This window comes from Pinus tabuliformis, chromosome 2_2 (assembly GCF_031772625.1).
Source record: "Pinus tabuliformis cultivar Carrire ecotype Pingquan chromosome 2_2, CPIR1, whole genome shotgun sequence".
NCBI lineage: Eukaryota > Viridiplantae > Streptophyta > Pinopsida > Pinales > Pinaceae > Pinus > Pinus tabuliformis.
Window position 1 is genome coordinate 125,368,115 of NC_142300.1, and position 72,089 is coordinate 125,440,203.

The window sequence follows — 72,089 nt, forward strand, 5'->3', positions numbered from 1 at the left end:
TAATTGCACCCTTCAGGTGAATCCATTGCTATGTGATGTTTTAATGAGTCTAGCAAAGGTGAATCTTGGTCTTGTCTAGATGGACAAGTTTGTCGCTATTTCATGTTTTAATGAGTTTAACAACAAAGATAACTCGGTCCTTTTCGTGTTTATAGAGTTTAAAAAGGGACAAAAAGAAATATCCATAAGTTATTTTTCTTAGATTGTCTCTCAAGCCCGAAAAAGCATAAAACAATAAGAGAGACAACCTATTGACCATGTTCGGTCAACGTATTCCTTTTTCATAGTTAATCTATCTCAGCCCGAAAAAGGGTTAAACTTATACTGAGTAGATGTCATTTCTAATCCATCAATGAGCTAAAAAGGATAATTGCTCAATAATATTTTCATAATTCAGGAGTCTGAAAAGAGCTTAAAGAGGACTCCATTTTGAGGAATGAGTGGTGTCTAGGATAGCAACTGGTTCTAGTGATGTTGGAACTTCTCAAAACATGTTGATTTACATGAAGAGGCTGGCTAATAAACTCATTGCGATTGTTCCTGAAAAAGGGTAAAACAACTGAGTGAAAGTGTATGATTGGCCAAAGGGATGGTGGCGATGGGATGAAAATAACCTAGTCTCATCTAATGAAAGAGGCTAATAAAATGGAAATCACGAGGGTTAAAATAGAGATGGGTTCATTTTTACACAAGCTTGAACCATGGGAAACTATGCTTGGATTCAGTTTCATGTTTACATAAGCTTGAAACAAAAAACTATGCTTGATTTCCATTTCATTTTTACATAAGCTTGAAACAAAGAACTATGCTTGAAATTAGTTTACATGTCCCCAACATGATGAAAGGGAGAGTCTCCTATAACGAGATAGAATTTATTGCGATGAAGAATGATGGTTATCCAACACCATTTTGGCTTCATCCAGATAGGGACAAAGGTGAATGGGGTGATTCCCTTCACATAACCTACAGGGAAACTTAACTTTACCACTAGGTTCTTGTTATAATGCCCCTAGTAGATAATGTATGACATCACTGAATTAATCATCAGTTGATGTAGGTATGGAATGACTTGCCACATAATTAACCCGTGGCAGGAATGATACCATTGGTACAAAAGGACCATTTATGCAAGATGCTTGACTGGAAGCCATATTTGGACTGAGAAATGAAAGCTGGTCAACAGTGAGAATTCTGCCTTCATGTGGGAAGCAAATCACTTGAAAGAGTTTTGAAACAATAGCTCCCATGTCATAAACATAGTCACACCCAAGAAGTAAATTGTAATCTAAAGGTCCCAGAACTACCATCACATTCAGAAAAATGATTTTTCCTCCCAAATTAATAGGCAACTAAGGAAGGATCCATAATGGTTGACTGGTTCCTATGTTAAAAGCAATAGATTCTAGGTAACTGGCATAAGTGGCGGTGATCTGAGCACTTGCCAAGAAGTTGAGGAAAGGATACTCACAAACGCACCTTCATCTATAATAGTGTCAGATACAATCATATTTCAAACTTGTACTATGATTTGGAAAGCAACATAAGAAGGAAGATGGAAACCTACTAGTCGATTCCAATTAAAGGAAGTGACTAGACTACTTGGAGGGGGTACTGTAAGAATGGGAGAATTAACCCATCGAGTTACAAGAGTGGCAGAATTTTCCTCCTATCTTGATGGAATAGGAGGACATCCCCCAAGCTCATTAGAATCTGAAGAAACAAAAAGAACTTTAGTTGTATCATATTCACTCTCTTTGGGAAAGGTATGATTAGCTGAAGGTGAAATTGGGTCAACTGTTTCCTTGACTTGTTGATTTGGGTCAGGGATAGACTCATAATATTCACTTTCAGAGAAAGTGGGTTTGACCGACGGTTGATTTTGGTTAGTCAATTCATCAGCTAGTGAAGGATTTAGGGAGACTTTACTGTAACCAGATAGAAGTCGTTGCGATGAAGCAGGATGATTACGCAACACTTTTTTGGCTTCATAGAGATAGGGACAAAGGTGAATGGTGTGATTCACTTCACATAACCTACAGGGAAACTTAACTTTACCCTACTTTCCATGAACTTTACTACCACTAATTGATGGTGTGTCACCAACATGATCTCAAGAAATTGATGAAATAAGATGATGTGAATGAGAAGACCATTCTTCTAAGATCTAAGGAATATCTGGAAAATTTTGAAGAAAATGGTATCCCACACAAAGTTTGCATGGATATTAAACTTTGTGAGGCTTGATAGACGATTTCTCATCAGATGTTTCATTCGAAGAAAGGGTTACTTGGTTGCCCCTCTGCTGAATTTTCTTCTTCTTCTTCTTCTTCTTCCCGTTCTTCTTCTTCTTAGCCACCTGGTTACTAGCACCAATACTTTCACCAGGCGAAGAGGAAGAAGGGGAGTAAGAAACAACCGAGGAAGAAGGCAAAGGGTCAACTTTAGGATCAACTAGATGTTGATTTTGTCTAGTTGGAGGAGTACGTGATTGCAGAGAAATCACAACATTTTGAACCAAGGAGGTTGAAAACAACCATACTGGCAAGCCAATGGTAAATCCCGAAAGGGACAATGTAGCCATATAAGGAACACCAATATTTATGAAAGGAGGAAAAGGACTAGGATTCCCATCAAAAGGAATTCCTTAATCAGTGGACTCCGAATTTGTCGCCATATGTTTCAACCTAAGATCAAATAAGGAGTGGGTGTGAAATATGTTATCCGCACTCAATTAATTTTACTTTAACCAAAGTAACATAACAAAACAAAAGAGGGATAATCTAGGAAAAAGGTTTACCAAGCAACTGTGAACTACAAAATACCTCTTGGAGAACCAAGAGGTATGGGCAAGCAATCTCCCCGAATGCTTTATTTGGTGTATCATAGTGTACAAGGCAACCGATTCGATTAGCTAAGGATGGATAGAAACCTAGTGTTGTCCTCCCATATATACCCAAAATTACGTGGAGGCCCAGTCTATATAAGCATTTTCTAATGCAAAACTGCACAGTGAGAGCATTCCCATATACTTTACGTACTGTAACACTACTCTATATACCAAAAGGTATGTGGATGAGCTACGATATGTGGATTGAGATGTATTATAGACAAGTTAGTGACAACTGATTTTTTTTATGATGCTGGAATAGTCTCTAGCCTAAACCTCTAAATGTTTTTCATTAGGTCGCAATGCTCCATTAGGTAAATTCAGATAAATTTTAAGTTGACCTTCTTTAGAATTTTCCTTTCAAGGTTAACCACGTGATGTATTTTTGCAATTCCTAAAATGCAACTAATATGATAATAATTATTTTCATTCAATTGAACAATGAAAACCTTATCTAGTAGGGATAAGGCAATCAGATCTTTGACAAAAAGAAAAGAACACAATCTAATGCAATTTGCCTATCTATTCCTTTCAAGAATTCACAAACTACAATATGAACGATGAAAGTTTTTCTTTTCGAATCCCTTAATTTTATGATGAACAAAAAGGAAATATGCACATACAATCAATCAATCTTTAATAATAAAGAATACTTTAACGACAGTTCTGTTTCGAAGGAAAAGAAGACTTTACGACACTTTCTTTCGAACGAAGATTAATCAACTATATTCTAACTTTGACTATAGATTGATAATGATAAAGAAAACATTAAAGAAACATTAATCAATCAAATCAAATTAGGGCTGGACAAGGAGATAGAAACTTGTTTTCTGAGACATGAAATTCATTGATCAATCAACAAGCAATCAAACAAAAGAACTTTGGTAAAAAAACTCAATCCAAAGGTGAAAATTTTCCCTAAGTTGGATCAGTGCATGTTAAATAGGGCCTAACTATTCTATAGAGAACTGTCTCTCACTCAAGGGTGCTCTTTAGAGCATTGTCCCTTGACCAAGCCTGCACTGATTCCTAAGAGGCCACTCAAGAGTCATCTAACCTCAATTTTTGACCATAATTCAATGCAAAAGAGCTGAAATATAGTCAATGAACACAAGTAGGGTCTACAAGAATGTCCTAGGAGGTGGATGAGCTACTGGGAAAGGTGATAGCTCCCCAGTAGAGTCGCCAATTTATTTTGGAGAATTTGGTATCTATGGATAAATACTAATTCCCTAGTAAGTAGCTATATCTAGAAAAACAGTTTAAAGTGTTTTAGTTTTTTCCTATAAGAAATAGATAAGATGAGAAGATGAGAAGACCTACTTGTAGTTCTGGTTTCCTCTCATCTCCTTTGTATCAATCCCGTCACTCCTTCCCGTACTTAATACGCTTGAGAAGTACCTTTAAACACAACAGAAAATAAATAATCGATCAAAGCAAATGATATATTCAATATAAGTGAAAGGAATCAGATACAATTCACACATATAAGCATTATGAACAATACAAACATATGGGAGAAAGGTTCAAACACTTTATTAAATAGAATAAGGAATTACAAGCATTGGTTTCTAATTCAAAGCCATTCCTCCAGCTTAGATCCCATCCACATCACATCAAATGCATGAAAAATTTGTAGCATTACAATACTTTCTTCAAATCCAAATCTCACAACAACATTATCTCCTTACAATTCAACATAATCTAGCCTCTGATCACTTAGATGTGTGGTCAATTTATAAGAATATGAAGGAGGTTTTGTCATAAATGGTGGCATTGAGTGGCCTTCCATACTTAGAATTAGTTCCATGGAGGAAGGGATGAGAGGATAGGATGCACCTGAACTAATTCCTCATCCATTTTAAAGCTCATAGGAGTTTATAAGTGAGGGAACCTTCTAGATGACTCCAAAAGATAAGAATATTCCGCAAACCCTATGTGAATTTCGCTCATTCTCGCCCAACACTGGTGAAAGGAAGCCTAAGTGCTCTGCAGAGCACCCTGGTAGTGGACTCAACTACTCTACAGTGCACCTTTACAAGGGCTTACCTGTGCTGGTCCCTTTAGAGGTTATTTCTGGATGTTTTCAAGTCATGAAACTATCTGGGAAGGAGGCATTCAAAGGGGTGACTTGTTTAGGGCATGAAGCAACTAAAATTAGGGTTTGATAAGCCCTAATACACTGATCCGGATGTTGGGATTTGATGTTCCCAAATGGATTTGTAACACCATGGACCCATGTTTCTCCCAGTTTTCCCAAAAAACGTTGTTTAGGGCCTCAAAACTGCTTCACAAGTTTAGGACCCGAAAAACTGACAAAAATAGTAATTTGTGATACAAATAAGGAAACTTAAAACTGAAAGAAACAATGGTGGGGATCCAAGTGGAATTAGCGGGTGGTCACCAATATCCACCTGGATCAAAGTGGTATTAAGCCAAAAGGGAAATCTCATAACCCATGCTATTTATTTTGTTAGTAAAAATTTAACTCCTGCACTACTGAATTACACCGTAATTGAGAAAGAATTCCTTGTTGTAATTTATGCTATTAATAACTTTAGACATTGGATCACTAGTTATGAAGTTTTTGTACATACTGATCATTCTACTATTCGATATCTCATGAACAAACCAATCACTAATGGCAAGATTACTAGATGGATTTTGTTGTTGTTGGAATTTGATGTCATGCTATTGGACATTCCCAGAAAAGAAAATTAGGTAGCTGATTTCCTATCTTTGTTCAACCATGTAGGCGAGGATGTTCATGTTAATGATAACTTTCTTGACAAAAATTTGTTTGGTATATCAATTAAAACACCTTGGTTTGCAGATATGGCCAACTACCTTACTACAGGAATGTTATCCCCCTACTTTTCATCTAATCAAAAGAAAAGAATTATTAGGAAAAGTGATAATTACTCTTGAGTAAAAGGAGACATCTTTTTCATCAGACATGATTTTATTATTCGCAGGTGTTCTAGGGAGGACGAGATGTATGATATCTTTAGAGCTTGTCACGATGAACCCTGTGGAGGAAATCTTGTAGATAAGTAGACATCTTATAAGATCCTCCGCTCCAGGTACTATTGGCTAAGTATTTTTAAAGATTCAAAGGAGTATGTGTGTAAATGTGATAGCTTCCAGAGAATAGGGCGACCTGTCCCATCATATGAAATGCCTTTGCATCCACAAGTTCTCATAGAACCATTCGAGAGGTGTGATATTGATTTTTTAGGTCCCAATAATTCTATGTCCAAAGTTAAGAAGTATATTTTGGTTTGTACTAATTATGATACAAAGTGGGTGGAAGCAAGAGCACTACCTAGAGCAATGGAGAAAGCGGTGGTAGAATTTATTTCTTTTGATGTTTTTGTGAGATTTGGGGCACCCAGTGAAATTTTTATTGATTAGGGTACTCAGTTTGTGTCAAATATTATGTAGGGAATTCTAAAAAAATATCGGATTACTCATCAAAAGTCCACCCATTACCATCCACAGGCCAATGGGCAGACGGAATCAACAACTAAGGTGCTGGAGACAATCCTGACTAAGACAATGCAATTACGTAAGAAGGATTCGGATGATCAACTTCCTGAGGCATTATGTGCCTATCGGACATGGAGGAATACCACTGGCTTCTCTCCATATGAATTAGTGTATGGAAAACAAGTGTTACTTCCAATTTAATTTTAGATCAAAACTTTTAAGATGGCAGCAGATTTGAGTATAGACCTTGATGAGGCACAACAACAGAGAATCCTCTAACTCAATGAGCTAGATGATATTAGGCATGATTCTTTTCAGCATACTGAGCTGATCCAAGAAAAATGGGCTAAATGACATGAAAAATACATTAAGAAAAAGTAGTTCAAAGAGGAAGATTGGGCATTGTTGTTTGATTCGAAATTTAAGGATTTTAAAGGGAAATTCAACACACATAAGCTGGGTCCCTATGAAGTTGAGAAAGATTTTGATAATGGATCTTTTCAGGTCAAAACAATTGATAATGGGAATTTCACTTTATAGGTGAATGGGAATAGACTCGATTTATATCAAAAACCCTAATCTAAGGAGGAATTTGTGGAAGACATTGTGAAGAAGAAAGAGCTAGAAATGGTGGGAGAAAGAATCATTCCCTCCACTACCTCTTCCTAATTTCCTGTTGATTCAATGAGCTCACTCTGTTCCTCCTCATGCTCAGTAAAGTATGAGATGTATGTATATTGGGTACAAGTTTATTCCTTTTTCTGGGCCCAATCGAATATTTATGGAAAATGAGCCCCTTTGAGTCTTGTTTCTTAGTATTTCAGACTCTCTAAAATTGAAACATGGCGAGCATGGACTGCCTTAGGCTTGTTAAAATCACAGTTCAGTAGATCCTTTGGGATCCTCTCAATAAATTTTGTTTTTCAGTTAATTTTTGGATTTCTCATGTTGGACTGATGTGGGATTTCTTTAGGCCCTCCTTCCAACAATCTTGTCCCATCGACATCAGAAAATTATCTAGGTACAAGATCAGAGTCTTGTGATGCCTTGAATCTTGTATGCCTTAATGATAGGCTATTTCTCCAGTAGTAATGGGGATGCATTGTGGCTCCTTGACTGATGGATCCTATAGGGGGTTTAACATTAACTCATAAATTCACACCTGATAGGATGCATCAGATGTACCTTGGTCCTCACTCTCATTAATGGTGATGGGCCTCGCATTGGTTAACATCTGACATTAATGGATGGTAATCCAATGATATCATTACACATTCAACATCAGCACCTCCATTCATGTGCAATGAACTGTACAAAAAAGGGGAAGAAATGGTTTCCTGCAGAAGTTTAGTAGTTGCGGTTCCATTTCCTGCAGCAACACCACTGATTTCTTGAAGAACAAAGTACAGACAGAACATTATTCCAAAATAATATGAAAAAGTACTAGTCATTTTCATTATTAATAGAGATCATGAACTATACAATTGTGCATATGATGTGATTTCAAGGTGGGTTATTATTTCAAGACGAATATCAGTCATCATCTAAGTACTGGACCGTTGAAAGGTAAGGTTGGTAAGGTATGATTAGCAATAGGATTCTTAAGGTAAACGGTAATGATACTTTAATTCTTAAATTTTTCATGAATGTAAGTCATGGTAACCCTTGCGGAAGAAGGCATCTATGATCCGTTATGTCATATATCGAGTTCCATTCCTGACCATCATTGCTCTGACACGTCCTTCACATATATTTTCAAGATATATCCTATAGGATGAATCATGATGATAATCATGATCACATCCTATGTTTTTCGAAAGTTGCCACATTTCCTTAATATTTCCAAATTTAAACTATCATTGTCGAGTTTTGTTTTTCACTAAGTCTTAGAGGAATTTATGTGAGCTGAATCAAATCTAATCTCTTAAGTCCCTAGTTATGTCAAACATGCATTCTGCTGTCAGATTTGAACCTCAGGGTCTCACGCTGTTGGATGTCGACCCCCAAAGTAAAGCGAGACTAGAGAAGGCAGGGTGGCTGCCTCTATTTCTGAAATTTAGTGGGAATAATTTAGAGGTAAAAAAGTTATTTTCTCTAAATCTAGATGTTGATAAAGTGTGGATGGGGAATGCTCAATTTAGGTTGATAGAGGAGATAGTATCTCAAACTTGTGGCATCCCAAAGGAAGGGGATCATTGGTTCAAGTATCAACGGTTTAACAAAGAAATTTATGCACCTGCTATAGTGGCTACAACACCCTCCAAAATTTTTCCCTAGCCTATTTTGGAGCCTCCATACCAACCTTCACAACAGCTTCTCTTGCTTCGTCAAGTCCTCAAGCTTCAGTGTCTTTCTTGCTCAAAGGCGGCCTATCAATCACGGTTTGATATTTTCCCTTCACAGGCTTCTCATCCGGACGTGGTCTGTTGCAAGCTGTGTAGCTTCCCAGTAAAATTTTCGCATTTCTAGAAGTTAACTAGCCTTCCCTCCAAGAATTGTGCAATTCCATCTGACATCCTGTGGGGCTCCAGGATTGTGTAATTTCGTCTTACAGCTTGTTGGGTTCCAGGATTGCACAATCCTACCGACCAGCCCTCCTAGTAGTATTTGCCCAATTTTTCCCATCAACAGGCATTTCAGCCTAGGATTTGCACAAATTTGGGAAGTGGTTCTCTGCTGGGTCCAAAAATTGCACAATCCCCTTGGGAATTCATCCTAGCTTACAATCAGGAATGCACATTTTTCTCCAGCAATCAAGGAGTCACTTGCATGTGTAGCTGAGTTGACTGGTTCCCTCTGAGACTAAGAAAAATAGATTTGCATGCATAGGATGCTTCTCCCAAGGCAACATGCAAAGGCATCCCTTGTTTTAGGGATCTATGTTTAGCAATTGGAGGTTACATGAAAGGAACAATTAAGAAACCTCCCTCCAAATGTCGCTTCCCCTAGATTTGTGGCATGCACATCACAACCATGATGTTATCAAATCTCATCAACCGAACACTACATAGCTCATTCCTCACATCAACCTTACAGCTCTGGCATTCCACATCACATCTAGCAGTAGTCAGCACATTCAGCTCAGATGTTTTGGGGTAAGCTTGCTTCCCATGACTTGTACTATTTTCTTGATTTCTTTGAATGTTTGCTATCATTTACATATATTCTAGCTTGTCCTAGCCTTGTTTCAATTTTCATTACTATCTCTCTGCTTTCACAAGCATGAAATTGTTTTGCACGAATGTTCGCCCAATCAGCGAATGACCTCACCCACATGCATGTTGATCTGTGTGCTCAATATTTCATTTATGTTTTTCATGCAATGTTAATCACTCCTGCTATCACTTAGTGTCACCATGCATTCAGTGACTTACTTTCTTTCAGTTGCCCTTTGGCGAGTCGGGCCAACCTTGGCTTGGGCTCTCCCTTCACCAAGGCTGCATTACGTAATCTCTGAAAGGAAGGCTCATCTTCCTCTCTAGATTTGTGCATTATAGCCCAACACTAGCCTCCTAGATTGAATTTCACATTTTTGGAGGTCAATGGCTGCTTGGCCCAAAATTTTATGCAAATCTTCCTCTGGGCCAGCAATCCTTCCCAGCTGGGATTTCTCATTGCACAATCCCAGCAGCCAACTTCTCGACTGGACTATGCATTGTGCAATTCCAACAATCAGTAAGTCTCCCAGCAGCTCAGATTGTGCCTTGTGCAGTCTTGGCAGTTGGTCTCCCAACCTCCCAATCGAAATTATGCAACCTTCATGATCATTCACCCAAGTATGTTGTAAGTCAAGTCTCATGTTCATTTTGGTTTTCGACTAACAAATCACTTGCTATGAATCTTTCCATGTCTCCACGTATCATAGGTATTCATCTATCTCTCAGTAGTACATGTACAATGGTTTCCAAGAGAGCAAAGATGAAGACACCATTCATAGCATGCTTGGGGATGTAGTCAATCAAGTGTTCATGGGCTTACCTACTCATAATGACATCAAGTTGTTCATGGACAAGGACATCAAGCAGCAACATCACAAAAAGTAGCATCATGAACAACAGCTGAAGGCAGCATACCGAACACAGTGAATGCAACAAATGAAGTGAATGCAGTGAGTGGAAGAGGAAGGTTGTTAACAACATAGAGGTGGAGCAAAGTTGCAAGATCAAGCAGATCCACTGATAATGAAAGCAACTTTGGAGACTCAGACTATGAAATGATGGCTCGACATGAAGATCGTGCGAAGGCATAAGATGGAACAAAGAAGGGGTTGCATGTGTTGAAGCAACAACTCAAGAAGAACATGAAGCTTCACAGATAGTCCAATGAGTTGTAGTAGGAACATGAATAGCAATGGGCACAACATGCACTCATGGATGAAACTGCACTAGTACAAGTTAAAGATCCATCCCAATAGCTGACACAGGCAAACATGGTGAGCAATGTTGTTGATCTCATGCAACAGATCCAACAACATGCATGTTGTTGAGCACCTGCATGCAATCCAACCCATTCAACACACTCATCAAGGGAAAGACAAGAAGCAGCTCCAATTGGGTTTGAACATGCACTTTGGCAAGTTGGTGCACATGACCACAAATACACACTTGAATATCAACATGGACACTATTCATCAGTGTGTTGCCAATTCAGTTGTACCCAAGAAGACCATGCACATGTGATAAAACAAGTTGCATGAAGGGGCTGAACCAATGCACTGATTACAATGGAGGAAAGAGCTCGCTTCATCAAGGCGTCACCATGAGGTGCATGTGCACCAGCACGGATGACTAAGCTTGGCATCAGCTCACTTGCTTTACCATCACAAGCATGTCAAAGAGTTGGTCTCACCACAACGGACTGAGTGTCAGTGATGTCTTGCAAGGCTTGCTCAAGCCATGTTGTCTCACATGAGTACATGTGCATTGCAATGTTGAGTCATTTCAAAGTGTAAGTCGAGTGTCAATAGTTGGATGTAATAGTCATAGAGAAGGTGAAGAGTCATGAGGGTAGTCGACCTATCACAAAGGGGAATGTTAAGGGTCACCCCACCCTTTGCTATATATAGTCCCTCATAACGCATTGTATGGGTTTTTGGTCAACCAAGTTTCTACTAAGACTATCTTGAAGAAGGCTTGGACAATATGTAATGCACCTTGGCTTCTCCACTACATAGAGTTATTACATCTCTTTGGAGGAGTATCAAGATGTGGTTGTAACGTTCTATCGATAGGGCTAGCAGGTTTACATGGTGTAATGTATGATTGTGACTTACACATCTTTATATAATAAAAGCCAACACATTTTCATGCATATGTTGTTATTGTAGTTGGACTGCTCCGGTTTCCTTAATGATTAATGTAGTTTAACTTACGTACTTGTGTATGAACTGATTCACATGCAATTATATGAATCTTGTTTTTAATGTGTTGCATATGTTGTTAATGTTTTCAATGTCCATGTTGACTGCTCTGCCAGACACCAGATAGACCTTTATTTGGACCTTGTTATATCAACTATCACACACATTTCGGACAAATCCGTGAGTGTTGTTCATTTTATCCTACATTTTATGTTGGGACTTCCTCATTCATGTCGACTGCTCTACCAGAAGTTGTACATGTCCTTTGTGTCGTGTGTTCCTAGCCAAGTTGGGACTAATCCCTTTCAACCTGTAACTCACCTTCACCTTCCCTCCCTTTGAAGTTTTGGAACCTCTCATACTCATTCCTTGACTCACTGCATCAGTCATAGCCTTGCTACTAATAGAGTTATATTACTTGCCTTTGTGCAACATCGCAGTCAAGGCATTACCTTACGACCCACTGTTGGCACTCCTACATGAAACGGTCTAAGGTATAATTGGGAGTTCTTATCAAGGATATCCCCTTGACATGTTGGCGGGTCCAGCACTCTCAACAACACCCTTCATCCAAGAATAACATGCAAATATTGATTGGAGCAAGGGAATCCCACAGGATTTCCTTAGAAGTAACTATCGACACTTTTTGTTTTTCCTGCAGAAATACATAACATTTGAAGGTCATTTTGGGCTAGCATTTTTGTTTCATATGCATCTTATCTCCCACTTCTAAGACAATTTTTAATTTTCCTTACTATTTAAGAATGTCCCTGATGAAAATGTCCACTGTTTCCAAGGCAAGGGCAGCCCACATAGAGGAAAAACTCTATCACCATGGGTTGATAAAAATTGTCATCATTGAGGTTCTATGGAAGAAGAAGAAAACATCAGAATAATTCTTGTTAGAGAACTACTTCTTGGAGGATGAGAAGGAGCCTATTTCATCGGAACCCAAGGAGGAAGACCCAAAAAAAAATCCAAAAAATAAACCTCAAGCCCATGGTCCATTGATAGAAGATGAAGTGGTGGTGACTGGGGAGACCGTAGGTAAAAAGTCCAAATTGAAAGGCCCTTCGACCCTTACCAAGTGCTTTACAAGAATCCAGGCCGTGAAGATGGCACTAGAGGAAGATGAAGCGGAAGGGGTACCACCAATTAAGACTGATAAAAAGAGTAGGAAGTCCCAAGGCCTATCCAAAAGGAAAGGGAAGGTGGAGACAACTAAATTTATTAACAGAGATGAAGTGTAGGCTGTGTCTTTTCAGAATTCAGAGTTGCAGGAAAGTGGAGAGAAAATAGTTGGAGATTTCCAGGGAAAAGAGGAACCAAGTTTTTCCAAGTCCTCTCAAGGAAAATATGACAGAGAGGGAAATTCTAAGAAGAAACAATCTTAGAAGGAATTGGAGGAAACCATTACTAAACTTACTTTGTCTGAGTAGGTCCTTCGAAAGGAGAATGAAACACTGAGGGAAAATAGCCTGCACATGAAAAAGGAGTATGATGAGTGGCATCAAAAGGCAACTTAGATTATGAAGAAGAAATAGGCCCAAATTGATCACATGCAGAAAAAGAATGAGGAGTATTAGAAGCTAGTTAGGGAAGAGTCCATTAGAGCCCAATTAGACCACTTGGCTATAGTAGCTGCAACACAAGGAAAGGACTTATTTTTTCCTGAGGATGCAACATTTTTTCTTGCATAAGGGACATGCAAGAAGCTAGTAGGTGTGGGGAAAATGTCGAGTCCCATTTTTCTCAAATTCTGATAGCCTCCTACAACCTTGTTGCTCCATTTTTGAACACCTTTTGACTCCTAACTACTCCTATTTCGGCTATATTACCTAAGTTTTGACCAAACAGGTGTTGCGTTCTCACGGTACACAAACCATCTTAAAAAGTATTATTTTACCTTTTTCTTAAGTGTTTCTTGAAGTTAATAATTTCCTAATTGAATTAGCAAGTTTGAATGATCCAAATATTCTACATATTACTCATGATTTGAAGCCACTCCATGATTTCCTATAGATAGTCATGGTCACCGATTTCCTGTAGAAACTCAATGATTTCCTATAGATGCTGATTTCCTGTAACCACCCAGATTTCCTATAGCAAAATTGGTGGTTGGATATGTTCCACTTAGTTTCAAGAAGAACAAGAACATGGGTTTTATGAGAAAATCCACGTACATGGACAGTGTCTCGTTGGTTGCCTCGAATTCACCACTGAAACCACCAAGATCTTTAGTCCTCTTCTCGATGGTCGTATTAGAGAAAGCCCCTAGCAATGTAACGAAATTGGTTTGATCCATGCTTTCAGTCATGTATCAAACTCAATCGAGCTATTTTGTCATTTTATTTAGTAATTGATAGCAAGTAGTTACAATATAGAAATTTTCCTAATTTGGGCAATAATATGGCTTTAAACTTGTACAAAGTTCATTATGTTTCATTTTCAAGGGGGTTGGTTGGTTGAACATATCAGACTTGTACATCTTTGTAATACTTTCCAAATTAATATAAATGTATATGCTATGTTGATCTCCTTATGTAAACTCCTTTAACAATAAATAAGTGTTAACAAGGTTAATCCTCTCTACAGACAGAGACAATCCCTCTAGCCAATGAGTGGGTCTAGCAACTAAAGTGACAATCAACTAGACATTTTCCTATGTTATAATTGGAAAGTAGAATGAAAGAGATGACCTACCTCGTTCTGATGCTATTCCGATTTCCTTTGTTGAGAGCCTCGAACCGCTTGTGTCGCGGACTTGTTCCTGCTTCCCTCAGCATTTATGTACCTGCACAAGTGATCAAGAGACAACAAAGCATACCAAAACCAATAGAAAGTCCAATAACAAACTACTTAACTGATCAAGGAATGTCAAGCTAGATAATACATGAACATATATATTTTGGGAAGATGAACCAACAGTTGTATATTATTAGGAAATAAAGGGAAGCTTACAACCAAAGCCTTGATGTTGAAAGGATCTCCTTGAGTGGTAAACCAAGTTGAAGCCAATTTTTTTCCAAGAAATCCTTCTCCAAGTCTAATGAATATCCTGTAGGCACTAGCTTAACATAATGGTGAAAATAGAAATATACCACCCATTTTGGAATGGGAGAGGAGGAATTTATAGGCTAGGAAAGGGAGTTAGGACCTCTCCAAAGATAGGATTAGTCCCGCATCTCAAGGAGGTAGCTCATAGGGATAAGACAAAGAGGTCAAGCTAGGAGGATTCGACCTCATTTATGCGAAGCCACCTCTAGCAAAACGCTCTGGAAGCTTCTAGATCACAAAGCTTCTCATCTCCTTTGGGACAATTACCTTTTTGGGATCATCACGGGAATGCAAGGGATCAGAGCAATGCCATCAATGGTCAAACACAATGCAACAGGTGACCCTCATTGTTTTAAGCCTCATAAAAATGATGACTCTCATTTTAGAGTTTTAAGAGATATTTATTTAGGGAATGCTCAAGACATTTTCCAAGCAAAGTTTTAGTAGGGATATGAGCTATATACATGGATGAGTATATTGTATAATGTTCATGTTTTCGACACTTCAGGGTATGTCATAGGGAAGTGTAGGAGGCATGACAAAATATTACGTAACATATGCCCCATAAAGCATGATAGCAGAATGAGGAGTGATGGCTGAGATGATTTACAAGCTCTTGCAAGGATGAGGGCACACACTGTCAAGAGACCTGCAAATCAAGGACACATATACATATACATATATGAGATAAAGACATGAATCTATGGCATGGATGCATCCATCCAGATGATGAAGACTATATGAAAATATCCATGGTATGTGCATAACCATCCAGATAACAAGGATCATCATAAATATAAAGTCCCATGGTATGGTCACAACCACTCGTATAGTAGAAACATGTGTACAATCATGAATGGCATATAACTCCATCCAACTTGAGTCATAATAGTGTCTTGAACTCCATCCCGACTTGATGAACGTTCGAATCCTACTATACGAATAAATGTGTTGAAATAGAACATGCTATAAAACCACCCGATTACCAGCCAATGATGTGGACCGTTAAAAGGTACGAGAGAAACCACCAATAATGAAAATGGCTCTTAAGGTACAACAATACAATCCGTGAATGTGATAATGAAGCTGAGGTCAAACACTCATAGAAGCACTCGATTGAAAGACAATAATGAAGACCTGTTTTCAGATGCGAAGAACTGGCCATTAGGGCATGCCAGCTCTAAGGTACTGAAAGGGAGTTCCTAGGTCATCTTCCAGGATAATGAGATGAAGTCGACGGGAAGTGACCCATTGAAGGAGGGAAATGAAGAGTCTCCTGTGACTGACATGAAACAAAGAATAAAGTGGAATAATTGTCAAGACTGTAACAATGACTCAAATAGTGTATAGATAAATAATTGAATATTCTACTTGAACATTGGCAACACGTCCCCGGAGTGTGGCAGCATTTGATTCGACATAGGAATAAAGGTCATGATGATAGAATGGAATAGCCAAATGAGAGACAAAATGGATCACCCAAACTCCAGAAGACATGTGATTGAGTGAGGATATCCCAAACCTGATACGAGAGCAGAAGAGTGTCATGTTCAAGAGCGACATGCTGCCTATACAAAGGATGTCTCATCTTCATTTTTTCCCCCGCTATTTCTAGCGAGTACCCTAGTTATTTTTATCTCAAGATTGAAGGGGATATCATATGCTTGTAATGTAATTTCATTCTTCGAATGAATCCATCTTAGTAAGTTTTACGAGCCCTAGGAAGGAGAAGCTCGATCTCATCATGGTGACGAGTCTTTCGTCGTAAAGTTTTAACGAGTTTGACGTAAGAATAATTCGATATCTTTTTCACATTTAGAGAGTTTGAAAAATATATGAAAAAGAAAACTCCATCATGTCCGTTTTCATAATTTGTCCCTCGAATATGAAAATGTAGAAAACAATATCTGGGGGAACCTCTTCACCATGTCAACCTAGGTGTACTTTTTTCATAAATAGTCAATCTCAGCCTGCAAAAGGGGTAAACGTATACTAAGGTGACATCAATTCATTTACTTTAACGACTTCAAAATAACAAGTACTCGACAATCTTTTCAGTTTTCAAGAGTCAAAAAAGAGCTCAAAGATGACTTCGGGGGGGTTCCTTTTTCATTTATTTAATGAGTCCGAAAAATAGATAAAATAAAACTGGAAAGAATCAATCAATAATGATCATTGTTCAATCGAAGGTACTAGTAACTGCACAACAAACACACCCATTATTGATATTGAGAAAAACATTAAATATTACAAAAATATTGACTAAAATGACTTGCAAAACTTATAAATAGCCAAAAGTAATTTTAGTTTTTACCATTTTACCACAGTAAGATCTATAAGTGCATTTGTGCCCTATTTCTCTTGATTTTCAAGTGTCTGTTATAGGAGATCCAAGGTACTATTTCATGAACCATCTACAACATGTAAGAGACTTGTCCATGCTTTTTCATTTTATCACTTTTTTATGCATTTTAAATGGCATATTTTATGCTATAAGGGAGGATTTGAAATTTTTAGGGTGTCAGAGACCATTGCGGTTATGGTCATCAGGCCTGTGATGATTGCACTTAAGCCAAAAGGCTCATGCGACGTCATCACTTTGTTTGTAAAAGCAGGTGCGATGGTGTTGAGGCATATTTTTTGGAAAGAAAACCATCTTTTAAAGAAAAAATTGATGATTTCAGTCCATGAAAAACAAAAATTGTGTTAAATGATGTTTTGCAAGAGATCATGGTATTGGAATGGAAGGAAAGAGGCCATGAGGTCGAAGAATTCCAAGAAACTCAAGATCCTAAATGCATAAATGCTCTGAGGAATTGTGGGCTACTAACATTCTTCAGGACCACAGGGTTAAGGGCTTAGATGGAATTGTTGCCCTATTTTATCAGTCTCTAGCATGTAGATCGAGAGATCTTGATCATAAAAGGCCAATAACTAGAACTTGAGGAGATGTATATCTACTTCATCATGGTATTGTCCCGATGAGGGGAAGCAGTCCAACTCTTTGGATCTTACCAAGGAGGTGAAAGTACAAGGAATCTAGTCCAAAGGCATTGTCCTAGTGCTACAATGACCAATGGAGGGAAGGTGAAGATAGTGACAATCACCAAAAACCTCATCTTGAGAACGATTTTTTTCACTATGGTATGTGTATCCAATACGCAAGCCTTTCATGGGGCTTCAAAATCCCAGTTCCAATATTCTATCACATGTTTGACCCCCACCGTATTCAACTAGTGTGGATGCCTTTTGGCAAAGATAAAATGACAATTGAGCAAGGGGAAGCATGGACATATAAATAAATTTGGGTTCGATTCTATATTGGTAACCTTATTTTTAGAGCAAGTGCCCTTATTCTGGTATCAATGGGCACAGGTGCCAGGTCCTGCCCCCCGACATCCAATACTTGTGCGATGGAGTCAACTCATGCTTCGAGGAGGAACAGGTTATCATATGCATTACCCACCATAATTTTCCATTTGGCTAGAACGTCAACTACTCGTGGTTGATGACTACGCTTATGCTAGCATAGATTTGACCCCATTGAAACTAGAGTATGACACTACTGATGATGTTCCACTACGTTGGAAGAGACACACAGTGGGAGTCTCTGTGAGACTGTGTCGACTGTTAGGCCATGTGATTAGATCAGTTTTGCGCTATCATAAGCATTGTACAGGCTAATGTCCTATCTAGCTCTCTTACACATTTTTAGGCTTAGAAAGCCAAGTGTCCCAAAACACATTATTTTTTGATATTTTGATGTAGACACTCCAACACACGCGATATATATATGCATGTTTTATTTCATACTTATGTGTCCATGATATGATCAGTTTTATAGATGACGCAAATTCCTATCAAGAACAAAATTCGCTAATGCATCCGTTAATGTAATTAAATTACGTGGAATATGTTGATAAATTCCTTTCCAGCAATCTAACACGTAGATAAATACACAATATCTGTGGATTTCTTACTAAGTAATGATTGTTTAACTATAGCACAACGAGCTGAGAATCCAACTTGACAACTAAATCCTTAATTCCAAGAGCAACTGCTTCTGAAAAGAGTTCAATAACTGCATTGTAATCGGAAATATTATTGGTTGTTCGACCAAGCTACCTTGTAAGTTAATCAGCTCGTCATTAGGGTCATAGAGTACCCATGTTGGGGAAGACAGGTTTAGTGTGCTACAACAAGCACCATCAAAAAAACCAACATAATGGCTTGACGACATCTGCAAAGTAAGTGGAACATAGAGTAAGAAGAAAAACACATCTTCAAAGCAAACAAACACGCCAAAATCAAGAACACACACTAATGAATTAACACACTAATGTACAAAAGTTACATGAATTTCATGCATAAAATGTTCAGATGGAGTCCATTTCCAGACTCAAGAAATCAATCAACAGATAACAAAACTAGAGTTTCACTGTTAACATGACATGTAAGCATTGACTTGGCCAAATAATAGAGTAAAAATAATAAAAGGTTATGTCCCCATGCCCCTCAGGCGAGTGAGGGTTACGAGTCATAATATGAATACCCCTTTGCGATAATGAGCAAACGATAGAGACTCGAGGAAAAAATATCGTGAGAGGAGGCAGGATAAACTTAATCTCATGATGAGGAAAAGGTGCCCCAAGTTGAAATATTTTGATGATTTCAGGTTGGAATGAAATTTCAATGATCGGGGTTGTATTAATGTTCCCCATAATACCCTTCTACAAGACTTCATGCACCAGAATGGGTATCAAAAGTGGAAGAATACAACAATGAGAAGAAAACACTTCAAGACAAGAAGGCTTCTCATCAAGGCCGGGAAGAAATGAAGAGTGATGATGTAGAGTGTTCCATGGAGTTTTGTCCAGAGACACGACCTCAATGATACTCACGTCGGTGGGGAATGTATAGTTCAAAGGATTCAAAGAATCGAAAGAACTAATCCAAGGAGATGGCACATAAGTGTCCAGGTTCATACTGAAAACAATATGACTTTCTGAAATGGCCATTGAAGCCAAGACAATTTATTGATAATTTTTTTCCTAGACTTAAAGGCATAGCATTGCCAAATGAATCAGTTTGATCCGGAGTAGGAATAATCAAAGGATCCGTATGGATCGAGATTATATTGATTGAATTAACATGCGGAGGTGGGAGAGTAAAAGTACCCATTAAAGCAGAGTCTTTGAAGATACCTTCCCCCACACTCTCGTAAGGAATATCATAATTTCCCACGTAAGGGACATTGTTATTTGATGAACTAGAAGAAAAGAAGGAAAATTGGTTGAGGAAAACAAAGTACTCAAAACAAAGAAGACACCACAAAAAACATAGCGTGGTTCCATCTTCTCCAAAGAACAAGGTTGTAGTTGAGATTCACATCTACAAATTCTACTTCTAATTCAACAGTCTTCCCTTCCATTGTAATCATCAAGATCGTGAGAATATCGTATGGATGTGAGCCTCTACCATTAAAGGCTTCCAAGGTATTCAGGGACTGGTTAGGAGTAGGAAAGCCAATGGCCTTCCAACATGAAATAGACATGATGCAGGTAGAGGCGAGGCATCTTGATTAATAATAGTTCGATGCATCATATTTCCTTTGATAGGAACCTATATCAGAAAAGCAATTTGATGAGGAATATGAGGCACGCGGTTTTCAAGATTGAAGGTAATCATACTCGAATTATAAGGATCAATAACACCTATAGTAGACAATAGTGACTTCCGCTGCATTGGACAGGATTGGAGAACCTCCAAGGAAAACATCGCCAAAGTTTGTTGAGCTAACTCCTAAACAATATTGTAATGTTGCATAGCTCTATAATTTAGATTAAAAGATGATTTTCGAAGATCACCTTTGGGAGGTGGTCGGATTAAAGACTCACTGTTAGGGCACTCAAGTAGAAGTAAAAGGAATATCGGTAGCTTCTTTCTCCACCGTTTGCTTATGTGTGGTTTGATAGTCCTTAGTTCGAGTAGCAATTAAGATAGGGGATGAACCTTCCATCATGAAAACCTAGGAACCAGAGGAAGCAAAGGACTGTGGTTGGTCTACCAACTGCGTCTGCTAAGATGGAAAGGGTTATTTCAAGACATCCGAAGTCCCTTTCAACAAGAAATTAACTTCAGAAAGCTGGGGACAACCCTTGGTGTAATGATCCTCCTCATAGATGAGGCAAGGATATTTTGAATTTATTTTAGAAGCATCATCAGCAAATGATTTAGGAGGGTCCTTTTTTGGGGAATTGGCTTTCGCTTTAGCTTTTCCCTTCTTCTTACCTTTAGAGGCCTTATCTACTATGGTAGACTGAACAACATGTACCTCAGAGATTTTACCAGGACTGGATGAATTTTTGGAGGGATTATTGGAACTACTGCTTGAGATAGATTTATGCTTCGAAGAAGCTTTCGTGGAAGTATGAGACACATAACTAATCAAACCATCAACAGGTTGTGCATCAGGAGACTTTGATGTTTTTAGATCTGAAGATGGTCTTGGATCATCATGCAACATCTCATATAAAGTGCCATATTGTGAATAGACTAAGTCTAGATACTGGGTGTTAGTTTCAGTCTTTTTTTCCTATCACCAGTGACCAACATCCTTTTACTAAGTCTGTCAGGTGTCTCAAAGTCAAATTTTACCATGTCACTAGGTTTACAGAGTAAAATTTGGTTATTGGTTAGTTGGTCTAGGAATGAGTTTAGTATTTTGGGATAGTCACATATGCTAGTCACCTATCTCATTTAGATGAAGGTGTCATAATAAAATAAAGTTTTTCCTTATATCAATCATCATCATCATTCCATTCAGTTTCACTTTTTTCATTAGGTTGTTAGGGTTTTCAAGGTCCATCATTATCATGTGTAAATCCAACATTGAATAAAGCATGACACACAACTCTTTGACATTAACTTGTTGAGTTTTCACAAGTTCATCATGATTTCAATTTGAAAGGCTCCATGAGAAGAAGTTCCAATGTTCAAAAGTGAAAATACAACCCAGGTTTTCGCTGTCCAATGTAACTCAGTTTTAAAGGTGAAAAATCATCTTTTCAAAAGGTTTGTGGGGCCCATTTCTTTTCAAATAGGAAATTAAGTTAACTATATAAATAAAAATTCCCCAAACTCATTTTATTTGCCTCTTATTCCTCTTTGTGCATCAAGCTCTCCCTTCCATTGGCAAGAAAAACTCAGATTTTTTGGCAAAATTAGCAAAACATTTCATGTGATGCACTTCTAGAGACTGTGACGTGCTTCTGAGGCTAGTGTAGTGCTTCTAGACACCGCGCTCCGCTTTGGCACTACGCTTGTGCCAGAGAAGCTCAAAATTGCCCAGAACTCACCGAAATCGAAATTTAAAGCTTGCAAATTATTTTTCTTGCAAACCTAGACTCATCTACAAATAAATACATCATCTTACTCACCTTCTTATTTTTCAAGATGAATTCAAAGATAAATATTTCTTCGTTTAGGGTTTCTGGTGAATTTGTCATGAAATGATGTTAGGGTTGATGATGATCATCTAGTTTTCATAAGTTTAAACATGTAAAACCTCATCCTTTCTTCCATGACCTACATCAATATCATCATATTTACCTACACATCCCATTGTAGTACCTCCAGCGCCTCCAGCAGTCATGGCACGATTTGTGCCCTTCATACTACCTGTTAGTGTTAGTGTCTTCACACTGCCATCAATGATCAAAATCTGCTCTTTTGCATTTCATAGTAGGAGTCCCATATTGATGAGTTTTCATTCCATTGGGTCATGGATTCACTGATGGTAGGGTTTAGTTCAATTTTTCCCTCATGATCTGTACTTGTTGATCCTCTTTCATATATTTTAGTCATGGCTCATGTTCACTCAGCATTTTATCTAATTAGGTCTTAGGGTTTGGTCTCATTAGGTTTTAGGGTCCCATCATGGTCAAATTCAGTGATTATATGCCAATAATGATCAGAAAATGACATGAGGAGGTCAATAATGATTGGTAAAACCATAATTTATTATTTTGAAAGCCTAATTTAGTTCTCACCTCAAAACTTCTTTTGAGGTGAAAATAGAGTATTATTGTTTTTATCTTCATTTATGATGTAATGTTATCTTCTCATATGTAATATTTGTTTCTCGCTACTCCTAAGAATCTTGTGATGTTTTCGAGCACCTACCACTGCAAAAATCAAGTCATCTAGAGCATCAATCCACCTGTAAGAACAAAAGAGAATGAACCTGAAAAACAGAGCTTTTAAAAAGACAAAGAGACATTAAAAAAATGGGTTTTCCAAAATAAAAAATTGAAATGAAGTTCATATATAAACTCATTCTCTTCTATTTTCATGCCATTGTGTCATTTTTCAAATCAAAGGAGCCAAGGAGAGAGGAAAAATCAATTTTCTAAGCGTTCTAGAGAAAAACAGTGGTGGCGCTGTGCTTAGGCAATCCAAGCCAAAAAACGCTCCCGACCTCTAATTTATGCCAAATTTCCTCCTATTTAACACTTGGCAAGTAAGTATCATTTTTCCTCTTTCTGTTTAGTCTACAAATGTGAAGAATTTATTGGTTTTTCTCTCTCAAATATAAAACCCTAATCTCCACTACAAACCCTAGTTCTCTGATTCTCCCTACCACTCACCTCATAAACTAAACCCTTATCCCAACCACCATTATCACCTTCTACCACCCATTTATTACTCCCTAAACCCTCTCCCTCTCATGTTTTTCCCATAGCTTCACTTACATCCATTCCTCCAAGCCATTTCACATACTACCCATCCCATACATTGTTAAAACTGTGCAAACTAAGAGAGTAAGCTAAATCATGGACAAAGGTAGTGATTTTGAGTATGAGGAGGAGACAACGAGTGACAGTTCTATAGAGAGACATAGGCAAAGAAAGCCTCAGAAGGGAGGAAAAATCATAAGAGAAGAGCCCACCAGTTTAAGAGAATTATAGGCTTGCTCAGTTGCAGTCTCTTGTTTCAAACACCAAGGATGTTTTGAATTCTGTGAACTAGTGGAAAGAGCTTAGTTTCACCATTAGTTGGCCAGACTTTTTATGGCTCATTTACATAACCATGAGGTAACACTTGCCGAAGTAACCTTCACAATATCACCAACTTCCATTTCAGAGGCCACTAGAATCCTTAATGTTGGTGAGAAATGGTAGAAGGGTCAGGATCTAGATGAACATTACTATGAGCCCTACATCAAGCTTTAGTTCAGGAAACCGGTGAAGATGCTTTTCCTCTTAAAATTTTTGGAGAGTAGGTATGTTCCTTTGATGAGTATTATCATCAAATATTTCACTTGTGAAGGTAGGTTCTCCTGGTTGTATGCTTACCATATTAGACTCCTCATGCACTTCACCAGGGTAAAGATGATGAATCTCCCATACTTCTTGTTCAGAAATATTGAAAAAATAGCTTACCTTGTGCAGAAGAAGCCATACCCTCAGCAGTTTAACAAAATCTATCATTACTCCTTAATAAAAATCATTGCTCTTCACCATCTCAGTGTTCTTAACATTCCTTGGGAGACTTTCATTGCTCATGAGATGTTCAAAGGTCCACTGATCCATTCACCAGTGCGTCAAGAAGAAGGTTGGCCTTCTAGCCATGCAGAAACAAGGAAAGATGTCAAGGAAACCAAAACTACTAAGATGCCAGTGTACTTGGCATATCAAAGAGGCACAAGGAGACTTTTTGCAAATGCTAGGCAAGTGTTTGCTCCACGGAATGTGGAAGGAACCTTGCCTTCTTCATCAGTCGATAGGAAAATGTTATCTCCACAAGGTGTGGAAGGGGCTTTGCCTTCTACATCGACAAAATAGGTACAGGTTGAGAAGTTGAGAAAAGACAAGGAAAAAGTGTAGGATAAAGATCTTGGTGATGAGGAGGAAAGCTATTTTGACTTTATTGAGCATGAGGAGCCACAGTAGCATTATACTCATCATGGAGTTGATATCATCAACTTGGAGTCTCAAGACAAAAAAAACATCAAAGACATCATCATTCAAGAAAGGGAGTCTCAAATACAAGATTTAGTGGACAACTTAGAGAGAGCTAAGTTCATCATCAAATACTTGGAACAAGAAAACAAACAGTTGAGTGATAAAGAAGTCCTCACGAAGCTGCAAATGATCAAAGCAAACAGGCAAATGGCCAAAGAGGCTCATGTCACATTGACTCATATTGAGTAGGAGATAGAAAATGATAGGGAAACTTGGATTGAGAGGGTCAACATACATATTGAAGGACTTGTTGAGAAAGTGAACAAGGATAAGAAAATGCTCTGACACATGGCATACCATTATATGATCGGAAACAAAATTTGTAACATGAGGATTAGAAAGTTAAAGGCTAGGCTAAGGAGAGCTTTGGAAGGAAAAAATGAACAAGATAGATTGAAGATGTTGGCTGAAGCCTTCCTACCCCATCAAAGTAGTTGATGGTGGGGCTCCATGCCAAGTTTGGGAAAATTTGAGAAATTTTTGCATTTTTGAAATTTTGAAATTCACAACACAGGAATTTTTCCCAGAAGCGCAATGCCATCGGCATTGTGCTTTTTCCTGGGACATCAAATGGAGAAGAGGTTGGCATTTTTGGATTCATAATGATGACGACATGCACCATGGAATGTTTTAGCAGTTTTGGAGCAAAACTGGCCCACCAAAAGGTCCAACAACTACCAAAAAATGACCTCTTTGCCTCTTTTTGGACACACAAAAGTAGCATTGGGAGATTCACGTTTTGGGAGGGGGAATGACCTCCACATTCAAAACTTCTAGGTGTTCCAAAAATTAGACTAAAATAACTTTCCAATGAGCTATCAAGGGCTAAGTTTGACTAAGGGGAAGGCCTCGAAAATCAGGTGGAAAGTGGCGCTACAATTAAGACCATTTTACTCAGGAAACCAAAATTTGCTTGTTTTGAATCTGAATTTGATTTCTCTATCCTCATGGATGATTTCATTGATGGTATTGATAACATGTCATGTAAATGTAATCATAAAATAGCTTTAGAAGGTATATTCATTAATAAGAGGTTGTTTTGAAGCAAATGAATTAGTTCCCCTTCTTTTAGAGGCAAGTTGTTTGATTGCCTATATTCCTGGTCCTTGTTTGGAAATGGTTGAAACAACTGCTCTTCTCATGTTTTCGACCCATGATGGTTAGGATGAGGTATTGCAATGTCTATATCATGTATTTTCTTTCTCATCTGCAGGGGTTGGATTCAGCTGGATGCTCATGTACTGAACACATATCACTTTGTAGCAGTTTTGGCAAGAAACTAATAAAGTCGCAACTATTTTTATGGGATACCTGTGGTATGGCCTTTAGCATGTGTTTCTTATTCTATTAATATGTTATCATGTTATTTATGTATGAATATTTCATATAATTGCTTCTGATTGATTGTTTTCAAGTCAGATAGGTGGAATACATTAGGTTTTAATGCTCTGCCTTGGGAAAACACCAGTATTTCATGTTTTCTCTTCTATTTAGGAAGGATTCTTGACTTGCTCAATCCCTTCTTAGCTCCTCACCAGTCTAGCCTTTCACCTCATCAAGATTTAAGGTGTTGAAGATCATACCTACCTTGCCCCATAGAATCCCCTGCAATTTTGACTTAGTTTCCTAGACCCAAATTGCCCAACTCCTCCTGATCTGGCAAAAACACCAACAAATTCAATCAAAACCCTTCAGCTTTTATACCTAGCTTAAAATCTTGTTCTTGACCCAGTCATCTTGGCTGAGATCCATAAGGAGAGAGCCCTCTCCTGACCTAGTAGGGCTAGCTACTAGGTTAAGCATGGTTTGTGGTTATCCAAGAATTGCCTCCCTTCAGACTGAGGTCAATATAGGTGATAACATAGTGGAAAGTGTACTGGGGATCAAAATATCATTACACCATGGTATTATTTGGTTCTTTTCAAGAAGTTATGAACTTTTGGATGATAAGTTTAGAATTCATTAGGCCAAAAATTGGAAAGTTGTAAAGCAAGAAGAAAATCTTTAGAATTTGAACATACTGGCTTCGAGAAGGTACACCAGATCCAACCCAGATCCCAATCCTCCATATGTTGTTAGTGAGACTCAATGCATTGGCCAAAATTATAAGAAAGTTGCAGAGAGACCTACTATAAATCAAGAAACACCAAGTGAAAACTCCCTCATTTGAGTCAATTCATTCCCATGAAAGTTAAACAACATGCAAGATCTTGAATTTGATGTTAATTTTGAGCAAAGTCTATTCTATAGTAAGTATTTAGGTTGGATTGACCAAACAGTTTTCTATCCTTCCATATTTCAAGATAATTCTGGTTCACAGAGTTCTTATTCACAGCTTCTTCATACTCTTGATTTCATACAAAGAATTTCTGCAGAATCAGCTCGCAAGTCTCATACCCCATTGATTGAATTCCGAGATAGTTTCACTCGAACTAGCCCTCAGCATGCTCCTTCTTCTCCACATATTAATCAGGCAAGTCAGATTATCGCCAATATCCCTGAGCTTTTAGAATCAACATTCGCTACTCTAAGTTCATTAGCATTCCCATCAATTTTTGAACTCCATTCTCAACCTCAGTTTATACCTACCCTTCCCCTTCAACCTATCATATCCAATCAAACACCTATCACCCCTACTCCTCCATCAACCACTCCATTAATCTCAAGCAGTTAAACCATTGTTTCAAATCCACCTCGAGTCATGGCTACAAGATATGCACCCCTTGTTCTGCCTCAAAATCTGGATGATATGCCCGCTAATTACCAAAGTAAAATCCCTCCTTTTGATTCCACTCAAAGCATTACAATGCAACAACATGTTGACATAATGAATGATTTCTTCGACCTTCATGAGGTAGATGAAAAAAATGAAACTATGTGGTTATTCATGCAAAGTTTTGGAGGCGAGGTTCAAAAATGGTTCCGAGCTTTACCAACAGCCTCTATCAACACTTTTTCGGTTCTGTATAGACAATTCCTAGACTGATGGGAGGTAAAGAATAACACACTTCAAATTTTATTTGAGTATGGAAAGATCAAAAGGAATGCAGGTGAAAGTGTGCAAGATTACTGTGTGAGGTTCAATGCAGTCTATAATGATATTTCGGTTGACATTAAACCACTGATGGGGTTAGAATTGATCAAATTTCCAAATGGTTTCGATGCTAATATGACATATCAGTTACGAGAAAGAGATCCTACCACACTTGAAGATATGCAGAAGAACGTTGTAAGTGTAGAAGCAAATATGTTGGCCAAAAGAGCGAGAATGAAATCTGAAAATAAGGTGACTATAAAGGAAGAAACATCTACCTCAAATGTTAAGGTGGATAATTTGCTCTGGAAAATTGAGAAGCTGTTTGGCCGGTTGATTGTTGCAGATAAACCTAAAACACCAATTAGGAATCCAAACCTCAGAGGACAACAGTAGCCCCAATTCACGATTAAACAAGGGGAGCAAAAGGCACAAGATTAGATAGCACAACAACAACAGGTTAGAACTCCTTTGTAGCAGAACTATGTGCATGGAATAGAGGATGAATATGATGATGATCTGGTGGTTGAGGCAAATGATTTATTTACTGCCGATTGTTTGCCCATTTTTTTGATGGAAGATGAAGAATATTTGGAGGTTCTAGATATCCAAAGGGATGAATATTACATACTAGCAAATGAGGTAGTTTTGGAGGATGAGTCAGAGGATTATCAGCGAGGATATATGAATGGATTGATAGCACAATAGAAACAATATTCATTGCGAAGAAAATATGTACCAGTCAATCCAATTCAAAAGAGAAAGGAATCACGATCCAAAAATGACTCCAGAAACATTCAGAAGAAAGGGAAAGAGCCTGCTGATCTGACTTCCAGGAAAGGACCATCAGCAAATAGCGTGGCAAACGAGAAGAAAAATCAGCAAAGTGTAGCAAAAGAAAGAGTAGAAAAGAAGGACCTTCTGGTCAAAGAGGTAGAGAAAGTTTCAGCTTTCAGTTTAGAAAATGAAATTGCTAAATTAAAAGTTTTGATTCCTTTGACCGAGTTGATTAAGAACAGCAGCTATAAACACCGGGTGTCCAAAATTTTGCATATAGATCCTTTATCTAATATGGACAATGTATAAGATGATCATCCTGAGCTCATTTTTGGCCTTGCCTTAGAAGTTCAGTCCAAGGATAGTGAAGTTCCTCCATTTTATATAAGCCTTAGACTACACGAGTATGTTATCCATAATGCCATGTTTGACTCTGGAGCTTCCCATAATCTGATACCAAAAGCCATTATGGAGAAACTAGGCCTTGAAATTACTTGAAAATATCATGACCTATACTCTTTTGATTCTAGTAGGGTCCGTTGTATTGGTCTTATCAAAGACTTGGTGGTATCTTTAGACCAAATTCTAGCCAAGAATGTTCTGATGGATGTGGTTGTTGCTAACATTCCATCATGGTTTGGTATGATTTTGTCCAGATCGTGGGGTGCAAAATTTAAAGGAACTTTACAACTTGATTTCTCTTATGCTACCATTCCCATGTTTGGCCAATTGAGAAAACTATACATGGAGAAGAAAATGAAATACATGATTACTAGAAAAGAGAAACCACTAAATCATCCAATAAATTTTGTACATACAAATTTAGAATCATTTGTACCATATTCAGATAGTGGTTTGAATCATGTTGATAATCAGTTAGTGAAATAGAAGATGTTCGAAGATTTCAGAAAATTTTAGAGAAGCCCTTGATCATGAAAGACCGAAAATAGCAATTTCTTCTAAGAAGTCCACATAACAGCAACAACAAAAAGACAGTGAGCAGTACAAAAATGAAGATATTAGTTAAGGTAAGGAAGATAAGGAAACATAATTTTAGCATCTAGGAGAGGAGGTAGGTCTTTGGAGCATCGATTTTGATGGAGCCGTGGGTAAGGATGGTGCTGGCATAGGGATTTCAATTCAGAGCCTTGCTTTCCAGCCTGACAAGGTTCCTATTAATGTTAGAGTATGTTCTTACAAATTGGATTTCGAATGCTCTAACAATGAAGCAGAGTATGAAGCCTTGGTTGCAGGTTTGAAAATTTTGAAGAAGTTAAATGCAAAAAGGATTTCAATATATGGATATTCAGAGTTGGTAATCAAACAGGTAAAGGGAGAGTATCAAGCAAAGCACCCGCGGATGAGAGCCTACAAAAATGCAGTCCTAGACATCTTGTGAATGTTTCCTGATTATACTTTGACAGTTGTACCCCAAAATCAGAATAATATTGTAGATTCACTCGCCAATGCTACAAACAATTTGAAGATCCCAATGAACTCCAACAACAAGTTTGAAATTCATGTCAAACACTAGCCTACTATTCCAGACAATTTAAGGTATTGGCAAGTGTTTTGGGATGATAATGAAATCAATAACTTTGTGCATAATGAAGGAAATTACAAGGATGCTTCCATAGATAATGACTATGATATCGATGAACAAGAGATTGAGGTGAACCAAATGGAGATATTGTAGCTGAAAGACAAAATTATTCTTAAATGTCTCATACCTTTAGAAGAAATTTTTGATCAAGATGATGTGGCTAAAAAGCTGAGTTTGGTGCCTACATATACAGGAGTTGAGGATGTCAATATTGGAATAGCAAATAAGCCCAAGTTTGTGAAGATGTCCAAAGCATTGTCTCCCAAGGTAAAGACTAAATATGTTAGATTGTTATCTAAATTTTCTGATGTGTTTGCTTGGGATTATTTAGATTTGAAGGTGTATGAAAAAGATATAATTCAGCACACAATTCCCATCAAGCCAAATCAGAAGTCGTTCAGAGAGAAGTTGAGAAGAATCAACCCAAATTTGCTTCCTTTTATCGAGAAAGAGGTCAACGGATTATTCAAAGTTGATATAATTTTCCCAATTAGGTTTTCTGTGTTGATTTTGAATCTGGTTCCAGTACACAAGAAGACCAGAGAAATAAGACTGTGTATCAATTTCTGGAACCTTAACAAGGTATCATTGAAGGACAATTGCCCACTTCCAAAGATGGATCATATCTTGCAAAGAGTGGTTGGAGCATCGCGCATGTCACTACTCGATGGATATTTAGGTTATAATCAGATTTTGGTGCATGAAATTGGTCGAGACAAAACTACATTTACCACACCTTGGGGAACTTTTCATTATTCTAAAATTCCATTCGGTTTGAATAATGTCGGAGCCACATTTCAGTGAGCAATGGACATTGCTTTTACCAATGAAAGGATGTATTTGTGGTTGTATATTTATATATTTGACAGTTTTTTCAGGTTCCGATGATAAGCATCTACACCATTTAAAGATTATGTTTCAAAGATGTAGGAAGTTTGGGATATCTCTTAATACAAAGAAAAGTCTCTTCACCATGGATGAAGGAAAGTTGCTTGGTCATATTATCTCAAAGGAAGGGATTCACATTGATCCTTCAAGGGTGGAGGCAACTCAACAAATAGATTTTCCCCAGAACAAGAAGGAGATACAAGCTTTTAATGATAATATGAATTCCTTACGTACATTCATACCCAATCTAGCTGAGCATTTAAGAGAAATAACTAACATGTTGAAAAAGGAAAACAAGGTAAAATGGATGGAGGATGCCATGAAGTCATTTAATATGGTAAAGTATGCTTTATCTACAACCCTGGTCTTGATTAGTCCTGATTATACTGAAGATTTTATCATATTTTCATTTGCATCCAAGCATACCTTTTTTAGCAGGACCATTAGAGATGTTGCCTTGTGGTACAATATAATTGAAAAATAGGCTCTTGCTCTTTTCAAAGCTTTGAAGGATTTCAGAGTGTATATTCTGCACTCACACATCATAGCATACGTTCCTAATGCAGCAGTAAGGGATGTGGTGATACAAACTGATCCGGGAGGAAGGCGAGGAAAGTGGATTGTAGCAATGTTAGAATACGATATGGAAATTAAACCCACAATGTTGATCAAAGGACAAGGCTTGGCGAGACTAATGGCTAAATCAAATTTGCATGCTTTAGATATCAATCTCATCGCAGCCATGTCAGAAGATGAAGAAGAAGGCTCTCTCATTCAAGTGTCTAAGATGTTTCTTGAGTCACCATGGTATTCAAACATAGAATTGGTATTTCAGCACCTTTCACCACCTCCGGGAATGGAAAGAAACAAAGGTAGATCACTCAAACTCAAAACTGCAAAATTCTATATTTTAAATAATGCCCTTTATTGGAAAGATCCAAGAGGTGCATACTTAACTGTTTGGTTGAAGACGAATCTTAGCAGGTGATGTATGACTTTCACAAAGGTGATTGTGGTGGTCATTTGTTTTGGAAGACAATAGCAAACAAAGTGTTGAAAGCATGTTACTATTGGCCAACTCTATTTTCAGATGTTTACAAAACAATCATGAGCTATCATGAATGTCAGGTATTTCAAGGGAAAAGAAAAATGCTGCCTCTTCCTCTAAAACCTATTGAAGTCAATCCACCATTTCAGTAGTGGGGACTTGATTTCATTGGGGAAATCCATCCAACATCGTCGGCGTAGCAAAAATGGATCCTAATAGCAACCAACTATTTTACAAAGTGGATTGAAGCAATTATAACCAAACAAGCCACAAATACGGTAATAATCCATTTTCTAGAGTCAAATATTTTAACTCATTTAAATTGTCCTAATAAAATCATCACAGATAATGCAACCGCATTCAAATCAAATAGGATGGTCGAATTTTGCAGCAAGTATAACATTAATTTGGGTCATTCTACAACATATTACTTGTAGGGAAATGGTTTGGTTGAATCATCAAATAAGTTTTTAGTGAATATCATCAAGAAGATGATGGAAGAAAATAAGAAAAGTTGGCACATGAAGTTAGTTAATGCCTTGTGGGTTGACAGAGAGCCATAATAAATCAATAGGTATGTCTCCATTTGAATTAGTTTATGGCGTTGACATAGTTTTTCCAACATCTCTTGAAGTTCTGGTCATGAGACTATTACAGGAGGATGGAAGTGAAGAGGATGACTTTCAGCAAAGAATCAATCAGATGATTCATCTGCAGCAAACAAGGGATTAAGTTTTCTAAAACACTTTCAAATTGCAGGAAAAAATAAAGAAAATCTATGATCGGAAATCTAAAGTAGACAAAGTTCAGCTGGAGGATGTAGTGTTGTGGTGAGATGCTTGGAATGAGGACAAAGGAAAGCACAGTAAGTTTGAAAACTTATGGAAAGGACCCTATAAGATTACAGCATACAAAGGACATAATTCCTTTTTGCATAAGGAGATGGATGGCCGGGATTGTCTAGGAGGGCCAGTTAATGGTAGGCTCTTGAAGCACTACTACTTCTGAGGTGACTTAAGAAATCATGATATGATCATTGTACATACCATTTTCCCTTTCGTTTCAAGATTTCAAGGTACACAGTCATTTAAGCTTGGGGCTCAAGATGAAGGCTATAAGGTTTGAATGATATGTGTAAGGTTTGCTGGTTCTAGTTTAGTTTCTAGTCATAGTTTGAGTCATGAGTCAGTTTCAGTTTATATTTTTTCAAGATTTTTGACTCCGTTGCCCAATGGATAAGGCTACTAGGTCTACGGTGTTCTTGGCACCTCCGAGGAGCTACCATCCCCATTGGAGCCAATGTTAGTATCAGTGTCTTCACATTGCCATCAGTGATCAAGATTTGCTATTTTGCATTTCATAGTAGGAGTCCCATATTAATGAGTTTGCATTCCATTAGGTCATGGATTCACTGATGGTAGAGTTTAGTTTAGTTTTTCCCTCATGATATGTAATTTATGATCCTCTTTGATATATTTTAGTCATGGCTCATGTTCACTTTGCAGTTTATTTCATTAGGTCTTAGGGTTTGACATCATTAGGTTTTAGGGTCCCATCATGGTCAAATTCGGTGATTATATGCCAATAATGATCAAAAAATGACATGAGGAGGTAAATAATGATCGGTAAAGCCATAATTTATTATTTTGAAAGCCTAATTTAGTTCTCACCTCAAAACGTGTTTTGAGGTGAAAACAGAGTATTATTGTTTTTATCTTCATTTATGATATAATTTTATCTTCTCATATGTAATATTTATTTCCCGCTACTCCTAAGCATCCTGTGAAGTTGCTGAGCACCTGCCACTGCAAAAGTCAAGTCATCTAAAGCATCAATCCACCTGCAAGAGGAAAAGAGAATGAACCTGAAAAACAAAGCTTTTAAAAGGACAAAGAGACATTAGAAAAATGGGTTTTTTAAAAGAAAAAATTAAAAGGAAGTTCATATATAAACTCATTCTCTTCTATTTTCATGCCATTGTCTCGTTTTTCAAATCAAAGGAGCCAAGGAGAGAAGAAAAATCGATTTTCTAAGTGTTCTTGAGCAAAACAGTGGTGTCGTTGTGCTTAGGCCAGCCAAGCCAAAAAACACTCCCAGACTTCGATTTATGCCAAATTTCCTCCTATTTAACACTTGGTAAGTAATTATCATTGTTCCTCTTGCTGTTTAGTCTACAAATGTGAATAATTTATTTGTTTTTCTCTCTCAAATATAAAACCCTAATCTCCACTACAAACCCTAGCTCTTTGATTCTCCCTACCACTCACCTCATAAACTAAACCCTTATCCCCACCACCATTATCACCTTCTACCACCCATTTATTACTCCCTAAACCCTCTCCCTCTCATGTTTTTACATAGCTTCACTTACATCCATTCCTCCAAGCCATTTCACATAGTACCCATCCCATACATTGTTAAAACTATGCAAACTAAGAGAATCAGCTAAGTCATGGATAGAGGTAGTGATTTTGGGTATGAGGAGGAGACAACCAGTGATAGTTCTGTAGAGAGACATAGGCAAAGAAAGCTTCACAAGGGAGGAAAAATCATAAGAGAAGATTCCACCAATTTAAGAGAATTACAGGCTTTCTCACTTGCAGTCTCTTGTTTTAGACACCAAGGATGTTTTGAATTCTGTGAACTAGTGGAAAGAGCTCAGTTTCACCATGAGTTGTGATGAGCCCCAGAAATGGGTAATTATATGGGCTCATTTTGCCTTTTATTTCGACTTAATCCACCATTATCATTATTTTATTGCATGCTTTTGAACATATTTATGTTAATAGAGTGAATTGGGTTAGTCATTTTGCCATGTAGTCTAATGTGTGCTTTATGCAAATTTTTTGGTCAATTTTTGACAAAATCAAGGGATTTATGAGCAAATGATAGAAAATACTCGAGGGAAATAGGAAAGAGGATTTGTAGGGGGGTGTCTCCTTCATTTATGACCCCTTTTCTCAAATCCTCCATCAGCAACTTGGAGCACAAATGTTCACATTACAAGGGGCAGCCGAGCAAGTAAAGGACCGTTTATCTCCAGTTCTAGGAGGCTAAGCTCCTTTATTTTAGGAGGACTATTTTTAGGACTCCACTTGTATAAATAAGGGGGATTAGAGCCTCAGTAGGTTAGCCAGTCATTAGTAGAATTTTCACACTTTTGTGCAGCACTTGTTCAACTTATTCTGAGTTCCCTTTTGAGAACAGTTCATGTAATGTGACTATTATTTTTTATAATGAAGATGAAATTTTTTTGGAGCCGGCAATGATCTCTTTTAGAAGGCTGAAGCTCTTGGGTTAGGGCCCAACCCAAGCTTTCCAGCACCTCCTGCTTTGTACTTATATGTTTTCTCTTCAGTTCATGAGTTAATTTTTGTTACATAGATTCATTTGACTTTGTGAGATTAGGTTGCTTTTGATGGTTTTCATAGCTTTTTTGTTTCAGTTGCTTAAGTAGGTTACTACAATGATAGAATAAGATACAAAAGGGCCAACAGAAGGCCCTGATCTCCTTTCTCCCTTCCTAGGACTATGATTTGAGGTCAAGGCACTACTGCTGCCACCAAAAACACAGTTTTTTTCTTCCATGCAACTTCTAGTGTGATGACTCGATTTGGAAAGATTGATATATTGGTTCAGATTCAATTGCCTAAATCATTTCCTGTTATTTTACAATAGATATCTCTCTATGCTTTTTTGTTCAAATGTTACTATTCAACATTTTCTGTTTGTAGGTCAGAAATTAGGTCAAGCTAGAGAAATTTCTGTTTTCATGGTATAGTCAGTCCCTTCATTGATCAGTTTTTGTAAGTAGATGTGCAGATCCCTTACAGGACACCTCAGCTCACCATACATCCATAAAACAACCAACACCTACTCACTTCTCATATATTTCCCAAGTCATTCGCAACATTTCGCCAATCTGCCCTAATTTCTACGTTTTTCTCCATAAGCTTCCCTCTTGCCATTTGAACAAATCCAACCGTCATGTTCCCTCTTGATCTTCCATGACAAGCTACAGACACCTCAACACCTTCATCTAGCCTACAGTTACCCTTTTCCATCATTTTTCCACCTTCAAAACTTCCAAAAATAGCTCTTAGCCTCCTCCTATAGATCCTCCTATAGATCCCCTGCAGCCTCCTGTAGAATTCCCTGTAAGTGGTTTTTCGAAATACAATTGCAACGGAAGTCTTTAGAAGGGTACTAGGGGCTTCTTAGGACCTCTCTACACCTTCCTCCACCTCTGAAAAAACCAACTCCACCTTCCTTCGGCACCAAACCTCTGCACAATCACAACCAGATAAATCACAAGCATAATAATTTCGTATAAAAACACTCAAAAGCAAAAAAAGATGTTTTCTTCTCCTTTATTTTCAGAATTAGCTTGGATAAATGCAATTTACCTTTTCAGTAGTCAATGTCACTCATTTCATCAATTTCCATCTATTTTCCTGCAAAAGTAGGGTCAATAAGTAAATTAGGGTTTGCTATGGTTTATTGGGGTTTGCGTTACATTTCAGTTTTCCTTCTCTTTTTACAAATAGAATAACCTTTCTAGAATTAGCTTTCTTTCATGACAGTTAAAAGCTTCTTTTGCAAATTCATAGAAGTTGGCTTAAGCTTCTAGCGAATTTACGCCAACTGACCAAGTAATAGCCTGCAGTAAGAGCTAGTACTTGTGCATACAACATCGTCACTTCTAATTTTTTACAAACTACTGGGTTGATAAAAGTAAAGTAGGAAGCCCTAGGAGTTGCATCGTTATTGCTGCAATATTGATGCTCACTACTTTTTGGTGTCGTTGCCGAGGAAGCATCAGAGTATTTTGTGATTACTGATTTCTTCTATTTTCTACTACAACATTCTGCTAAGTAGTTTATTTCAGCAAAAGTATAGTAGTTGTTTCATTTCAATTCTACAATTTCAATTCTGCAAAAGTAGATTAGGCATTTTCTGCTTTCATTTCAATTCTACAATTTCAATTTTAGCAAAGTAGATTAGGCATTTCCTGCTTTCATTTCAATTCTGCAATTTTCATTTCAGCAAAAGTAGATTATCCCTTTCAACTCTGCAATTTCCATTTCAGCAAAAGTAGATTAGTAATTTCCTCACTTTCATTTCAATTTTGCAATTTCTATTCCAGCAAAATAGATTAGTCATTTCCTTGCTTTCATTTCAATTCAGCAATTTCATTTCAGCAAGTTCATTTCAATTAGTTGCAATTTGTTGTTCAATCCATTTCAGTTTTGTAGGTACAAGTAGAAAAAAAAAAACAAAAAACAAAAAAAACAAAAATCACCCAAAAAGAGATTTCCTTTCATGCCTCGTAGAAATAGAGATAATTCAGGAAAAAAATTTCCCAACACCCCCACTGCTTCACACAGCCAACCTTCTCTCTTCTTTGGTGGATACAATCAAGAAGAACCCTTAGGTAACAACCAGACATACTTGAAGAACCTATAGGGGAAGAAGAAGAAGAAAAAATTCCTCTAGAGCCAATGACTGAAAACAGAAATGTTGGGAGAAATACTTTTTCTTCCAATTCATCGATTAAAGGTGAAATTGGAAGCATGGTGGAAGACCTCAAGAGTGATATGTTGCAGATTCTTGCCATGCATATCAAAGAAAAACAAGAGGAAGTGGAGAGGGATTTGGCCATTTTTTTCCCTAGATGCACCATAAGGCATCCTAGGAATGAATGCCCATTGAACTCTATAGAGGTTTGTTCAATCTGTGAAGAAAATCATTCTACAAACAAGTGTCCGTCCCTACCTGAACTTAAAGCTGTATACCAAGGGGCAGAAAGAGCTAATGAATAGATCTATTACATAAACCAAGGGAGGCTGCATGGACCTAGACCATACCAGCAGGGGATGCAAGGGACATCTCAGGTGTACTACAACCCCAACCAAGTCACATCCATACCTTCTTGGGGTCCCCCTGCTCACCCTTCCTAGTCCACACCTCCTCCTTGGTCCTTGAAATATCCATATCATGCCCAACCAACTACCCATTCATTTCAACTCTATGCTCAGCTGCAACCTTAGTGGAATGCATCTCATCAGGGGTGGAGGCCCTGGTACAACTCTCCTCTCGCTCTTTTACCTTCACCACCTGTTCAACCACAACCATTGCCTCCTGCTTCACCAAGGCAACCCCAAATGCCTTCCTAGCCGAACCCAAACCTGAACAACAGATATTGCCATCAAGTATATAGTGGGGAACCACCATTTCCAAACCCACACATTGGAGTAGCTCAACCCAATTACAATGCTGAGGTACAACACTTCGAAACAACTCCTCTTGAGCTCAATGATATTTACCATAGCTCAGGAAGAGTATTGCGAAAAAGAGATTATATTGATATCATTGAAGGACCACATCCAGTAGAAGAAGATGCAAAATAGAAGGTCAAAGAACAATTGGTTGCACTTGATGAAGAGAGGACATCAAAATCATAGATGAAGAGAGCTCCCTCATGGTTACCACCAAATCCTCCATGTATTCAAGAGAAAAATCAGCAAAAAGAGGAAGATGTGAAGGTCATGGTAGAAGGTGACATGAAGAATGATCCAAATCATAAAAAGGACCAAGGACATCACAACTATATTCAAATATGGTTCCAGACAATCAGTAATTTGCAGCAGTACTCTCTTCCTCAACTATGCTTGATCCCTTCAAAGTCAAATCATTTGGTATTTGGAATCTAAATACCTGTCAAAGCATGCATTTCAAGCTTCCACATAATTTTTTCTATCATCTCAATGTGCATATGGCTCCATTGGAAGTATTCTTATACTTGAAAATGATTTTGTTTTTCAAGTAGTGTAGGGTAGAGAAAAAAGGAAGAAGAAAAAATGAAAAATAAGAGAAAAATAAAAATCTAAGGTGAAAACGTCCTCGGAGGCGCCTCAGATTGGCTCATTGATTGAAAACCTCCATGAGGTGGTCAATGGGTTGGAAAGAAGAGAAAAGAAAAAGAGAATAAGATACCTGGGTGAAAACCTCCCTTGGAGGCGCCTAGGGCAGGCAATTAGGGTGAAAACCTCCTTGAGACGCCCTAGTTGTTTTCAAAAAAAAAAAAGAGAGAAAAAGAAAAAGAAAAATGAATTTCCAGTTGTATTGCAGGTCTACAGGAGAACTTCAGGAAGTAGCAACAGGTGCCAAGAAAGCTTTGAAACCAATAACAACACCTATCATACCTTCCCTCACCCTTCTCCATCATTCTTGACATTCTTTCCACCTCACTGTGTTTGGGGAACAAGAAAGCTTCATAAAGGGTTTATAAATCCTCTCGCGGTATTCAAACCTCTCGTCCATCATTTCCAAGTCTCCATTATAGCCCAAGCTCATTTTTCTTACTGTCCAAAAAACTACAGGTTGCTCTGATACAAAAATAAATAGAGCAGAAATTTGTTTTTTTCTCTAACTTGAAAACCATGCATCCATTTAAAAAATTGTTTCATGGGGAATTGCATATGGATGATGGTAACATGCTCAAGAAATTTCAGCAACTTCCAGTGCACGGTTACTAAGAAATTAGCCGCCATCACCTTCAACAATTTTTGCATTTTCTCCATATCCATGCATCTATTTGAAAACTTGTTTCATGGGGAGATGCATTTCGATGATGGTAACATGACCAAGCAATTTCAGTTAATTCCAGGGAATGGTTTCCAAGAAATCGGCCTCCATGACCTTCAGCCATTTTCAGGTTTTCTCAAAATTCATGCATCCATTGACCAAAACTTTTCTACGGGAGGTGCATAATGATGATAGAAACACGATCAGAAATTCAGGTCAATCCAGTCTACCATTTGGGAGAAATGAAAAAAACAAGTCACTGCCACATTAAAATCTAGCATCAGCAGCATGAAGGTGCGAATCTGAAGGTTAAAGCAGCTTCCTGAAGATCAGATCCAGCCAAGAAGGAACCTGCACACAACAAACAAGCCACACATCAGGAGCAGAAAGCATACAATAGAGGAGATACAGGCATGCAACAACTGAAATACAAGCATGCAGCAGCAAAAAGGAACCAAAAGGATGCCTCACAACCAATACATTCGACTTGCATGTAAGTTTCTAAACCCATTCCTCTATTGCATCTGTATAATTTAAAAATGCATAAACAAATGGAATGGTTGAAGATTAAACTTGAAAGGTGGCCAGTTAACTGGCCACCCTTGTCCAGTTTGATCGTGCTCATCTGGAGATCACACTACACGTGTGTCTAGTCAGCTCACGAAATATCCAAAAAGACAGGTAGTGGCAGATATTGAACTCCAACGCAAATAATGGAAAGTGATTGCGGGCAAAAAGCATAAAGTCTCATGATGACACAAAAGTACGGACCAATAGTCCAAATAATGCCAATGCACATTTTTTCCAGCTCACCATTAGTGGAAATATCTAAAAGAAAACATAAGTATGCCTCCTCGAAACTCCTTCACCACCTTTTCTTCCATTTCATCCTCGTCCACTTAGCTGCAGTAAGCTCTATACCACCACCATAACCTCAAAATCATGATCCTCTATCATTTTCAACCAAGTTTCTGCTATCAGGATTCTACAGGAGTAGTAACAGGTTCTACAGGAGGGCCAGTAAGCTGTTCTAGAGAGGAAAAACACGGTTTTTAGCACAATTCTCGCGCTGCAGAGGTAGGTTATTGGCATACCTCCATTGAATATCAAAATATGCTAATAGTGGTTTATCTTTTTAGGAAATAATACAACTGCTGGAGGAAATTCATAAAAAATTGTTGCTTATGGTTGAAAAAATATAATATTTGTCTCTCTATTAAAAAAAAAATCACTCCATTTCCATAGTTGGTTGTCCAAGGAAACCTAAACAAAATGATAGGAGGTTTTATGAGAAGGTGAAGAAACTGGTGATTTATAAGAACAAGAAGGGAAGAAGGGAGAAACCAAGATAGAGGAGGAGAAAGCTAAAGAAATAGAGCAGGGAGAGACAAAAACAGGGAAAGAGACAGAAGGAGGAAGAAAAGGTAGAAGAGCAAACCAAGGGGTGGAAGACATTGGGAACATGGAAAACAAGTTAAGAGAAATGGGCAAAGAATTGAGCATGGTTAGGCATACAAAAAGCATCAAAAGAGCTCAATTGGAGGCAGAAAATGAAATGTTGAAGAAGCAGCTACAAGAAAGGGAACCTCAAAGAGGAAACGAGTTGTCAATCTTAAAAAGATAGCAACAGGAAGAGGAACCCCAGGCAGACAGTGAGACATTAATAAGACAACAACAAGAAGAGGAACCCCAGGCAGATAGTGAGACATTAATAAGACAGCAACATGGGAAGGGAATCCTAGGCAGAAAATGAGGTGTTGATCTTGAGAAGGCAGCTACATGAAAAGGAAGCCTAATTAGCTTGCATGGCCAGCTGGGCTATGGAGGCATTACACTACAGGCAGCCAGCCAAATCATATGCAGTGTACCTCAAGGATCAATGGCTCCAATTTCATATCAAGACACTGGATTGGAGGGGCACAATACCTTTTCAAGATTATGGCCAATTCATGCATCTATGTGATCACTGTTCAGTTGAGGACAAAGTGAAGCTAGTAGAGTTTTACTTGCACAACATGGCACTTACTGACATGAACTTATGGGATCCAAATACTGCATTGGGAGACTTGCAACTAATGGCCATGGAATCTTGGATGAGCCATGAAGAGAAAAGGGCAGTAGAAATCCAGAAAATGATGGAAAAAGAGCTGAATGAACCCCTGATGATTAGAGTAGAACCATTATAACCCATGGCTCTCATCTATGCCCACCAAAACCTTGCAGATAATCCTCAAGTTGTCCCTCACTATGTTGACAAGCAAGCCCAGGCTATTTCACATTTCGAGGACATGGAGAGATTGTTTGGAGATGACTGCATTCATGCCTGCATGAGAAGGTGGAACACATTGCCACATAGCCTACGGATCAGGGAGTATCACTCCCCAAACAGGATGAGGGAAGCCATGAGGAGAGTGCCACTGTATAAGCACCCTATGCAAAGTTTGAAGTCCAATTAGATTGGCCTTAAATTTAGTCCTCCACTGCTGCTAGGACTACTCGAAGGAGTAAAAGACAAGGAAGAACAAAAATAGTCGGAAGAGGTGGATAGGAAGGTAGGATTCCATGATAAAGAGGAATATATCACATCAGAAGCATGGGATGTTAGGGAATCTATCAGAGTCATCAAGGATGAAGAGTTAGACTAGTTTCTCAAACGATGAGCAACCCATTCAGTAAGGGGGTGATGATGAGCCCCAGAAATGGGTAATTATATGGGCTCATTTTGCCTCTTATTTCAACTTAATCCACCATTCTCATTAGTTTATTTCATGTTTTTGAATATATTTATGCTAATAGAGTGAACTGGGTTAGTCATTTTGCCATGTAGTCTAATGTATGCTTTATGCAGATTTTTTGGTCCATTTTGGGAAAAGTCAAGGGATTTATGAGCAAATGGCAGCAAATACTCAAGGGAAATGGGGAAGAGGACTTTTTAGGGGGGTGTTTCCTTCATTTATGACCCCTTTTCTCGAATCCTCCATCAACAACTTGGAGCACAAAGGTCCACATTCCAAGGGGCAGCCGAGAAAGTAAAGAAGGACTAATGTTTATCTCTAGTTTTAGGAAGTCGAGATCCTTGATTTTAGGAGGAATGTTGGAGGACTCCATTTGTATAAATAAGGGGGCTTAGATCCTCAGTAGATTAGCCAATAATTAATAGAATTTTTGCACTTTTGTGCAGCACTTGTTCAACTTCTTTCTGAGTTACTTTTTGAGAACAGTTCATGTAATGTGACTATTATTTTTGATAACGAAGATGAAACATTTTTTGAGCCAGCACTGATCTCTTTCATAGGGTTGAAGCACTTGGGTTAGGGCCCAAACCAAGCTGCCCATCACCTCCTGCTTTGTACTTATATTTTTTTGCTTCAGTTCATGAGTTAATTTCTATTGCATAGATTCATTTTACTTTGTGAGATTAGGTTGATTTTGATGGTTTGCATAGCCTATTTGTGTTTCAGTTGCTCAATTAGGTTACTTCAGTGATAGAATAAGATTCAAAAAGGCCAATATCAGGCCTTGATCTCCTTTCTCCCTTCCTGGAACTATGATTTGAGGTCAAGGCATTACTGCTGCCACCAAAAACACAGTTTTTCTCTTCCATGCAACTTCTAGTGTGATGACTCGATTTGGAAATATTGATATATTGGTTCTGATTAAGTGGCCTAAATCATTTCCTATTCTTTTACAATATATCTGTCTGCATGCTTTTCTATTCGAAGATTACTGTTCAACATTTTCTGTTTGTAGGTCAGAAATTAGGTCAAGCTAGAGAAATTTATGTTTTCATGGTATAGTTAGTCCCTTCTTTGATTAGCTTTTGTAAGTAGATGTGTAAATCTCTTGCAAGACACCTCAGCTCACCATACATCCATAAAATAGCCAGCACTTTCTCACTTCTCATATATTTCCCAAGTCATTCGCAACATTTCATCAATCTGCCCTAATTTCTACGTTTTTCTCCATAAGCTTCCCTCTTGCCATTTGAACAAATCCAACCATCATGTTCCATCTTGATCTTCCTTGACAAGCTTCAGACACCTCAACACCTTCATCTAGCCTTCAGTTACCCTTTTCCATCATTTTTCCACCTTCAAAACTTCCAAAAATAGCTCTCGGCCTCCTCCTGTAGATCCTCCTATAGATCCCCTGCAACTTCCTGTAGAATTCCCCGTAAGTGGTTTTTCAAAATCTGGTTGCAATGGAAGTCTTCAGAAGGATACTATGGGCTTCTTAGGACCTTTCCACACCTTCCTCCACCTCTACAAAAGACCAACTCCACCTTCCTTCACCACCAAACCTCTGCACAATCACAACCAGATAAATCACAAGCATAATAATTTCATATAAAAACACTCAAAAGCACAAAGAGATGTTTTCTTCTCATTTTTTCTCAGAATTGGCTTCGATAAATGAAATTTAATTTTTCAGTAGTCAGTGTCACTCATTTCATCAGTTCTCATCTCTTTTCCTGCAAAAGTATGGTTAATAGGTAAATTAGGGTTTGCTAGGGTTTACTAGGGTTTGTGTTACATTTCAGTTTTCCTTCTCTTTCTGCAAATAGAATAGCCTTTGTAGAGTTATATTTCTTTCATCACAATTAAAAACTTCTTTTGAGAATTCATATAAGTTGGCTTAAGCTCCTAGCAAACTTGCGCTAGCTGACCAAGTGACAGCCTGCAGTAAGAGCTAGTACTTGTGCATACAACACCGTGGCTTTCAAGTTTGTTACGAACTACCGGGTTAATAAAAGTAAAGTAGGAAGCCCTAGGAGTTGCAACATTATTGCGACAATACTAGTGCTCACCAAGTTGGCTAGACTTTTTGTGGCTCATTTACATAACCATGAGGTGACACTTGCCAAAGTAACCTTCACAATATCACCAGCTGTCATTTCAGAGGCCACTATAATCCCTAATGTTGGTGAGAAATGGTAAAAGTGTCAGGATCTGTATGAGCATTAGTATGAGCCCTACATCAAGCCTCAATTTAGGAAACAGCTGAAGAGGCTATTCCCCTTTAAATTTTTGGAGAGCAGGTATGTTCCTTTGATGAGGATTATCATCAAATATTTCACTTGTGAAGGTAGGTTCTACCGGTTGTATGCTTACCATATCAGAATCCTCATGCACTTCACCAGGGTAAAGATGATGAATCTCCCATACTTCTTGTTTAGAAATATTGACAAAATAGCTTACCTTGTGCAGAAAAAGCCATACCCTCAGTAGTTGAACAACATCTATCATTACTCCTTGATCAAAATCATTGTTCTTCACCATCTCAATCTTCTTAACCTTCCTTGGGAGACTTTCATTGCTCATGAAATGTTCAAAGGTCCATAGATCCCTTCACCAGTGCATCAAGAAGAAGGTTGGCCTTCTAGCCATGGGGAAACAAGGAAAGATGTCAAGGAAACCAAAACTTCTGAGATGCTAGTGTACTTTACATATCAAAGAGGCACAAGGAGAATTTTTGCAGCTTCTAGGCAAGTGTTTGCTCCACGGGATGTGGAAGGGACCTTGCCTTCTTCATCAGTCCACAGGAAAATGTTATCTCTGTTAGGATATTCCGACACATAGGATATAGTTAAGTTCAACTTGGTCTAGTATAGAGTTAGGTTAGAGTTAGGTAAAGTGTGTTTCTTTACCGTTGTACATTTTGTAACTTACAATCCGACGGTCACGATATGTAGTGATCCGACGGTTCACTCTCACCTCGGTATTACCGACACTTGATCCGTGGCTTGACACCCGATTGGTCCATGAGTTCTATTTAAAGCGCATGGAGGGTCATTGTTCGGGTAATCCGTGCATGAGAGAAGCTTATGTAAATTTTCATTCTTTGATTAATAAATTGCTTGTAGTACCCACGTTGGGACAGGCCGTGGACTGTTTCCCTCCTTGCACTTTGAGGGTTTTAACCACGTCAAAAATACTAGTGTATTGATTTGAGATCTGGTTGTGAGCGGTGTCCTTTTGGTATTCTTTCTGTGGAACTTACCCTGTAAATTCCTACATGGTATCAGAGCAATTTGAGGGCCGCGTCCGTTGGTGATCCAAATCTGAAGCCGGTAGAACTGCATGCGGCTGTCGTTTCCTAGATCTGTTGTTTCTGACTGCTTTCGGGCCGAGAGGACTGCTCTGTTGCATTCGGAGCATCTGTTCCAGTGAGGAACCCCTTTCGTTTCACGCGAAAAGGTTTCCGGTAGCCCTAGCTGCGTCACTTTTCAGATCGGGAGGTATACAGTGTTTTTTTTTTGCAGTTTACTGTTATTTTCTCTCTGCTTATTTCGGCCTCACTCTATTTAGCCTTTTTTTTTAACCGGATCTATACCTTTCATTTCTGCGTATGCTCTTTGCCCTGTGACTCTGTGCGAACTAGGCAAATCAGAAACAGAAAGGAAGGATTTTTTCTCATGCGTATGCTCTTTTCCCTGCACCTTAGTGTGATCTTGGAAAATCAGAAACATTGAGAAAAATATTTAGTTTTTCGGCTAAAGCTAACCTTGAGATTTTTTTTAAATTTCTAGTTTTTTGGCTAAAGCTAACTTCGAGCCGCAAGGTTCGTTTTTCTTTGCATATTCGTGTTGGGTTTTGTGTTTTGTGTTTTGTAGGGAAAAAGAGCTTTCTCAAGGCAAGCACGCAAACCAAGGCCCCCCCCCCTCTCTCTCTCTCTCTCTCTCTCTCTCAAATTTTTTATATAGATCAATTGGTTCAAAGCTATTTTAATAGAGTAGAGGTCTTGGGTTCAAGTCTCCATTTTGTGGGGGCCGATTTTTTTTCATTCCCGCACATTCGCGCACTTTGCCGGCAACGTCAACAATTTTTTTTCAAAAAGCCATAACTTCTTCATCCGGAAGCCTTTTTCAGAGCCGTTTTTTTTAAAACCGCCTATTTTTTCGAGATCTATCCGTTGGAACACTTACTTTCAACATCTTCAGCTTCAGTTTTTTTAAAAAATGGAAAGTCCATGCCAAGTCATTCTTGACAGCACTAACTACTTCCAATGGGTAGAATACATGGAAGATTTACTTAGAAGTAAAGGTCTCTTCAGAATAGCCACAGACCAAGAGAAGAAACCAAAAGATGAAGACAAGGCGGCAAAATGGGAAAATAGACAAGATCAAGCACGTGGTTTGATAGGGATGTCTATTTCTCCTGATCTTAGATTCCACATTGCAGGACTTGAGACTCCTCATGAAGCATTAGAAAAACTTGCTAAAGTTTTTGGGATTAAAAATGAAATTAGAGCCCATCAACTTGAAAATGAGCTGCTTACTTTGGATCCTAATAATTTTTCTTGCATTGAAGATTTCTTGTCCAAATTCAAGACCCTTAGATATCTCTTGGAAGGTGTTAAAGTTAAGAAAGAAGATGGTAACCTTATTTATTCCATCCTTACTAAGTTGGGACCAGCCTACTCTGTATTTGTTTCCACTTTCCATTCTACAAGGGAAGCTTTCATTTGTCAAGGACAAGACTAGAAGGCCCCTTCCTTTGACTCCTTTTGTGATTCCTTAATAAGAGAACAAGAAAAACTCTTACACCTTGGTCTTCTTAATCTTGGAAACTCTTCCACGAAAGCGTTAGCCGCCCAGCAGCAACCAAATTCAAAGAATCCTAAGAAGTCATATCCTCAAAAGAATGGTCCTAAACCATCTCAGCCTCAAAATGAAAGATCATTTCAGCAAAATGATAAGACCAATAAAAAAAAATGGAAGAAGACTGATAGACATTGTAACTTTTGTAATCGAGATGGCCACTTAGAATCTAAATGCTTTAAGAAGATGGAAGCCTTGGAAGCCGCAATGAAGAAACATAACATCCATGTGGAGCCTACTTCAACTTCAACTTCCGGAATGGCACTTTCTGCATGTCATTGTCAATCATCTCAGTCTGGTTATGCATTAAATGTATCTTCTTCTTCTTCTCATTCTCATGAGTGGCTCATTGATTCTGGAGCCTCTTGTCACATGGCCAAAAACCAAGCCATGTTTTCTTCTTTAAATGATTGTAACACCAAAAATATATATATTGGTGATGATAGATCTCTTAATGTTGTAGGGACTGGAACTGTTCATCTAGACAATGGTCAGTTTAATGATGTATTATGTGTTCCAACCTTATCCTGCAACCTTCTATCTGTCTATCAGATAACTCATTCAGGTGAAGGTAAAATTGTTGAATTTTCACCTCATGATGTTGTAATCAAGGATCTAAAAGATCCTAAACAGATTCTAGCTACTGGTCTTGCTGATGATTCCAAAAGGTTGTATAAGTTTCACAACTTTGGGTCATCCAATCTTCCCTCAGTATTTGTTGCTCATAATGATGAAGTGAGCAAACTTTGGCATGAGCGATTTGGTCACTTAAACTATCGCTCCCTTCAGCATCTATGTAAAGAAAATATGGTGACAGGTCTTCCTATGGTATCTTGCAGAGATGGTGTTTGTTCCGGATGTGTACTCGGAAAACATCATCGGGACAGTTTTGACAAACGTGCCTCTTGGCATGCCTCAGCCCCTTTACAGCTTGTGCACAATGATTTATGTGGTCCTCTTCCTGTTGCTTCATTCTCTGGCTGCAAGTACTTCTTAACTTTCATTGATGATTTCTCCAGATGCACTTGGGTATACTTCTTAAAACTCAAGAGCGAAGTATTTAACACTTTTTTGGCCTTCAAAGCCTTTGTTGAAAAACAATCTGGACATCAAATTCTTAAGCTAAGAACTGATAATGGTGGAGAATATGTTAAAAACACATTCATCAACTTTTGCACCGAAAATGGAATTCAAATGCAACACACTGTTCCATACACTCCACAACAAAATGGTGTAGCTGAAAGGAAAAATCGCACCTTAAAGGAAATGGCTAATTGTATGCTGCAATCTAAAGGACTCAGTCTTAGTTTTTGGGCCGAAGCAATTAATTGTGCAAATTATATAATCAATCGCACTCCTACTAAGGTTCTAGAGAATATCACTCCAGAAGAAGCTTGGAGTTCCATTAAACCAGATGTAAGTCACTTTCGTGTGTTTGGAAGTGAAGCATGGGCCCATATTCCAGATGAAAAGCATAAAGCTTTAGAACCTAAGAGTGAGAAATGTACTTTTGTTGGATATTCTGAAGATGTAAAAGGTTATAGACTTATTCCATTTAAGTACAAAAATGTTATCATTAGAAGAGATGTAAAATTTGATGAAAATAAATCGGCCTGCGAGCCTAGTTCGGCGGATGTGCCACCTCTTCCTCTCTCTTCTACTTTTGAAAACATTTCTTCTTCAGATGATGAAAGCGAGGATGATAACCCTCCCGCACCTTCTCAGGATCCTCAACTTCCAAGATGGGTCCGTGCTACTCGGGATGTAGCAGGTGATCTTGCCGGTGATCCTACAGATCAGCGACGTACACGTTCTCAGTTTGAAAGAGCCTCTTCTTTACTGGCTCAAGCTCCAGTAAATCATGATCCTGACACTTTTGCAGAAGCTTCAGGCCATCCACATTGGGAAGCAGCCATGAAAGAAGAATATCATTCATTAATGACAAATGATACATGGGATCTTGTTCCTCTACCAAAGGGACGCAAACTTGTTAGATGTAAATGGGTTTACAGAACCAAGTATGGACCAGATGGGAAAGTTGATAAACATAAAGCTCGTCTCGTTGCTAAGGGCTTTTCACAGGTCGAAGGAATTGACTACACTGAAACCTTCTCCCCTGTTGCCAAAATGAACTCTATCCGCCTTGTTCTTTCCCTTGCTGCCTCTTTAAAATGGGAAGTCCATCAGATGGATGTTAAATCTGCCTTCTTGAATGGGGACTTGCAGGAAGAAATCTATATGGAACAACCCATTGGCTTCATACAAACAGACTCCAGCCTTGTTTGTCGACTTAAGAAATCCCTTTATGGCCTCAAGCAAGCTCCTCGGGCTTGGTATGCCAAAATGGATAGCTTTCTTTTAGAATCTGGTTTTTCTAGGTGTCATTCTGACAATACTGTCTACACCAAGAAAGTGGGAAACTCTCTTATCATCCTTGTTCTTTATGTTGATGATCTTATTCTTACTGGTAGTGATCCCAACCTTATAAACCATGTGAAGTCCAGCCTTAAAAAGAAATTTGAAATGACAGACTTAGGACACTTACACTATTTTCTCGGTCTTCAAGTCTTGCAATCCCAAGAGGGTATTTTCCTTTCCCAGTCCAAGTATGCTTGTGATATTCTTCGTCATTTTCACATGGAAGACTGTAAGCCAGCCCCTTCTCCCTTTCAGTCTGGAGTCAAACTTTCAGTCTCTTGTACTTCTCCTGAAGTTGATGCTACCTTATACCGTCAACTTGTCGGAAAACTCTTGTATTTAACCCATACTCGTCCTGATCTTTCCTTTGCTGTTGGCCTTGTTGCTCGTTTTATGCAAAACCCCCGTGAAAGTCATTGGAAAGCAGCTGAAAGAATACTTCGTTATGTTCAAGGTACAGTACAGTTTGGGATTCATTACAGTGCCAAAGCAGCTCCTCTGTTAGTTGGTTTCACTGATTCTGATTGGGATGGTGACCCTGATGATCGGAAGTCTACTGCCGGTTATGTCTTCACTCTTGGTTCAGGACCTATTACATGGGCTTGTAAGAAACAGGCTGCCATTTCTCTTTCATCAGCAGAAGCAGAGTATCGTGGTGCCGTGGAAGCTAGTAAGGAAGCCTTGTGGCTTCGTCAGATCCTATCAGAGTTTGGCTTTGAGCAGCAGCATCCAACCACACTTTGGTGTGATAATCAAAGTGCCATTCAGCTATGCAAAGATCCAGTCTAGCATCAGCGCAGCAAACACATTGAACTACACATGCACTTCATCAGAAAGCTTATTCATGACCATGTTCTTGAAGTGCAATATTGTCCAACAGATGATCAGGTTGCAGACATCTTCACAAAGGCTCTCACAGAGGCGAAGTTCACTAAACTTCGATATATGCTTGGAGTTCAGGAAGTTTTCACTAAGGGGGGATAGGCTCTAGTGCCTCCTTCCTTCTCCTATTGTGTCATATTTCTAAATCCTTCAATCCTATCCCAAGTTGTTCTTAAGGGGGGATGTTAGGATATTCCGACACATAGGATATAGTTAAGTTCAACTTGGTCTAGTATAGAGTTAGGTTAGAGTTAGGTAAAGTGTGTTTCTTTACCATTGTACATTTTGTAACTTACAATCCGACGGTCATGATATGTAGTGATCCGACGGTTCACTCTCACCTCGGTATTACCGACACTTGATCCGTGGCTTGACACCCGATTGGTCCATGAGTTCTATTTAAAGCACATGGAGGGTCATTGTTCGGGTAATCCGTGCATGAGAGAAGCTTATGTAAATTTTCATTCTTTGATTAATAAATTGCCTGTAGTACCCACGTTGGGACAGGCCGTGGACTGTTTCCCTCCTTGCACTTTGAGGGTTTTAACCACGTCAAAAATACTGGTGTATTGATTTGAGATCTGGTTGTGAGCGGTGTCCTTTTGGTATTCTTTCTGTGGAACTTACCCTGTAAATTCCTACATAAGATGTGGAAGGGGATTTGCCTTCTACATTGCCAAAACAGGTACAGGTTGAGTAGTTGAGAAAAGGCAAGGAAAAAGAGTAGGAGGAAGATCTTGGTGATGAGGAGGAAAGAGATTTTGACTTGATTAAGCATGAGGAGCTGCAACAACATTATGCTCATCATGGAGTTGATATCATTGACTTGGAGGCTCAGGACAAAAAAATCATCAGAGACATCATCATTCAAGAAAGGGAGGCTCAAATACAAGCTTTGCCAGATAACTTAGAGAGAGCCAAGTTCATCATCAAATACTTGGAACAGGAAAACAAACAGTTGAGTGATAAACAAGTTCTCATGGAGCTGGAAATGATCAAAGAAAATAGACAAATGGCCAAAGAGGCTCATGTCACATTGACTCCTATTGAGCAGGAGATTGAAAATGGTAGGGAAAATTGGCTTGAGAGGGTCAGCATATATATTGAAGGACTTATTGAGAAAGACAACAGGGATAAGAAAATGCCCCGACACATGGCATACCATTACATGACCGGGAACAAAATTTGTAACATGAGGATTAGAAAGTTAAGGGCTAGGCTAAGCAGAGCTTTGGAAGGCAAAAATGAATAAAATAGATTGAATATGTTGGCTAAAGCCTCCCTAGCCCATCAAAGCAGTTGATGGTGGTGTTCCATGCCAAATTTGTGTTAGAAAATTATATATTACGGAGCAATGGAACACATAAAATATTGCAGAAATATAAACACAGAAAACGCACAAAACAAGAGAGACCCAGATATACGTGGTTCACCCAGTTTGGGCTACGTCCACCCGAACAGCCAGTCCTTCCTTTCTATTATCTAAAAAAATGAAGAGACACAACCTACGGCAAATCCGCTGTAATATCCTCTGTTTTCTCTCACGATCTCACCTCTCTGTTGCTCACAGAATACACATCTATCACACAGCCTCAAATACAATACCCTCATACAAAGAGAGGGGTTGCCTTCTAGGGAAAAAAACCCTAAACTAAACATAAGTTCTACCGTCAGATCATCCGCCTAATGAACGGCCTAGATTAACTAGAAATTACTATACTTTTACAAGGCAATTTTACAGTTGTTTTTCCCAAAGGTCGCAGCCGCCCCCCCCCTGGACCCCCCCTGCAGCAAATATTTTACGGGTGGCGTTGTCACCCCCATTTCGAACTGGGGTCCTATGTGGCGATACCTTTGAATATAAAAGATAATCGGGCTCCACACCCAACAATTTCGGCAGATTTTTGATAAAATTTTTCATTTTTGAAATTTTGAAATTCACAACACAGAAATTTTGCCCAGAAGTGCAGCGCCACCGGCACTGTTTTTTTTCCTACGACATCAGATGGAGAAAAGGTTGGAATTTTTGGATTTAGAATGATGAGGACATGCACCCTGGAAATTTTTGGAAGTTTTGGAGCAAATCTAGCCCACCAAAAGGTCCAAAAACTACCAAAAAATGATCTCTCTGCCTCTTTTTGGACACACAGAAGCAGCCTTGGAGATTCAAGTTTTGAGGGGAAAAATGACCTCCAAATTCAAAAAATCTATGTGTTCCAGAAGCTACACTTAAATATCTTTCCAATGAGCTATCATGGGCTCAATTGGACTAAGGGGAGGGCCTCAAAAATCAGGTGGAAAGTGGCACTGCGCTTAGGACCATTTTGCTCAAGAAACCAAAATTTGCCTATTTTGACTATGAATTTGATTTCTCTCTCCTCATGGATGATTTCACTGATGTAATTGATGAAATTTCATGTAAATGTAATGGTAAAATAGTGTTATAATGTAGATTCATTAGTTAGAGGTGGTTTTGAAGCAAATGAAACCATTTCCCTTCTTTTAGAGGCAAGTTGTTTGACTGCCTATATTCCTGGTCCTTGTTTGGAAATGGTTGAAACAACTCCTCTTCTCATGGTTTTCGACCCCTGATGGTTAGGATGAGGGATTGCAATGTCTATATCATGTATTTTCTTTCTCATTTGCAGGGGTTGGATTCAGCTGGATGCTCATGTATTGAACACATATCACTTTGTAGCAGTTTTGGCAGGAAACTAATAAAGTCGCAACTATTTTTATGTGATACCTGTGGTATGGCCTTTAGCATGTGTTTCTTCTTCTATTAATATGTTCTAATGTTATTTATGTATGCCTCTATCATATAATTGCTTCTCATTGGTTTCTTTCAAGTCAGATAAGTGGAATACATTAGGTTTTAATGCTCTGCCTTGGGAAAATACCAATATTTCATGTTTCTCTTCTATTTAGGAAGGATTCTTGAATTTCTTAGGCCCTTATTAGCTCCTCACCAGTCTAGCCTTTCATCCCATCAAGCTTTAAGGTGTTGAAGATCATACCTACCTTGCCCCATAGAATCCCCTGCAATTTTGACTTAGTTTCCCAGACCCAAATTGCCGAGCTCCTCTTGATCTGGCAAAAACACCAACAAATTCAATCAAAACCCTTGAGCTACTATACCTAGTATAAAATCTTGTTCCTAATCCAATCATATTAACTGAGATCCATAAGGAGAGAGCCCTCTCCCAACCTAGTAGGGCTAGTTACTAGGTTAAGCATGGTTTGTGGTTACCCTAGAATTGCCTCCCTTCAGCCTGAGATCAATCTAGGTGATAACACTACTTGCTCAACTTGTTGCTTTACCTTAGAACTGTGGTAAAATAATTCCTCTATTTGATGGGAGTTCAAAAATCAAAACTAAGAATCATGTTGATAAATTGATAGATTTTATTGTTCTGGAAGAAATTGATGAAGAGGATGCTAAGATGAGAATCATAGCCCAAAGTTTTTCTGGGGATGTGAAGAAGTGGCTTCACAGCTTAGCTGTTAATTCTGTCAATAATTCACAGAGGTTGATTCAATTGTTCCTAGCTCATTGTTAAGAGAAGAAGAATCCATTGCAGATATTGGTTGAATATAGCTCTATGAAAAGAAATGCAAATGAGACAGTTCAAGAATTTGTAGCAAGATTCAATTTGGTATACAATTCTATTCCTGATGATATGAAGCCTCCACCTGGTCTATCACTTATCCATTATCTCAATGCCTTTAACCCAGAAATGGAATAATAGCTCAAAGAGAGAGACCCTACAACTCTTGAAGAAATGCAGCGAGTGTCGAAGCCAACCGGATTATCAAGAAGTCTACATCAAAGCTTGGGAGGACTGAGAAGAAAGTTGTGTTTAAAGAAGAACCTTCATCACATTTAGATGTAGAGCTTGACACTTTAATCAAAACCATGGAGAGAACGATGGATAGAATATCCATAACTAATCGACAAGTGAAGCCTTAAGTGAGGAATCCAAACTTTCGTGGCCAGCAACAACAATTGTTCATAAATTGACATAAAGAGCAGCGAAATAAAAATACTCAAGGATAAGTAAGAGCGCCATTTCAACAAAATTATATTGAAGGCCAGGAAGAATATGAAGAAGAGATTGTGGAAGAAAATCACTTCTTTGAATAAGATGAGTTGCCTACCTTTTTGATAGAAGAAGATCAGTTTTCTGAAGATTCTTTCATACCAAGTGATCAACAAATTGTACTTGCAAGTGGCGATCTATGGGCTATTGAAACTGAAGAATACCAAAGAGGATATTAGAATGCTCTTAGTCATCTGCAAAATCAATACAACTTGAGGAACAAAAATTTACCTGTTACATTGAACTAGAAGAGGCAAAATCTATAGAAAGGAACAACACGCAAAGAAGCAGTTCCTCCAAATCAGAATAAAGAAAAATAAGTTGTTATACTGAGCTAGGATAAAAAAAATGAGGCATCTACCAACAATGTGAGAAAGGACAAGGAGTTTCAAAGTGAAAGTCACAAGAACAAATCTCAAGCTAAAGGGTAGCTTGAAAAGAAGGATATCATTGCAAAGAAGGTAGAAAATCAATCTAATGTTTTTTGTTTGGAAAATGAAATTTCTAAGTTAATAGTTTCAAGTCCTCTCACTGAATTAGTGAAGAATGACAAATATAAATTTTAGATTGCAAAAATTATTAAGGTTGACTAGATGTCAGATACTGTGAATGTGGCTAATTATGAGCTAGAAATCCTTTTTGATCCAACCTTAGAAGGAAGTCCTGAAGATAGTGAAATTCCACCTTCTTATCTCAGTCTCCAACTTCATGAATTTATCCTCCATAACACCATGCTAGATTCTGGTGCCTCACATAATCTTATGCCTAAATTCAACATGGACAAACTAGGACTGAGTATCACCTGACCTTATCATGACCTCTATTATTTTGATTTGGGTAGAGTGAAATGTCTTGGCCTCATTAAAAACTTGGTAGTGTCCTTGAACCAAATTTTGGCCAAGATTGTGCTGATGGATGTAATAGTTGCTGATATTCCTCCTAGGTTTGGTATGTTGCTTTCAAGGTCTTAGGGAGTAAAACTAAAGGGCACTCTATAGATTTACTTTTCATATTCCACTATCCCAATATTTGGGTAGCTCGGGAAACTCTATCAAGAAGAGAAGATGAAATTCATGATCAGTACTAAGAAAAAACCAATATTTCACCCTATTCATGTTGTGCACACTGAACTTGATTCCTTCATTTTGTTTAGTGATATGAATTTAGTCGATGATGAAAGTCAGCTTGTATAAATTTCAGAAGTTCCAAGGGTTATTAGCAACATGCAGAAAGTTATCACAACTAAAGGGAAAGGGATGGATGAAAGGTGTTTGCATCCAACAAACTCTCTTGAAGAGATTACTGAGATAGTGCAGAAATTAGAGTATCTTGAGACAACCAACCATCCTCCAAAAGATTAGACAGTTCAGCCTTCAGAAATCCTTTTTCCAGATGAAGAAAATGGTCTCTGGACTATGGAGTTTGATGGTGCAGTTGGAAGAGAAGGAGTTGGGATTGGTGTTTGGATTCACTGTCCATTACATCAGTCATGCAAAATTCCTTGTAATGTAAGAATGAGTTCTTACAAGTTACCTTTTGATTGCTGAAACAACGAGGCGGAGTATGAGGCATTGTTTGTCAGCCTCAAAATTCTAAAGAAGTTGGGAGAAAAAAAATTTATGTTTATGTGACTCCGAGTTAGTAATAAAACAAGTTAAACGGGAATACCAGGCCAAGTATCCAAGAATGAGAGCTTATCGCAATGTTGTACTTGACATCCTCAAAAATTTTATAGAATAACTTTGTCTCTTATTCCTAGAACTCAGAATGGTATAGTTGACTCTCTTGCTACTGTAGCTAGTATGGTGAAGATTCCTATTCACTCTAATCAGAAGTATTCTATCCATTTCAAACACTGCCCAGCTGTCCCTAATAATATGACATTTTGGCAAGTGTTTTGGGATGATAAACAGATCGATAATTTTCTGAAATTGGAAGGAGAATTTTAGAATTCTCGCATTGATGATACATCTAATATGAATGATCTAGACATTCAATTAGCTTAGATTGAAATATTGCAGTTGAAGGACAACAACATTCCAAGAGGCTTGGTACCTTTGGAAGAGTTCTTTAATTGTGACAATGTTTCCAAAAAGCCCACCTTGGTTCCCACAGAAAAAGGTGTTGAAGATGTTAATGTTGGTGCAACTAACAAGCCTAAGATGGTCAAGTTATCAAGGTCCTTATCTCCTGAAATGAAAAGTATGTACATAGCCTTAATGAAAGAATTTTCTAATGCATTATCTTGGGACTATTCAGATATGAAAGTTTATGGCAAGAGTATCATTCAACACATCATTCTGATCAATCCTAATCAAAAGTCATTTCGCTAGAAACTGAGAAGGATTAATCCTAAGTTACTTCCATCAAATCAAAAAGAGGTGAATAGGCTTTATAAGTCTAGTATTATAGTTCCTATTTGATTTTCTGAATGGATGTCTAATCTAGTGCCAGGAAGAAATAAAACCGGGGAGATTCGTCTTTGAATTGATTTCAAAAATTTAAACAAATTATCCCTGAAAGATAATTATCCATTGCTAAAGATGGATCATATACTTTAGAGGTTAGTGAGGTCTTCTAGAATTTCATTGCTAAATGTATATTCTGGGTACAATCAAATTTTGGTGCATAAATATGATCAGCTGAAAACAACCTTCACAACAACATGGGGTACATTCATGTATGCCAAGATGCCATTTGGATTAAAGAATGCAGGAACGACTTCTCAGCGGGCTATGGACATAGCTTTCTCTAATGAAAAATATGTATTTTGGGCTATATATTTAGACGATCTCATAGTATTTTCCATGTACAATGAAGAGCATTTACATCATTTGAGAAATGTTTTTTAGAAAAGTAGAAAATTTGGTATCTCACTCATCCCAAAGAAGATTCCATTAACCGTGGAAGAAGGTAAGCTACTGGGACACATCATCTCTAAGGATGGAATTTGCATTGATCTTGCAAGAGGGCAAGCCATTCAACAATTAGATTTCCCAACGAACAAGAAAGAGATTTAGTATTTTAATGGGAAAATCATTTTTTTGAGAAGATTCATCCCCAATCTAGCTAAACATTTGAAAGAGATAACACACATGCTGAAGAAGGAGAGTGAGGTAAATTGGTCTTTAGAGGCTAAGAAATCATTTCATGCAGTAAAGTTTTCATTATCTACTGCTCCTATTTTCATTAGTCCAAATTATACTTCATATTTCATTATTTTGTGTATTGTTATCTTCTGGAGCCATCACATGTAGGTTTTGTTATATTCGACATTTCGAACCAACCTCTGTGGTTCATCATCAGGAATAGATCCATTATCTTTTCATTTTCCTCTAAGCATACATTAGCAACAGTCCTAATGCAAAAGAAAGATCAGAAAAATGAGCAACCCATAGCATTTTTCAGTCGCACCATAAGAGATGCAGCACTAAGATACAACATCATTGAGAAGTAGGCCTTGGCTTTGGTGAAAGCTCTCAAGGATTTTCGAGTTTATATTCTGCATTCTCACACCATTGCTTATGTTCCTACAACAATGGTGAAAGAAATTCTTGCACAAATAGATCTCGAAGGCAGAAGGGGAAAATGGATTGCAGCCATGCTGGAGTGATTGGAGATAAAGCCTACAAATCTCATCAAGGGACAAGGTTTGGCTAAGCTTATGGCTGAATCTAATCTACATTCACTAGACATTAATTTGATTGCAGCACCTTCTGAAGAAGAAGAAGAAGAGGAAGACCCATATTTACAGGTGTCTGCATGTTCCTTTCCTCTCCATGGTGTTCGAACATTTTCTATGTCTTACAACATTTCAATCCCCCACCAGAAGTTCAGAAAGGTAAAGCTAGATCATTAAAGTTGAAAGATTCAAAGTATTGTATTATTGATGGTGTTTTATGTTGGAAATATCTTGGTGGTGTGTTGCTGAATTGTTTGGTAGAAAATGAAGCTAAGGATGTGATGAAATATTGTCATAGAGGAGGCAAAATTTTCAGATATGAACCATCCAACTGTAATGAGATCAATGCATCACCGTTTATCAAATAGTTATTTGAAGATGTGAATTGTCTAGATTTTTGCAAAAGGGTGTATGAAGTGGGTTTCCATGAAAAATTGATAGATTGGGCTACTACTCATTTGAAAGGAGAAAGTGCCATTATTGCTTGTGTTGAGTTCACATTTTCAATGGCTTCTATTTCACTTGCTACAAGGATACTAGATCATGGTGAATATTGGTTCAAGGGTATGAACTTGGATCTTTTACATTATAGGTCCTTCTTGAAAAAACCATACAAGGAAACCCATACACATATCATACCTTTTAGATACTTGTTGGATAAATATGCTCCATTGATAAAAGTTATGAAATTCTTCACATGTTAAGGAAGGTTCTCCAGACTATATGCCTATCATAACTGACTACTAGTGCACTTTACAGCTTAGAAACCTCTAAACATGTGCAACTACCTACGTAGGAGTATTTCCAAGATGTCAAAGAAGATGCGGGTGAAAAACAAAGAACACTATCCTAGCCTCTTTCATCATAGTATGATCAAGACTGTAGTGCTCCATCAACTTGCAGAGAAGAACATGACATGGGATTCTTTCTTGGAGGTAGCTTTGAAATGGCATGAATCTAATGTTTCAGTACAACATTCAAGCATGCGAACACAACAAATGGAGGCTGGGTCCTCAAGAAAATCAATGGAGATTCCTAAAGAACTTGGACTTGAGGTGACTAGGATGTCGAAAAGAGGACAAAGGCTTGTGTTTACTTCTCATAGTGAGAAAGGGACCAAGCCTTCTACATTAGAAAAACAGGGGTCACCAGCACAAGATAAAGATTTGGTTGAGCATGAGTTTGAGTTAGTAGACTTAGAAGAAAAAAATGAGCCCTCAAGCATGCAGCATATTATCAAATACAAATACTCTTATATCAGAGAACTCATGGATAACATGGCAAGGGAAAGATTTGTCATTTCATTCTTAGAACAAGAAAACAATGAACTAAAGGCAAAACAACTAATCATGGAAAAGGAGCAAGATAAACTATTGCAGCAAGAAGGAAAGGGAAAATTAGTCTTGGAAATCAATGAGCTTGAAGAAATTCAAGGACAAGGTAATAGAAAGAGGTCAAGAACCAAAGGGATTAAGAAAGCATTAAAATATGAGGAAAAACACATCTTACTGGAGGAGGAACTAAATTTAGAAGATAGAATTTCCTTAGAAGTCAATCAAGACAAAGAGTATTGGTTAGACAAGGTAAATGACCACTTGGAGAAGCTTCTAGACAAGGCCAATAGAGACAATCAGCTACTAAGGCACATGGCGCATCACTACCAGGCCCAGAATATGAATTGCAATGTCAAGGTCAAATAGAGTAAAAACAAGCTCAAAGAAGCCCTAAAATACAAAAATGATCAAGGAAACTTGGAGATGCTTGTTGAAGTGTCCACGAGGTCTTGATATACCTCATTTTATAGCTCTTGACCAATTTTGAAGAAACTATGATCATTTTTAGTTTTATGGTAATTTTAGTGCCTTATGCAGAAATTTAGCTAGTCACAGGTGATGCGCTTTTTCCTCAGGCACTCAAATAAGGAATGGATTGCATTTTTGGAAATCCCTTGGAATCCTCTCAAAACCAATTTCCTTATATTTTCCAGAGGGGGCTCAAATTTTGAGAAAAAATGGAAAATGTGGCCAAAAATCAGCTTTTTGGACCTCTTTTTGACAGGCACTGTGCTTTTGGAGTGACCTTGGGAGATTGGATGTTGGAAGGCCTTCCATGGGTAATGTTAAAAAAACCAAGGTGTTCTGGAAACTAGACTTGAAAATATAGTTAACCATGATTTGAAACCTTCATTTGGACCTCAGGAAGACACCTTAAAGTGGGTTCAAAGTCGGCACTGCAGTTCTGCAATTTCCTGTGTTTTTATTTTAAATTTCACTATGTAAATTTCCTAGTTTTCAGTTTGACTTGGTCAAAGTAAAAATTATTGATGTAATTGAAGTTTTTTTGAGTTTATATGATGTAAGCATGAGCAAATGGACATGACAGTTTTTTTTTAATGTTTAATAAGCCTCATTAAGGAAGTGAAATCCAAAACAAAGTCTCCAAGAAGTGTTTTTGTTTTACCTTCTCACTCTCACCTGTTGATTGAGAGAATCTTGGAAGCAGTTCTAGCACCTAGGAATTCAACTCCCAAAGGTGGGGAACTAGTCTAAATGAGTATATATGTATCATTTCTCTTGCATAGAGAAGGTTTGGACTTTTGTGGAAGAGGCTTGTATGTTATGATCTTTTCAGCTAATACAGGAGCAATTGCAGCTACTGTTCAGGAACTCTAGTTCTATGATTCTATGGTGTTTGTTTACTCTTTCTATCAGTTTCTAATGGATAAATCATCTTTCTTCACATGATTTGTATTCTTTCTATGAATTACCTTGTAGTTAAATAGACATGATTCTTGATTTCAAGCTCTGTTTATGTGGTCTTCATAGTTGTGTTTATTTATTCTAAAACTAATGAACTCATACTTACATATGCTCATTAGTCTCTTCTAAACTTTATAATCTATACTAAATTGAAAACATTTCAAGTATACCATAGCCTACTGATACATAACTCCTTTCTATAACTTTTCTTTTCATTCCTAAAACCTAGACCTAATCACTTGCTCTAAACCCTAGTCTAGCAAACCTTAAAATCTCAAATTCACAATTACACAAAGAAACTTGCATATCTAGCCTAAGAACTTTGTTCTTTAAAGCTAATAATTGATAAAAAACTTTGAGATATCCCTCTGTGGCTCAGTAGGGCTATTGACTGAGCTAAAAGTGATTCGAGGTTACCTCTGTTGATCTCCTCCTCACCCTAGGAAAATGTAGGGGCTAACACTGGGCACAGGCGATAGCTTGCTCTTTAGTAACACATCCACCCATAGCTATGTCCTTAGAAATCATGTTAATGAATGATTTTGTGAACCATTCTATTAAAAACTCATCAATAATCTCAAATTTGATGAGGCGATGCCTACGTCTCCATTCATGGTTATGATCGAAAATGTGGGTCATGGTGTCTTGATTAAGGGATGTGAGCAAATGAGTGCTAGTTGCATACTGAAACAACAATTGGAAGTGGGTGAGGAAGGCCATATCGAGAGAGTTGAAGTCAATGTAGGTACCTCGAGGCAACTCAATATACCATTTCACAGTAGCACCTGTGAGAGTTCTCTGAAAGAGTCAAAGATGGATAGAATCATCGACATACAAATTAGAAGAGCACCACAGGTGATATGTCATCACATGTTCTTGCGGGTCATCCTTATATTTTCCTTTGAATTTTGGGAAATATCTTAGAATTTTCATTGGAATAGGAGGTGAGTAAGGTGAATTAAGAATGGGATCACTTGTGAGCCTCAAGACATCGGGCATCTCCAACATGGCCAAGAAAGGTTGCATATTAAACGACATATAGGGTCTTTGAGGAGATCCAAACTGTGGATTCCATCCTTCCTGGTAAGGATTTTGGCCCCGCAGTGGAGGATTTTGTCCATAGGGGACTTGATCTTGTCCCCACTGAGGGTTACCTAAACCATAAGGTGGATTTGGTCTAGGGTAGGTTTGATATTGTCCTACCATATGCTGCTGATAAGAATTATATGCGACATACAGGTCATAAGGTTGTTGAACCCGTTGACCCTGGACGTAAGGAGATTAACCCTGTTGTTGCACAAGTTGACCTTGGGATGGAAAACACTCACCTTGGTGATACACAGATAAAGCTTGTTGCTGCCAAGGTTGACCTTATTGCTACAAAGGCTAACTTTGTTACTATAAAGGTTGACCTTACTGCTGCAAAGGTTTGCCTTGTGAGGACAAAGGTTGTGTAGACTACTAAACAAAATGAGTTTGCGGCTGCAAAGGATGTTGCAGCTACAACAAAGGTTGCCCCTACTACTATAATAATTTCCCTTGTTGCTACAAAGATTTCCCTTGCTGTTGCGAAGGTTGCCCTTGTTACTACAAAGCTTATCCTTGTTGTTGCAAGGGTAGTTGAATAGTTCCTTGGGATATACCCTGTGGGTATTGATAATTCCTTAATTGAATATTACCATATCCACCAGGAATAGCAGATTGACCAGGCTGGACATAAGCTATTGCTTGAGCAATGTAAGACATATTAACCAAGGCTTGCGAACCATATGGGAGATAAGCCTATTTGAGTGGAACCTAAGCCATATAACGTTGTTGATATTGGATGTTACCTGACTCGGATGGACTAAAAGGGTTAGGAATACTGCCATAATAAGGCTGATTAACTCCAACCATGTGAGTTTGTAATGCACTCACATGGGTTTCGCCGAACACAATAGGAGTATTCAGATCTTTCCCCCCAGGCTGGAACATTATGTCCACTTGATGGACGAGTAGAGGAACTTACCAAAACCTGACCTGGAACATTTGGTTGTACTAGAAGGGTCAGTTGAAACCATGAGACAAGTAGTGATGAAATTGTAGGTTGAACAGGAACTGAGGTGACAATAGTTTGTACAGAAGTGTGAGAAGTCATGTTTAGAATGAACACACTGGATGTAGGCATAGCATTGGAAGACCAAATGGGGTTTTGATATAATGACAAAGCACTAGGAGTACCTAAAACTAACTGAGCTAAGGTGGTATAACCATGTGGAAACATGGGTCCACTAGTTTTAGGAAAGTTGAGAGATGGGAATCTTCTTGCATAAGCAAAGCCTTTTGGAGGAAATTCATATCCCTACTTATCATCGACATGAGGAGTATGGGTAGCAAAAACATCCAAATGACTCGGAGAAAAGGTTAGGATTTCACCTTCTGACGCCACAGATGGAAACAACTGGTGATGAGGAACCCGAGATGTATGAGGAGATAACTCCAAAGGAATACCAGGCCAATCTTAAGGACTATAAGGATGCTTAGGAGATATCACAACAAAATCGAATAATGGATTCAAAGAATAGAAAACAAGCCTCTGCAGACTCTCAAGAGTCTGTAGACACTCAGGGGTCTAAATAGGATTATCAATGGTATCCAGATTAGATTCTTGAGGTGACCAGGAATCTGATGGAGGTGGATGAGAAGACAAGGGTTGCATGCTTGGAATAATCCCAAGTTCAAAACCTTAATCTTCAAGTGACTGAGGAAGCTCCAAATGAACTCCTTGGGAGGACCTTCAGTATTAGACAATGAAGGGGAACTATGAGATGAAATCAATGGTTCAACCACAATGACTTCCTCTGAAAAGAAAAAAAGAAATGGAGATTCATTAAGGGATTTTAACAATATTGAAATTAACAGGGGATTACTCAATATTGGTCCAAGAAAAAGCTACTTGGGTTGCACATGTTTACTGTGGGCAGTTACTTTTAGAAACCAAAAATTTGCCTTTTCATCTTTTAAGAGTTGAGAAAAGGATGAAAATGTGACTCTAGTCACTTTTGATGGTTTAGCGAGCTTGAAAGGATAATTTTCTCGATCATTTCTTCAGATTTAAAGAGTCATAAAAGATCGAAATTACTAATCATGTGAATCTAAGTAAAAGGACTACCAAGTAAACGTGAACTACAATATACACCTCAACAATAAATTTACCAAGGACTTGACATACGTGTAGGCAATCTCCCCGAATGCTTTGTTTGGTTTATCACCTTTATAGGGTGGCAGACTCAGCGTCCTATGGATAAATGATTGCAACCTATAGGGGTCTCCCTTTATATACGCGATGGTACAGGGAACACAAGTCCTTGCTAGCATTGTCTAACGCTGAAGCAAATGACAAATTCTATGTTTTAAAGACATTGGAACGCATCTCTAGCCTAGACCACTAAATATGAACATCAATGTTTCAAATTATCCTTATATTAATTGATAGATTTTAAAGTTGATATTGAAATTATGTTTCGATTTCAAGTCCTTAACGATGTTAACTGCTCCTAAAATTCAACTACATGATGAAATGAAATCCTTCAATTCAATGAAAGTTCCCCATGTAGGGAAGAAGGTCACTAAGATCATGCATCAAACCAAATGGAAAAGTGCATCCATGACAATATTCAGATTCTAAATGCAAAATATGAAATCTAATATTTCTATGACAAGCAAATGCAATTCCAAAGAAAACATTAAAGAAAACTACCTTAAGATATAATGATGATTTTTAAATGAAATCAATGTAATCTAGTGAAAAAGTAAAAGAGAACACAAGAAAGCCAACAAATATGAAAATATCTTTCACAGTAATGATTTGAGTGCAACTTAAAATGATTCAAAAATTATATGAACAGATAAACGCTTTCACTTTCACTTTTCGAAACAAAAAATTCAAAGAAAACACTCCCTTTCTATTCAAATGAGACAATAAATTTGTAATCTAATGTTTGTCAAACAGAACTTAAGTGACTACCACAACATCTACTCAATATGATACCAATGAATACAATTTAAGACACAAGAGCCAAAAGTGATTTGCAAAGGATGTATGAACACAAAAGACTCTTTAACATAGGTAATTGGTCTCTAACCTTTGATGAGAAGACCAATGAGTGGATGGAGGGTGACCTAGAAGACCTAGAAACCCTAAAAGGCTAATAAAACTTCAAACATACTCAAACCAAGTTAAAATGTGATTGCAACCAGACAATAACAGATTCAACTAATATCACACTAGTAAATCAATGGGAGAAGGTAAAAAGAATTGAAAACAAGAAGACAAACCAAAATTTCTTTAACTTATGTAATCATCGCACCTGTTAAGAGAAAAATAGAGATCATCGCTACTATAATCAACAAACCCACTATATCATCGCGACTATCAGGGATAAAAATGTGATGGGTGATAAAAGCAAAGAAAAAACACAAAATCTTCAAGAACAACTCAAATCAACAACTTTCAAGCATCTACCAAAAAGTGAGACTGATTATGGACAAGCAATGAAATCTAAGAATGAATGGTTGATCAAACCCATCAGAAGACAAGGTGAAGAAATAGAAGTAAAAGATCATAGGCTCCCCAGTATGGTCGCCATTTTGTTGACAATTTTAATCCTTTCTGCAGACAAAGACGATACCTCTAGCCCAATGAGTGGGTCTAGCAACTGATGTGACAATCAACTAGACATCTTCCTAGGTTATAATTGAAAAGTAGAACGAAGAGATGACCTACCTTGTTCTGATGTTATTCTAATTTCCTTTGTTGAAGGCCTCGAATCGCTTGTTTCATGGACTTGTTGTTGCTTCTCTCAATGTTTATGTACCTGCAAAAGTGATCAAGAGACAAGAAAGCATACCAAAACCAATAAGAATCCAATAACAACCTACTTAATTGATCAAGGAATGTCAAGATAAATAATACATGAACATATATATTTTGGGAAGATGAACCAACAATTGTATATTATTAGGAAATAAAGGGAAGCTTACAACCAAAGCCTTGATGCTGAAAGGCTCTCCTTGAGAGGTAATCCTAGTCAAAGCCAAGAATTCTCCACGCAATCCTTCTCCAAGTCTAATGAATAGCCTCTTGGCACTAGCTTAGCATACAGATGCAAATAGACATAGACCAACCATTTGGGAATGGGAGAAGAGAAATTTATAGGTTCAGAAAAGTAGTTAGAACGTCTCAAAATATAGGATTAGGCCCACATGTGAAGGAGGTAGCTCATAGGGATATGACAAAGAGGTCAAGTTAGGAGGATTCAACCTCATCTATGTGAAACCACCTCCAGCTCGCCGCTCTGGAAGCTTCTAGATCACAAATATTCTGATCTCCTTTGGGAAAATCACCTTTTTGGGATCATTGTGGGTATTCAAGGGAACAAAGTGATGCCATCACTGGGCAAACACAGTGCAATAGATGACCATCACTATTTTAGGCCTCATAAAAGTGATGACTCTCATTTTAGGGTTTTAGGATATATTTCTTCACAGAAATGATGTTTCGAGCACTTCTGGGTATGTCACAGGGAATTGCAGGAGGCGTGACAAAATACTATGTAACAAGTGGTTGTGAGTAAGGGAGGGCCCCCTTTGCTCACAACTCCATTAGTTACAATATTTTTATCCCTTTTGAGTATTTTTATGCATCAATAAGTTATTTACACAACTAGTGTTTCTCTTTTCTGAATTTTAGCAACACATGTGAAATGGTTGGATGAAGAATTTTATTTGATAAATGTGTTTGGAATCATTTAATTAGGTTTTAGCTTCTTGATTTTTATGATTACTTGTTTGGCCTTTTATCTTTTCTGATCAACATCAATAATATCAAGAGATGTAGAGGGATGACTGGATCCACTCAATAGCCTTTCTTGCCAAGTGTTGATGCAAAAAAGAGACATTAGAGTTGTCTGTATGAAGGTTTAATTAGAAAGAACTTAAGTTATTAGTCTACATATATTTTGCACAAAATCTCATAAGCTTACCTACCCTTGGTTGATAATTCATGTTGTCAAATTATAAATCTATAATTTTTCCAAACAGTATGACATATTTGCAGGATATGCTTTGTGTTGTTGTTGTTTGTGAGAGTTCTTTGTAGGAGAACATTACCTTGTAGGGGTAATCACCACATGTTTACCATCAACTAGTTTTTTATGTACATTTTTCTACTGAATATATGAGTGGTCTAGCTATGTTGGAAGGCTCATAGATGTACCCAAGAGGGGTGAACTTCGTCAATAAATATTTTGTTATATCTTCATTATGCTTGCATGAGTTATATGATGTTATGCTGCTTATGTTAAGTTACATGTGAAGAATAATTCATGACTTGAAGAGACATTGGAAAAACCTGTTTATTTCAAGACCCATTTTACCTTGGAAAGCATCAAAATGATCTTATTTTTGTTTTTATTTGATTTCGGAAAAGAGTAAGAAAACACCTAATCTAATTTCAAATCATTTTGGTATCAAAGCACCAAGTTAACCAAGTTGAAAGAATGGATAGTAAAAAGAGTATCCAAGAGTTAGAGGAGCAGAATTTGTCTCTTCGTATGGAGAACATAAAGTTGAGAAGGAAGCTAAAGATGTTTGAAGAGGAGAAGAGGCATATGCACTTCAGTTGTAGCATGTGTTTGAAGAACAAGTTCCTAAAATTTATATTACTGTACTAGCAAGAGAAACCTCTAGAATGAAGCCAATATGTGGTCATGGTCCAAATAGTGGTTTTGGACCATATGTAGAAGATGATGCATGTGTATTTTACAAACATATTCAAGAAGCAGACCATATTCTAGTGGATAAGAGTGGATAGCTAGATTCAAATACAATATCATTGTCGTCATCGTCAGAAGCTGAAAAGATGAATGACAAGTTTAAGGAGGTAATTAGAATTTCAAGTACCATTTTCGTTTATGTGCATAACACTTCTTTTGCAGCATTTGAGAAACATACCAAACACATAAGTATGAATTTTATTTACAAGATGGGTTATGAAGGTGGAGGCCTTGGCATAAATGGCCAAGGTATTCCCAATATAATTATGGTTGAGGAGAGATCAAAGTATCAAGGATTTGGATATGGTCAAAGGGAGTTTGGAGAATGCTCCAAATGACTTGAGGCACATCAACCATATCAAGATGAGTTGTCACCACCTTAAAACAATTTTCATTCATATCCCAAGTGAGATGAATGCATGAAGGGACCTTGCATGGCATTGTCCACTCCACTCCATCAAATGTGCATCCCTAGAGATAGGTATAACTCTCATGGGTGTTTTCCGATGGATGGTAATTTTGAATACTTGTGGAATAAGTAACCTTGTAAATTTTGTGATACATTTGAGAATTACATGGTTGTATGTGAGAAATGTATGATAATGGTTAAAATAATGAATCAAATTCTAGACGTCAAGCATAATGACTCTTCTTTGTATGAGAGACTTTTATGACAACAAACAAGATAAAGTTCTCCTGTACTAATTTCAAGATGCATGGGTATGACATTGAAGAATGTTGGAAGTTACATCCATAGCTTCTTTCAAAGAAGGGAAAAGAGATTATGCAAAAAAGCTCAAGGGAAACAAGAGGTGGGAAAGAGGACTTGCAACAATCCTAAGCAACCTTCAAGGAAAATATTATGCAAGAAAAGAAACCATAAGCCTAGGGGAGGCAAAGTTTGGGTATACTTATTGTAAATTTCCTTTTTAAATTTTGTAATTATTTTTTGTTATTTACCTATTTATGTATTTTTGTAAAGTAAAAAATCATTGTCACTATGTTCAACAAGAAGATGTTTTTCATTGATGTATATATTGACTTATTTATGGTCCACATGTTCAAGGACTTTTGTGAATGTACAAGATTGTCGTTCAAAGTTATCCACAAGTTTGTCATATATTCACTGATACAAGTATTCGATATGAAAATTGTGTGAATAGAATATTTGTTTTCAAGATTGTACAAGATGACTATATTTTGTAAGCAAGGCCAATTATATCAAGGAAAATTTTGTAGTAGTGTACTTTTTATGTACAAGCTCAGCTTGAAGACATTAAAGAAAGTTTATGTTGTTTATGAATTCCAAGATGGAATCAAGTTTATCTTCAACAATTTAACTTTAAGATGAAGTTTTCTTGAGCCATATAAAGATGAGATTAAAGAGAATGTTCTGATTCAACTCATCAATATTTTGTTCTTGCATCAACAATAAGAATGTTGGCTCAATTCTTAACAGGACAATAGGTCTTCACAAATAAGATAGGTGAAGTGCCTTGATTAGATATTGAAGGGAAAAAATTGAAAATTATGCATTTTGGATTGAGTTTTTGGGTGATTTTGAGTTCCAACCTCTTTATATTGACTAGGGTAGTAAACTTTTGGAGTCCAAAAGTTCCTAGTGGGGAGGTGTGATCAAGTGATCAATTTTTAGCAAAATAATGAATGTGCCTATAAAGTCCTGAAAATGATGTCAGTTATAAGTGCTCTTTGTTATGAAGCCAATGATGTTTGTTTCACCTCAATCCGACATTGTATGCTCTAGATATCGTGTTTTGACTATTTTCCCAAATATGTAAAATTTGAGTAGGTATGTTAACTGGATTGACCGTATTGCTAAGTCAGTAGGGTGAATGTGTAGGCTATGACCCAATGACCCACTGACACTTGGTGTCCTCTGGTTCACTATGTTTGGGCACATTTGATTGGTTTTTACATGTTGATGTGGACTAATGAAGTGGTGTTGCATGGCTTAGTCATGGGCTACCACGTGGCACTCCAATAGAGGCCAAACTTTTTGTATGGGTCGAATGGGCCTCCAAGAGGTTCAAACATGGGACATCCCATCCAAAAACAGAGTGAATTACTAGTAGGCCCACGATTGGTTCTTATAACCATATGGGCATAACCTTTATTTAAGGTTTATGTCATGCCCATTTGGGGGTAGGGGCCGAGGCTAAGCCCCTGGCCCTCGGTCATCATACACCCATAAGACTGTAAGCAGAGGAGTTGAGGGCTTTGATTTTAGCCCCATGCCAAGGTCAGGGGTTTAACCATATAACCGATAATGTGGAGAATGGTTCTGACGAAAGGAGAATTTTGTGGTAAGGAGTTAGCCCCAGGTCCATTGGACCCTATATGACCAACGCCCAAGTTTACTGGGGTTTGGTAGGAAGTTAGCCCAACCCTTGGAATCGTGGTGCCCATAATACCACGACCTTGTGTTTAGGGGCTAAATTGGCGGGGGTAGGCATTAAGTCCCAAACCCTTGGCCCCATGTGGCCCATATGGCCATGATTTGTGGAGTTAATGGGTCATTGGGAAAATTAATGAACCTACAAAATGCACTAGTGGAGGGAGATTTTGTCACTTGGTTAGAAAAATTTGGGGAGAAATTGTAGGACCTCTAGATAGATGGTCTCATTTGTAGGATGATTAATTAAAAAACTCATATGGAGCTTTCAGGAGCCATATCATTTTGGGTTTGTGGTCAAATTGAGCTCAGAAAGAGTGCACTTAGGGGTTTTTGGATCTTCATAATCCATTGGTGACCTCTAATTTATGATTTGAGCACATCTAAGTAGTATTTTTTTTAGGTTTGAGACCAAAGGTGTATCGATCAATCAAGATTTGGAAGCAGTTTTGAAATGTGTTTTGGCATGGAGATGGCCTTGTAGGGATATTCTCACTATTAAAATTCTATGACAACATTTGTAACTTGTAGGGTTCATCTCAAGTTCACTTTTCTCATTATTTTATGTTGAGGAAAGTTTTGTTTATGTGCTTCAATGGATGGTATAAAAAGTGACATTTCCAGATCTCGAAATCATATATTTCTCCAAATATCCAAAGAATATTGGACAATCGTTCCATGGTATTTGGAAATCCTAATGGCTTGCCACCTATTCATAATCATGACCATGCTATTCACTTGATTCCATCAAGCATTCCTCCAAAAATCATACCTTACAAATATCCATATGCCCAAAAAAGTGAAATTGAATGTATTATTGTATAAATGCTAGAGGCAAGTATAATTCAACCTAGCCAAAGTTCTCTCTATGCTCTAGTAGTATCGGTACACAATAAGGATAGATCATGCAATATGTGTCCAAATTGTAGAGAGCTCAACAAGCTCACTATTAAAGAAAAATTTATCATTCTTGTCATTGATGAATTTTTGGATGAATTACATGGAGAAATTTATGTCACCAAGCTAGATATTTGTTTAGAATATCATCAAATTAGAATCGTGACTAAAGACATTCTGAAAAAAATATATATATATATAAAAAAATATAAAAAAATATAAAAAATATAAAAATAAATATCTGGACTCATGAAGGTCATTATGAATTTTTGGTCATGCCTTTTAGCCTTACTAATGCACTTTCCACATTTCAAGGTTTGATGAGTTTTATTTTCAAACCCTTCATTAGAAAATTTGTGTTAGTATTTTTTGATGATATACTAATCTACAACAAGTCTTGGAAGGATCATGTTCAACATGTTGACAAGGTGCTCAAACTATTGGAGGAGAAACAATTGTATGAGAAAACCTCCAAATGTTTTTTTGGGGTATAGGAGGTGGAATATTTGGGCCATATTTTATCTCATGAGGGTGTTAAGGTAGATCCTAACAAAATTAAATCCATTAAGGAATGGAAAATCCTCACAAACCTAAATAATCTTAGACGATTTCTCGGGTTGACAAGGTATTATCACATGCTTTTTAAGAATTATGGGAAAGAAACACCACCTATAACAACATTAATAAATAAAGATTCATTTTTTGGACTCCATAAGGAACTAAGTCCTTTGAATGTATTAAAGAGGAAATGTGCCAAGATCCAGTGTTA